We start from the raw sequence: 61,419 nt of genomic DNA, 5'->3' as shown, positions 1-61,419 counted from the left end.
TCCGTTCCTTATTTTATCTTAAACACTGATATCTTCACAGGTATTCATCTAAACTACTTTTATTTTGAGACAACCATTCGGCCGGCCACATAAAATGACTTGGAGGGCTAGATTTTGGCAGCAGTACACAACCATCGAACACTGACTGACAAAAAGAAAAAAAACATTTAAACATTTCCTTTCTATTCCAATAGCTTGAGAAAAACGACAGTCATTTAAATGTTTCAGTTTGTAAAGTTAAAATGTTTAATACAATGACTACAACTTTTTAATGTTTTATCAAAATGCTACATTTTTCATTTAATTTATTTTACCGAGATATTTTGAGATTTTAGAAAATCCCATTTTGCAAAGTTCCGAACATTTCTTTTTGTCCACATGGTCTCCCGGAAACTAAAACTTTTTTTTCCAGCCCTTTAAATAATTTTTTGTTAAAAACGTTAATATTTGCACATTTCTTCCCTTATTTTAATCGATTTATTTTTCTTTCTTTTCTTTAGGTAGTCTATGTCTAGACTTTTTCCACACATTTCTTTGTGTTCACCAGCAGGTCACCCAGAACTATGTCTAGACAGACGTTAATGGAGAAGATGAGCCTCCAAAAAAAACAAAACAACCGACCAAAGAAAACTATCACTTGATCATAGAAACTTTGTGAAGAGAGGCAGGGACACCCTGGAAAGAACTTCAGGTCATACTTTTAGAGACAGCTACACACATCCAAACGTGCGGGAAACTTAAGACAAGACAAAAACCATGTGTTCAAACAGTCGACCGTTTATTATTGCGGCCATTGAAGGAAGAATTGATCAGACGAAGAAATAAGAAGCAACTGAAACAACTCATGATTTTCTCCACACCAACTTAAAACACTGAAAAGTTCAACTTAAAGTGAATGCAACAGCAGAAACTCTTGGTATAAATTAAGGTGATCGCTGACTTATATTTGCACCCCTGAAATGAAGAGGAAGTAAAGAAACACACGAGGCTGTGCATGGTTTCAGGGGAAGGTACCGTAGTGTTGTAATACTCTGATATACGTGTGGAGTCGCTCCTCAGGCGCCACCTTCCACATCCACAGTTCAAGACTGGGAGAGATTCACAGCATCGACGTGAGGAGGAGGAGACTCTTGTCACCTACGTCTCTATGGTCTGCTGCTCCTGGACCTCCTCCCTCCATCATGTGACTCCTCTTCTCCTCAGCGCGCCGCTCTGCTCTACACTGGGGTCGGATGGGGTTCACAGGCTGGGACCTTCAGGAGCAGAGGAGCCGATCGCTTCTTCTCGCTGCTGATGCTGGTGTCACAACATGTGCCACTCGAAGGCGTACATGGCGTTGACCATCTCCAGGCTGCGGGCGATCTCCTCCAGGATGCAGTGCTGCTGCCACAGCTGGTTCAGCTTCCTGTAGCGCTCCGGGCAGAGGTGTAGGGGGTTCCCTCGACTGTGGGGGGCGACAACTCAGGTTAAGATCATCACAACTGAGATTGACATTTTGAAATGAGTTATCCCCATGATCAACTCTGATTAAATAAAGTGATCATTACTTTTGAAACAATAAGTGAATGAAGTAAATAATTATTAAACTTAATGATTTAGGAAATTATATCTAAGGAATAAAAGGTTGTGGAAGGAAGGAAGAAAGGTGGTGGAAGAAGGATAGAAAGGAGGATAGAAAGATAGTGGAAGGAAGATAGGAAGATAGTGGAAGGAGTAAAGGAAGGTGGTGGAAGGGGTAAAGAAAGGTGGTGGAAGGAGGATAGAAAGCAGGTGGAAGGAGGATAGAAAGCTGGTGGAAGGAGGGAAGAAAGGTGGTGGAAGGAGAGAAGAAAGGTGGTGGAAGGAGGGAAGAAAGGTGGTGGAAGGAGGATAGAAAGGTAGTGGAAGGAGGGAAGAAAGGTAGTGGAAGGAAGATAGAAAGGTAGTGGAAGGAGGGAAGAAAGGTAGTGGAAGGAGGGAAGAAAGGTAGTGGAAGGAGGGAAGAAAGGTGGTGGAAGGAGGATAGAAAGATAGTGGAAGGAAGATAGAAAGGTAGTGGAAGGAGGGAAGAAAGGTGGTGGAAGAAGGATAGAAAGATAGTGGAAGGAGGATAGAAAGATAGTGGAAGGAGGATAGAAAGATAGTGGAAGGAGGATAGAAAGAAAGTGGAAGGAGGATAGAAAGAAAGTGGAAGGAAGATAGAAAGGTAGTGGAACGAGGGAAGAAAGGTGGTGGAAGGAGGATAGAAAGAAAGTGGAAGGAAGATAGAAAGGTAGTGGAACGAGGGACGAAAGGTAGTGGAAGGAAGATAGAAAGGTGGTGGAAGGAGGGAAGAAAGGTGGTGGAAGGAGGATAGAAAGGAGGATAGAAAGATAGTTGTGGAAGGAGGGAAGAAAGGTCAAACTTTTATTTTATTTTCCCCTTTACGTTAGTTGAAACAAAATTAAACTGGATTCAAGTCAATTTGCAAGAATCAAATATTTTAAAAATGATGGAATTAAGAGGAATATTTACACTAAATTTAAAGTAACATTGCAATAGATTAAAAAAGAAGCATTATTCAATGAATTTAATAAATATAATATAATTTAGAAATGATTATGTATTCATATTGATCAAAGATAGACAATTTTTTATTTAACGCTCTTCAATGACAGACGAGGATCAAACATTAATAACAACGAAGCAGTGAAGCTCTTACAGTAACTGTGGGTCCGTCTCGCCGTACTCGTCCAGGTAGGGGGCAGGGTAGGTGCTCCCCCGGGTTTTAGTGGCCTTCAGAACGATCTCACACTCTCGTATCCTGTCGGATCCAAAAACATTATTTCCTTTGTGATCCACAGAAGAACCGCAGGTCCACTCACCTGAGAAACATTCCCACTCCGGCCCCGCAGGTGGCAGCGTGAGCCGTACATGCGCCGACGTAGTCTCCGTCCAGCTGACTCTGGCAGCAGGGGGTCTGAGCGCACAGGATGGCGCCGCAGAACAGACACAGCGTGGGGTGTTTCCTCTCGTCGTCTGAGGTCTTGGGACACCTGAGGAGGAACCGGAGTGAGTGAGAGGTCGTAGCAGGTCATGTGACGGGTTCAAAGGTCTCACTGGAAGTGGCTGGCCTGGTTGAGGAGGATGCTGTAGTCCTCGGGAAGATCCATCAAGTGGTTCCGTCTCCTGGGGAACCTGTCGGAGCCAGAGCTGCTGGGGTTACTGTGCACTAACATTTCACCCGAGGTCACGACCCAGGACTCACCTGACACCCTGGACTTTGCCTCTCAGGGTTTTGGTAACAGCTGGAGCAGCACACCACCTGATGGAGCAAAAGAAAACACGTCACATGACTTTCCCCTGAAGAGTCCCACCCACCAGCAGCCGCTCACCTCTGCAGCAGCGGCGTGATGGTTTCTCTATGATCCTGGAAGAGCTGGAACACGTTGGAAGGAAGTGACAAGTAGCTGCAGAGCGCCCCCGTCTGGTCGCCATCTGCAACACAGGATGAAAACGGTCTCTAATGGTATCTACTTACTTTTGTAAGTAGATACCATTTTCACAAACTAATCCATGAAATATGAGTTGGGGCTGCTGGCTCAGTAATACTTAGTAACTTTAGATGAGCCAACCTCCATTAATGTTGTTTTTTTTAAACAAGGGATGACAAAATAACACTTTTACACAACTAAAATTGACATTTTTTTTGTCTATCACTCTAAAAAGGAACAGATCACTTTGAAACCTTTAGTTGACATAAAGAAGTTTGAAGTTTGATTTTTATTGTGAACTAACTTCGCTCACCTGTAGTACTCAGGAGCTCCTCTGGAGGGGGCACTCCTGTGAGGCAATTGAAGAAGAGCGTGGCACACCGCAGGAAGGGAGTGATGCCTTTCTTCACTCTCTCGGCCACACAGCTGCCAGACACATCTGGAATCGAACTGACGAGAAGAGAAATCGAGATTACGACTCGATAGAGGAACTGACAATGATATCATCTCATAGGAGGAGATGATAATATTTGAATAAATTAAGTAATAAGAAACAAATTGATCGCTTACATTGTACTTTGACTGTTATAAAATATTGTTATTAGAACAATATTTACAACAAAAATTAATAAAACTAATGCTATAAAATATTACATTAAAATTGTGTTTTTTAAATATTCATTGTTTTGCATATAACCTGTAAAAAATGTTTTATTGCATTTAAAACCAATTTAAAAATGTAGTTATAATCATTAACCTCACGTTAATTTAATGATTAACTTTGACTCAGAGAGTTTCTTACCTGCCGGTGCAGTGTGAGATGGCGGAGCACAGCTCTGCTGCTGCACGCGCCTCCTCCGCCTCGTCTCCAGCGGCGGCAGCTGGAAAATCTGCGGACACAAATCCACAGTCAATCCTCACGTCCTGGTGCTGACTCGGCCACGTGGTCCTACCTGTGGTGACCAGCAGCACCTGCAGGACGTGTGCCATGGTGACCAGGTGCAGCAGGTAAAGGTGGTTGTAGGCCGAGCTGACCGCCGACGGCTGCAGGTCCACCGTCTCCTCCTGGTACAACGAGGGGACGGACAGCACCAGGCCCACCTGTTCAGGAGTAAATCTTGAATGAGCTGATGTTACAAAGTGCTTATCGTTATTTTAACCCACAAGTCACTAAAGTCTGTTAGTTAAAGATCTGATTCATGGACCACGAAGGGGGCACATAGCAGGTTGTGAAATAAAATAAACCAGTTTAATCATGAATACATCCCAGTCCATCTCACTGAGAAAACAGGAGTTGCTTCTGACTCGTACAGCTCTGGGGTTGCTCAGGTTTTTGGCCAGGTTTAACCTTATTTTTTTATTTGAATTGTATACTAAACAGCACTTTACCACGCAAACATTCAGACAAGATGAGTTGCTTCTCCTTGTCCAAAATAAAATAAAATCGACTTGAAACCTCAAATAGAATTGAACTTTAGAAATGATGACCTTCAATCCACGATTTCAAAAAGAAAAAGGAAAGACAGTTTGGAAAAAACTTTGGGACATAACTAGGACTACTCATTATATATGACTGTATACACATATCTACACGTTTATTCTGTGAAGTTATATTTGCGTAAACGGTTATGCGAGACCTCTTTTGTTTTGTGCTTTTTTTAATGTTTGCATTTGATTTATTATTATTATTTCATGTTTTTTCATAAACATAAGTGTGTGCCTCTACAAAAAATGTATATAAAAGTAAGTATTATAGTAAAAACAAAAGGATTCAAAGAAAGTTAATTCAACATCTAAACAATCTCAAAGTAAAAAAAAAGTTTAAAGTTTAACCTAGAAACACCACTTAAGTTAGTGGCTGAACTTTGACTCACCAGGAGGTGGAAGAAGTCGACCTCGAGCACGGACGGTGTGTTCTTCCTGCTCAAGTGTGGTAACAGAACTGAAAATAAAAACCTGGTTTAGTCCTCGCTCAGATGTCCCTGAACTCTTAATAGTCTTCACCTGCGAACAGGTCTGAGAAGTGACCCTGGACGACGGCCGGGGAGCTCTTGTGTCTCTGAGCTGCTGAGAACTGGACGATGGCTTTTAGGCCGGACAGCTGCAGACAAGACGACATGTCTCAAACACACACAAAACAATGGAGCTTAATATACAACACAAACCTGTCTGTTCTGTAGGGATCCAAAGAGTGGTTTGTCGTCCTCCTGTAGGATGTTCTCTGTCCGGACATACAACATCTCAGTATGAAGGTTTTATTTTTTTCTTACTGAAAAGGGAAACAACTTAATTTAAACTTACCGATACTCTGGATGGTGAATGCGCAGGTGTTCCAGGACATGACTGGTACTTTTGGGCAAAGCTCGTTCGGGGCCGTCTGCAGTCCCACTCTGTGCACGGTGGTGGCGCACACGACAAGCATCTCTGATATGCTGGCTGAGAACTTCCTCCTTATGAAATTAGAAGGAAATAATAATCAGTAATCTGGACTTTTTTTCATATCTGACATTAGTACACAGGAATATGTGAACTACTTCTATACTGCAAATATAGTGAAATGATCTCTCAATGGACAGTCCAACGATGCTAGTTTGATTTAAAATCCCATTAATATCTTCCAGAGTGGTAACGTTTTTGTCCATTTTATGAATATATCCATTCATTTTAACAGCTTTAAAAATGTTATTGGTCTTCTTCTAATGGACATTTGATTCTTTCTGGTTTTGTTTTCTATTGCAGGAGACTTTTGAGCAATTTTGAGCTGCTGGATGAAAATATGCTATTATGATGCTATTATGACGCTATCATCAATGCTAACAGAAGAAGCTACATCTTTTAGCTCCAGGACGTTCATCTCAGGTTTTCAAATCTGTTTTATAACAATGAAAAATAGACTCACGGCTCTTGAACTCCGTAGCTGAGAATGGACCTGAAGTCGGGCGTGACATCTCCACACATCTCCACCTCGTTGCTGCCCACCGTGATGTCGTCTGAGCAAACAACAGATCAAATGGAAGCCAAATCACATCATCATCTTCTGCACACGGGAGACAAGGGTTGGCTCTCACCAGCATCTGGAGTTGGCAGGAGGCCTTTGATCCGGGCAGAGAGGATCTGGATCCAGCGAGGCAGAGTCAATTGTTGACCAATTAATTCTGCGTTTTCGCTGCAAAGGAGAAAAATAAATCTGGTGAACCATGTCCGCTAAAGTCTTGTTGAGGTGTTGGAGGAGTGACTCACTAGTTGAACACGAGAGGCTCCAGTGGGATGAGGGGGACCACCGTGTTGCACAGGGACTTGCAGAGAGGACACAGATACTCGCCATTCTCCAGGTCGATGATCATCTCGGCGTGAAGTCTGTTCCTGGTGGTGTTCTGCACCGCCTCGAAGTACCTACAGACACACAGGAGGGGGTTCCTACAGCTTAAGCAAGATTTATATAAATGCAATTTCAGATTAAATTGAAGACCGACATGACAATAAAACAATAAACTAATGTTATACCCAAATATTTATAACATTACACATGATTTATGGGTCCAGTGGAAAACGGGCATACTGCAGAACATCCGGAGTGATTTGCACTTAGACTTGACTCCCATCGTGCGTAATTTAAGAAGAATTTATAATAATAAATGTTACCCATAATTTCGACATTTGTAAAGCAACATAAAATTTTTTACAGATTGTTTTAGACTTTTACTGTACTGCAGGAACAACAATATGTGTGTAATATTTTACAAGTACTCTGGGTATACAGATCACATTACATAAGCTTTAGAAGCTAATGGAGTCGACCTAATTCTCTCGTCCTCAGTCATCGCCTGTACCCCGTGAGATTTCAATGTTAATTTAGTGTTGCTGAGGAAATAATGACTGCTGCCATCTAGCGGCAAGAAGTTTAATTTTAACAGATTTATAAACAAATAGTAATAATATTTTGGAACGTTAATTGAATTGAATTTTGAAAATTGAATTATTTTCCAACATTCTTAAACTATAAACATTAAAAACGAAACCAAAAATGAATATATATGAATATATATGAATAAATATATATATACACTTATACATATTTATTTATTTTTTTAATAATCGATGAGGTGCTGTAGAATATCGATAGACTACAATATTTTCTAACACCCCTACTTTCTAATGCCTATTAAGGAGATTCACAGATATAATAAACTGTATATTTGAAGACTTTAAAGGTCGTAAAGGTCTTCATCGGAACAATGACTCACTTCTGCCAGCAGGTGGCGTGCATGACGTGCCCGCAGCTCCCCGTGTGTGTGCCCACAGCCAGCTCAGGAGCCATGAAGATAGGATATGATGACCCTGGAGGAGACGGAAAAACAATCAGCACCTGAAGGATAAGTAACTAGCCTGGTGACGCGAGACCTTCTTCCTTGTTGTTGGGGATCTTCCCTCGACACTGAGTCAGCACGGTGGAGCGCTGGACGCACGCTGTGAGGACCATAGCTGGAGCCCTCGTGGTCACTTCCTGCTCCTCCTGGCACAGGATGCAGGTCAGAGCCTCCCTCACGGCCGGCGTGGACCCTCGGTTGGGGCCGACGGCGACACACAGCTCCTTCTGCTCCATGGAGCAGCTGCAGAGACGGAACCTTCATCAAGAACCGTTGGCACAGAACCGGGAGCTCCACAGACCTCTCCGTGGACATGACGGCCTCTCCCTGCATGCCGCTCTCTGGCATGTTGTCGTACAGCATCTTGTTGGACTCGATGAAGTTCTTCTGCATGGCCGACATCTGGGCCATGATCTTCTGACGGTGCAGCTTGGCCGCCTCCGCTTTGTGTTTGCGCTCGGCTTTTTCCTTGTCCCGGGAATTCTAATAGAAAACAAGTGATGACCGGGAATCGAACACATGGCTGACGTTCGTCCAGGTCGTTGTGTACCTCGTCAGGTTTGCTGGACTCCACACTCATGGACGCCGACGGGCTGGACTTCTCCCTCACACACTGCACCACCTCAAACATCTGCAGGAAGACATGTTGGTTTATTGTGGATTAATTATTCACCTGCTCTGCAGGAAAGAGATTGTTTCACTCCTTTCTAAACACTGTGTTCATGTAATAATGTTTATTATTGGTGAATTATTTTACTTTTTTCATTATTGGACTTCTTTTATTATTATGATTGAGTGTATGATGTTGTATTTGTCTTATCCTATCTTAATGACTCAAGATAAAAATTGGAAACAATTGCGAGTCATATCTAAACAAGGACCTGAATAGTACTGGGTTCAACCGACCTGAAGGATCCACTTGACCGTGTCCTCCTGGCCCTCCAGAGACGACAGAACTTTGATCTTGGACAACAATTGGAAGATGGACTTGTTGTGTTCAGAGCCGACTCCTGCAAACACGCAACATGATGAGCCGACGTGACACGCCGGTTTACGTGACAGAGGGAGGAACTCACCGCGAGCTTTCAGGCTGAAGTCAAAGGTCACGTCCTCCACTCTGCCTCCCTCCAGCTGAGACTTCTCCTCTATCAGAGCCTGAGCTATGAGGTGAAGAGCCTGATGGTGAGAGATGCTTCGGTCAGAGGTGATTTCAAGTAAAAATGTGCAGGTGTGTCTGGTTTGTGTGTGCGTCCTCAAATAAATTGTTTGTGTTCCTTTTGGTGTTTTGTTTTTCCTTGTCACAATTCTGTGGTTTTTGTGTCTCCCTTGAGTCATAGTTGTGAGATTGTTGCGTATCTTAGGTGTTGCACGTGTCTTCAGTCATTATGTGTCACATTTCATTGTGTAATGATTCTGAGACATTTGTTTTTAATTTAAAGGGTCAGATTTGTGTTTCTTCAACTAGTGTCCTTTGTTATCTGTTTGGATTGTATGTTTTCATGTGTGACTGTGTGTAGTAATCTTTCTAATAAAGCGTTTCTGCTTCATTCTTGGTTTTGTGTGTGTGTGTCCGCACACATGTGTCACATGTCAATGTGTGTGTTTGATGTTTAATGACAATGTGTGTGTTTTTGATGTGTAATATGACAATGTGTGTGTGTGTGTTTAACGTGATGACTTGAGTGTTTCTGTGAATCTGTGTGTTTGATGTGTTATATGAGAATGAGTACACACGTGTGTGTTTTGTGTGTTTAATGTTTAATATAAATGTGTTTTTCTGTTTAACATGACAATGTGTGCATGTGTGCGTTTATGGGTAACATGAGTAAGTGTGTTTGTGTGCATTTGATGTAAAGTATGACAATGTCTGTGTCTGTTTGAAATGTAATATGATAAAGTGTGTGTGTGTGTTTGATGTGTTCCCTAATGTGTAATGTGATGAAATCTCTGTGTTTGAGCTGCACTTGTGTGTTTGATGTGTAATTGTGTGTGTTTGATGTGCAAGTGTGTGTGTGTGCGTACCCTCTGGATCATGATCTCGGTCCAGTGGCTGCTCTTCTCCTCGGCTGCTCGCTGCAGAACCCTCCTGATGATGTGGACGAAGACGTCGCAGCGGAGCAAGCGTGTGATTTTGGCGAAGTAAGGGGAGAAGGGAGGAGGGCGTGGGGGGCGCAGCACTGGACACATCACATGACCCGAGGTCAGCCTTTCATCACAAGCCGCATTATATCATTGGTAACAACCAACCTTTGTCCTTGCCCTCCTGGACTCTCCTCTTCTTCTGGGACTCCTCGGCCTGACGACAAATTCGATTTTAGTCTTATAGTGTAAGGAAATGTTGTCTGGAGTTCTGTTGGACTTGACGCACCTTGCTGTGCTGAGATCTTGAGTAATGGTAGAAGAATGGGTCGAACTCCGCCAGATGTTCTTTCTTCAGTTCATACAAGCCGTGTCCGAAGGCTCCGGGTTTCCTTTAAGAAGAACACGATTGACGTCATCTGATGTTTGGCTTGACCCACTTTCCCATCTCACCTGAAGGTGGCGACCTTGGAGATGACGGCCTCCAGACCAGTTTCGTGACTCTCCTGCGGAGCAAAGTTTAGTGTCGAGCATGCCGACGCTCACAGACAGATGGTGGCTCACGTTCTTGGGCAGCCCTTTAGTAAGACTGCTGTGGGTCATTGGAGCGATGCACAGCAGGTGGATGACCTCCCGCGTCGTCACGTCGTCCTTGGTCACATGACTGACCCCGGGAAAATAGCGCTCTCCTGCACACAGTTACAGAAACACAGCAATGTTGAAATGCAAAAAGTAATCTTGCTGCATAAATCCAAACACAACATCCTGTCTTTTAAAATAAAAACAATTCATGAAATCTTCTTCTTCCCTTCTATTCCTTTGTTGAAGTTAAACCCGGTCAAAAGTCTGAGCAACACACTATCAAACTTTCATTCTTATGAATTCAGTCACACCGTACCAATTATGACAATGAGCAGGTACAACATTTCCTCCGTCAATCGATTCCTCTGAATGACTTCATCCTGAAAAACAAATTAAAACAACGCTGACGAACATTTAGGGGGAGAACGGGGAGGAAGGACTGTTGAGGAGGCACTGACCTGATCTTTCCTCGAGAAGTTGCCATTAAAATAATCAAAGAGCTCGAACCTCAGCAGCGTGAGCATGAGGAAGTGGTTGGCCTCCATTTTGGAAGCAGCGATCTGTAATTGGATGGTTGTTAGACGAGGAGAAGTGACGGATCAGCGAGGGATCCGGACAAACCTGCAGCATGAGGATGTCCTTGTCGTACATCTCGTCTCTGCATTTGACATCCTGGTAGTAGTAGACCTGTGAAGGGAACATTTGAGGACATTTTTTAATTATTTGAGGGGAAAAATAAACAGATGTAAGGAATGTAAAATCATTTTTTAGATACAAATATTATTCAAACCTAACAGTTATATATTAACCTTTGTGTTATCTCAGTGTCAAAGTGACCCGAAGACAAACAACCTTCAACACTCAATATGTGTTTATGGAAGCCAAGGAGGTCGTTGACCCAGAGAAAATACAAGGGATACCTCAAAAACATTTGTTTTCGGGCTTTAGGGTCATCTTAGAGATAACACAAGGGTTAAGAAAGAATGTTTCTGTAAAAAATGTATTGAGAAAAAATAATTAACATAAATAATAACTAGAAAATATTGAATTGTTATTTTCAAAAAAGAAATCACGTAAAAATGGTAAAAAAAACTATACAAATAATTAAGTGTTTTTAGATCAATTTAACACTAAATAATAAATAAGAATATTCATTTTTATTACTTTCAGTTCCACTTTATGTGTGCAGAGCTTCAGAGAAAACACGTTTATGTTTAAAGAGATATTGTGTAACATTATCAGATATACAATTTATACATACAAATCATAATTGTAACACATTTTTAAAAAATTGTCATGAACAGAGTGGAAAACATCAAAGTGAGGTTGATCGGACCAAAGCGGAAAGGTTTGCGTATTTGGGGAATTGCCCTTATTTATGTTTGTATGTCTTGAATTTCATTTTAAAAAGTGATAATATTAAGCTTAAGTGTTTAATGGATGATGTAACAATACATTAAAAATAAGAAAAATAAAATATGATATATATTAAAGAAAATAATATCCTGAGTATTCAAACGCAGAAATACTTTAAATTTGTTACAGAATATAAGGTAAGGTAAGGTAAAACTTTATTAATCCCTCAGGACGTCTCCTTCGGGAAATTGTTTTTTACCAATAGCCAGCAATTTTTCATAAACAATAAAATAAAAAAATAAAAAATAATACATAAAAAATAAAATAAGAAGAAGAACAAAAAGAGGAAGAACAAGATGACCCAATCTAAGTCTAAAGATAAAGACAAAGAACATAGATCAAAGAAAAACAACAAAGACAAAGGATACAAAGACTAACATAGAACAGAACATCCTGATACTTTCACTCCACTCCTGCCCCCGAACTCAGAATTGTACAATTGAATAGCCCGAGGAATGAATGAGTCCCTGAGTCTATTTGTTTTGCACCTGGGTAGGAGCATTCGTGCACTCATTCTGCTTCTCTGCTCACTGATGACAGTGCTCAGAGGATGACTGTCATCATCCATGATGGACAGTAGTTTGTTCAGTGATCTCCTCTCAGCAACTGTCACCAGTGAGTCCAGCTTCATTCCAACCACAGAACCAGCTCTCTGATCAACCTGTCCAACCTGTTGACACTCCTCTTGGACACATTTCCACCCCAACACACATACTATAAAAAGTAGTGTACATTTTCATAATAACAACAATCAGGTAGGATTTTTAATAAAACAAGTACAAGTGAGAATAAATCCTTTGGTTACCTGGCTGACCAGCGAGAGACCGTTCCTGCGCCACATCCCTGCCGATACTTGAGCAGCGAGAACCACGCACCGCAGAGAGTGCTCCGCCATGTTGTAAAAGTCGTAGTTCTCCTGAAAAGTGAATGAAAAGAATCAACCCGAGTGAGGCCACAGTAAATGTTCATCTTTGTCAACCAACTCACTGTATCCTGCAGGTGGTGGATGGCTCCGGTTTTGCAGAGAAGTACGTACAAGCCTGTAGAAAAAAGAGAAGAAGAGAGGTGGTCTTCGTCCAATCAAAAGTTTAGACTCCGAGTCTCACCTGCCAGCAGCCTGGACAGAGGCAGGTGGATGCTGACCGGCTCCTGGGACACCTTGTACGGCTGTACGTTAAGGATGTGCTTGCACATGTAGAAGTCAGAGGGTTCGCGGTGGAAGGGCTGGTTGTTGCACTGCGTCAACGCCAGGTGGCACTCTCTGAAGGCCAGCAGCAGCAGCTGGTCCTGAGGAGAGGTGGAACATGTGACTCCCGTCCTCCTTCAGAGGACAGGCAGCAGCTCAGGAAGACTCACGTCAGAGGAGCACCAGTCCTGGAACATGGCCAGGATGTTGCGTAGCTGGATCTGGAGAGAGAAACCAGCTTCCCAACCGGGCTCTATCGCGATGTGCTGAACAAACTGACGCTTCATTTCCTCCATGCCCTGAGGAGAGACGACGTCCATGGATCAGCTAATACAACACACAAGTGTCTAACAAGTGTTTTCTGCCTGTGTTATGTGGAACTCTCTTGTTCGTGTTCTGTCTTTTACGTTTTTTATTGATGCTTGTGTTTTGTGTAACTGTGCAATCTTTGTAAAGATTGGACTTGTGTTTGTGGTGTGCAACATGCATTTTGTGACTACCCATTTGTTAAAACCGTGCGACAACTGTGACGCAAACTGTGTGCGACTAAACCTTTGCCTAAATTGCAGTCCCATGTGTGACTTGTGCAATTTGTCTTGTGTTCAAATGTCTTGCAAAAAGTGTTAAACATGCGTCTGAAATCAGGCCTCGGGACCTTTAACTGAACCTAAAGATCCTTTTCAAAATTTTCTCTCGTTTAAAAAAAAAAAAAACATTCATGTTACAAATCCCATCATGCACTGTTCTCACTGTGAAAATGGGAGGAATGAACGCAGTTAGCGCGTTTTAAGCTAGCTACAAACCATCAGTTTGCACTACAACCAACTGATGCAGTGAAAGGTTGAAAAGTGTTTATACCTGCATGCACTTAAGCAGCCTCAGGAAGGATTTGAACCCCAAGAGGAACTCTCTGCGCAGCTTCTCAGTCCAGACCGGAGGTTTGCTGATCAGAATGTACCTGCCATGAAGCCGAACGTTAGCATCATGTTAGCAGACGAGGACGGAAGGTTTGTTGACTCACTTCAGGTCCTGGAAGATGGTCTGGATCCTGGACAGCTTTTCGGAGTTGGAGCCGAGGAAGAGGAAGCGATGGCTGTCGTCGAGGTGTTCGTCCAGCTGGGCCATGACGGTGTCCATGATGACGGTGATGACGTTCTCCTCCTCCATCAGGTGTCGCGCCTGCAGGGGAACCGGCTGGTGTCAAATAGTGCAGTTGAACACTTCACTTCATCATGTTATGTTTCATCTCTGTCGTTCAACATGTCTCTTGTTGGAGAAATAATAAAAATACTTTTAGAAATTGCTGCAATATTTAAATAAAGATGAATAAAGTAATTTTGCACAAAATTAATACTTAACATTAACAAAAGTAAATTTAATAAACAAGAAAAGATGTGATAACATTCTGCCTTGTCATCTGTTGTGCGTCTTATGTTGTTTGCACAGGCTTCGTGCCTTCTAATGAGTTTACAAACTTACAGTCAGTCACGTGACCTAACATTACCTCTTCTGACCTACTGAGTGACGCGACTAAACCTTTGGACTCACTGACCAGCGTGGGGACGGTGAAGATCTGGACGGACAGCGCCGTGATGGAGATGTTCCTCTCGTGGTCGTCCAGTACGAACTCCTTCTGCAGCAGCGTGTAATACTGAAACAGACGGATCGGCGTCAGAGAGAGTCGCTGGTTTTATTTGCTAGTGTCAAGTTTCTTACTCGGGTGAACTCGATGGCGAACTGTTTCTTGAACTCGTTGTCCATCAGCATGCTGCAGAAAATCAGATCGTGCACGATCTTGCGAGCAGCTGCGGTCAAAACGAGGCGTTAAGATAAAGTAAAAGTTGTGATGTTGTTGCGAGAGTTTAACCTTTATACATCTTGGCGTCGTGCAGCATCAATCTGCTGATCAGACACGGACCCGACCGCACTTCCTTGTTTGGCTCAAGAGCCACCTGGCAGAATGCCTGTTTGAATCCCGCTGCACAACAACACACAGGTCACATGACTGGCATTTGACTCCGGGCCAAATGGGATGATGACGACAGACCAGAGTAGCCGATCATCTTCTGGAACCAGGCCCCGAGCCGGAGGGCAAACGTCTGGTGAGCCATGACCGCGACCTGCAGGATCTCCACTCGCAACGGCTGGCGCGAGATGTTCTCAGAGTTGGCCTGCACAGCACGCAGGGATTATTGACACCCAAGTCACGTTCAGGTTACAGCGAGGATTTAAGTTTCTGATCTTTACCGTGATGAGTTCTTTAGCCTGCTGACACGCGCCAAGACTTGCTCTCTTCACTGCCCGCCGACCCTGGAACACGAGTGAGGGAGACTGATTTATGACATGAAATATCATTACAATTATGACATATTTCTTCATAAAATATCTAAATAGGCCAAATGGCCAAAATGAAATATTAAAATATAACAAAACTAGTCATTTGAGGTTACATTTTACATGCATTTATTTTATTTCAGTTAAAAACTGGACCTACATTTTAGTTTTGTTTGCAAATTTGAATGTTACTAATCCCATCATGCACTGTTCTCATGTATGAAAAATATGCAGATTTGTTAAAATAAAAGTATCATCAACATAGAGTGGGGAGTTGTGAGTAGGAAACTTGGTAGGATGGAGCTACAGTGTCCAGTGCATGGACGTTAAAAACAGACCTCTTTGTCGATAAGGGTCGTGAACGCCTGTGCTGCAGCCTGGTCACAGTTGACCGACCGCTGCAGAGTGTAGATCACATGGTCGTACGAGTGATGCTCGTCGTTGTAGAGGACGCAGTAGTGGATGTCCTCCTCTGTCCTGGAGGGAGACAAAATATTTTAGTTTTTTTAATCTTTATTGGGGTTGACCATACAAAAGATAATCCAGTTGACCACGGAAGAATCAGTTCTGACACTGAGGCCTGCGAGTTACTCGAGAGGGTCAGGATTTCCTGTGGGATCTTAGCATGAAATCAGAGATCAAATCTAGGATCAGATCAGACTTCTTCAGAGAATCAACAAACCTTCATCAGGACTTACTCTGGCTGTAGCTCGGGCTGCAGGTGAAACGCCTCCTCCCACACCAGGAAGTCTGTGAGGTACCGCATCAACACTCGGAACAAGTTCTCCCCTCGTTGGTAGATTTCAGGCTCCAACACACACTCGTCCTGGGAAACCACACACATGCACACAGATAAACAGAGCATCAGTCACAGCACGTCAGATAAGATCACCAAAAACAACTACAACTAAAATTTTTTGGGATCCATATATATTTAATGTTGTGTTTACAACAGTGTTTACAACACTGTCAAAAGTCTACACTAAAATGTACAGTTTCCTGATTATTCAACTGCAACAAAAGCCTGACATGAGTAGAAATATACACTAAGTTTTTGTTGCTCCACATACGAAAACACAACTTCTAGCAGAACAACGATATTTGAAGAGTGAAGAGTTTGACAGAATGTGCTCATTAGAAACAATTATTATTGGATACGTATCATACATGAAATAGGTTAGATCAGGTTAGGTAGAACATTATTGAACTTTTTTTATTTTTTTTTATTTTTTTTAGGTTAGGTTAGATAATAGATAGAAAATATTGGAAATGGAACAGCTAAAAAAAAATTAAATTAGGACTTTAAGAAAAAAGATTTATTGATGGCATTTATTCAATTCATAAACTTTTTCATTAAGATATAATAACAAGCAAAAGTGTTTTTTTTCTGTTATTTTTTTGTATTTTATATGCTTTGTCCAAAACTTAAATAAAAAAATAATAATAATCTAACGGTGGTATAAATATTTGGCTCAAGAAGATTAACAACGCTGCAGTGACAAACACACGTCTCCTTGGAGACGGAAACATTCCACACCAACGCTCGGTATTTCAGGCAAACTTCCAAGAGGAACAACCGTTAGTAGATTTTGAATGTGAAAACAAAACAAGATAAGACGTCAGAGCAGCGTGGGAAATGTGTGAGAGGCTGGTGGCAGGAGACATGGGGCAAGTTTGAGTCATTGGTTAACCCAAGTAATCATATTATTTGGAGATGTAGCTTCGCTGGCTGCTCTCTTATGTTCCCCTCAATGCCTCTGTGATACGATCGAACTCACCGCTGCGGTCATGGCTTGTTAAAAGAAGCTGATTCTGTTCTAGAGCGAGAAACAAAAGCAGCCTGGAACAAACTCGTTGGGCAGCTGCTGTTGATCTGTATGGTATAAACAACTCAACGAAAATATATTTTTAAATCTTTTTAGACTCAGTCTACAAGTCTTACAAGTTAGACGCTGAAACCGGGGTTGTCCGCGACAAGAATTCTACTTATGTTGTTACATCACAAGAGGAACTTAAGACCAGTAAAGGAAATAAGGATCCAAAAATACACTCATTAATTACAACTGTGAGGGAAGCTTCAGGACCTCTGGACTCTCACATCTTCATTCCCACACTTTGTTTGTTAGTTCTGTGATTTAATAAGACGGACGGCGCTTCTTAGTCTCTGCTGTGCTGGATGTTTAAATAATCATGGTGAGGTCGCTGACACTTAAAAGTTCATCCTCCCACATCCCCGCGCATCCGCTCCACTCACCGTGACCATGGCGGATGATCCCTGGTCGTGCTTGGAACAGCACGGTCCGATCTTCCAGGCCTCCAGGTCGCCGCAGTCACAGAAACCACCGCCTGATGACGCGTGCATCTGAGAAAGCAGGAAAAGGATGGGGGGTTATTAATGTGGAGCCTAGAAGTCAACATTTTGGCAGCAAAATAAAAGGAAGTTCCAACACTATGTTACACCAAGGGTTCTCATTAACCAGAGAATGTTAAATATTTCTTAAAGTGCGACGTCAAACAAAGACTTTTGAAAGTGGCTGAAGCTACGGACCTTGTAGCGGTGAGTTTTGTGAACACTTTCCTGGAAACAGTCAACGCACAGGACACACGTGGGGTCAATCGCACAGTCCCTGAAACACAAAGATCCGTTCACAACATGTGCAGCAATACAAAATAACAGGCGTTAAAAAGAGTTTAAAAGAAAACCTCAGATTAATCATAATTATTCCTTCAATTTTATTTAAAGGGCAACTAATGTGTTTTTTTAAGTGTTTATTTAATAGATCTAGGATGTGTATTTTATCATCAGTATGTGTCCGTTTGTACAAAACTATCTTTTCATTGAAATATTTACATTAGATAATGTGCTTAAGCCCCGCCCACTGTTTTTCTGGGGTGCAAATCTCGTTTATTATAACCACACACACTTGTTGTGATTGGTCAAACATCAAGGTTCAACACCGCACATCCTCAATCCCGGAGGTCTCCACCTCCAAGGGACTTGTTGTATAAACAATGAGGGACTTAATGCATTTTACAGAGGAAGACTGCAACATTTGAAACATGCGAGTGAAGCAAGAGTTGGAGTTACAAATGAGTTGCCTTTTAAAGTGTACAATCAATCATAAGTCAATAAACTTTAACTAAAACGATATAATAGTAAAGAAAAACAGGTCCCAGCGAATCCACAATAATTGTGTCAATTATTTTGTTTTTCTGCCGTTCACAGTGAAGACAGAGCGCAGGGCGTCGTCCCACCTGCAGGAGTAGACCGTCTCCCCCTCCTTGAACACGCGCCCACAGAGCTGTGAGGACGTGCTGCCCTGCTTCAGCTTCTCCAGGCCGGTCTCCGGGTCTTCCCCAAACACATAACACTCCAGCGGGTGGAGGATGTGTTTGTGCATCAGCTCATCCTCCGCCTGCTGGCTGAGCTCGGTCTGCAGACAGAAGATCCGCGGCACGTGCTGCCTCAGGTGACGGAGCACCTCCGCCCTCATTCGGCCGAACTCCTGCCATTCCTGCAAAGCAACTAGATCAGCATTTTCTCCATTGTTGCCACCGCCCCAAAAACACAGTGTCACATTTACAACACCAGTGTTGCGGTGTCTACTTCCAGGCGTGTGTAAACAGAACGAGGTCAGGTGCTTAAATGATAATAACAATAACAAAGATTTAACGGCACTACTCCTCCATTTTCTTCTACACTTCTTTAAGGTTGGGTATTTTTAGATGGAACCAATTTAGTTAATTGCTTTATATTGCATTTACACATTAATTTGAGGACAATCAAACATTATCAAACATAGATGTCATAACGTTTTGAAGAACATTATAAACAGAGGATCTAACTCACCTTAAATTGTTTGATGCTCTACTATCAATAATTAATTTTCACCAAATAAACCACCTACCCCAGAATTTAGAATATAAACTTTTGTGAAACATGTCAGATTTAGTGTCCAATTTTGGTTTTCACAGTGGCCACATTTTATACAGTGCCAGTCATAAAGGGGCTGTCATCAAAGTAACCCTAACTAAAGTTACAACGAAATCTAGTAAAATGAAGCAAAATATGATTAATTTAAGTACTTTATAGAAGTGTTACATCTGATATAATAGCACTCTTTTCACCGAAAAATAAACATTTGTATATTGACTTACATATTTTTGAAGAGAAATATATATTGAAAAGAAATGACAAAGCGGACGACAAAATTCCTGAAGCAGAAATCAAGATTTCTGATTATTATTGTTATTAACTATATAGTTAAAAAAAAGAAAGAGGGTCATCTGTGCTTGGTTACGTTTTTCTATGGCTTATTTTGTGTGTTATTGTATTTAATTATTTTATTCTGTATTGACGCCACCAAAAACCCTAGTTTGTGTTTACAACTGAAATAAATACTAAATAAAATTGTTAGTTTCTACTTTATCTTTGACCTCATAAGGGCCACATAAATAGAGTCAAAGGCCGACACTTTGCCCAGGTCCGATTTAGTTGTTATTTCACAACAAAATACCAGAATAATAGCATTAAAAAGGTAGTGTTTTGGTTGGATTATTCCCTCATGCTAACAATCCACTGAATTGAGCTACACATCCATGTCAACAAAAACAAACAAGTATGATCACGCTGATCTGTGTTTACTTGAGAAGACACAAAAAATATTTCTGCCAAATGTGTCAACATAGATCAGGAAAACATGAATTGGGCTGTGGTTTTAGGTCTTAACTCCATTTCCGCACAGAAATACGGAACAACATAATTCAAGTTATTGGCAAAAATAAAAATGCGGACAATATTTAAACAGTGTTTGGTTAATTATTGTTTATGTGTTACTATAACGAGTTTTAACTCGAAAGTGTATCACGTATTAACAATGATAATAAATAAAACTTTGCGACCCCCGAAGCAGTTTTACTTTCGTATGCAAAACATTTGGTTAAAATCCGGTAGAGTGACGATTTCGTTTCGATGACGTTAGAAAACACAAAACAACACATCGAGATAATAAATGTGTGGGTTTATGGTGCGGTTACGTCTCTGTTTAAGTTGTCTAACAACACAACTTAAGTCTTATTTACAGTATTCGAGGCAGCTAACGTCGGAGCTAAGCGCTAGTGCTAGCTTGACCACCATGACGTCGTTCGCATCGCAAACAGACAACAGCAACCAAAGTGATCGATTGGATATGAATCGATGATCTCTTCGAAGGGCAGAGGAACAACTGTCGCGGGGCGAGATCGGATCAAAACCAAACCTTGCTGAGCTTCAGTCCGTCCAAGGATGTTCCACTCTCCGCCATGTTCCATTGGCCGTAAAGGATGTGTCGTGAAGTCACTAAAAGAGAGGAATCGAAATTCTTTAAAAGCTGATTATTGAAAACATTTTTAGTTTTTAACTAAAAGAAAGTACAATTTTAAAATAAAGTATTCCAATTGTTGTTTTATTTCTGACTTTGTTCATCCATAGAGATTAAAAGAACAACAACACAAAGTTAAAAAATAAATATATTGACAAAATACTTCTGGTCTGAATATTTATTCTTTTTGTCTAACTAACGCTCCAATACTACCAATATAGCGTCCCGAAGTGTTTTCACATTTTACTGTTGTTATTACCTTGTGTGCTTCTTGATCAAATGTTATGACTGAACGAGTCCAAAAGATGGCGATGACGCTCCATGCCAACCACAGAGGGGGATTATTTCATTTCCAGAGTTCATCGGGTCTCCAAACATTTTTCAAACAGTGTAAACCAAGTAATGTTACAAAAGTAATTCAATGAAATAAAATGGATAGTTTACGGTCAATAATGCAGACATTATTTCCATTCTTATTCTACAACACCACAAGTTTAGTTTGTGCCAGAAAACCGTTGACTGGTATCAAGATGACGAAAGAATCTTAAAGCAGAAATATGTAAGATAAAAATAACGTGTTTCTGAAGCAGTGTAAATGCAAAGTTGTTTAACTTAATCGTCACATACTGCACGTGTGTTTGTTTTGTATCAGTTTCTATTCATTTGCAAACATCTCTCAGTACTTTATATGAAGTACTGAGAGTTTAAATAAGTATAAGTCTAAAGCACACTGTCCTTTTAAATATATAAACTGAAACTAGTGACCGCTCCAAAGTTAACCAATCAATACAGAATGATTGAGAGAAAAGTGTATTTAAATAAAAAAAAAAGCCTCATCAAAGTCCATCTCAGATATGATGCTCTATGACATCACATACTAGTGGATATGTAATGAGTTACATCAAACACAAGATTGTTCCTTTAAAACAACAAAGTATTATCCGTTTCACTTAAAATAAGAATTATTTCTAACTTACGACAATGAATGGCAGTAAAACTCATGTTCCCTGGTTTGATTTTGTTGGTTTCTTTTTGATCGTGATGCGATTTACCCCATGACAGAGGCATACAGCGCAAGACATGTGGTGGCATGTTTATAACTGCCAACCATTTTATTTGATCATAATCATTGTATTAACTTTAAAAAAAAAAGAAGCTCCTCCCCAGTTGCAACACGAATAGACTCAGGGACTCATTCATTCCTTATGCTACTAGACTGTTTTATTTTGAATTTGGGGTGAAAGTATGATGTATTTTCTATGTTAATCTTTGTATCCTTTTTCTTTGATCTATGTTCTTTATCTTTGCACTTTGTCATCCCCTGAACTTTGTTCTTTTTTTTGCACACTGGTCTTGTTCTTGTTTTTATGAAACTATTGTTTGGGGGTGGTGGGGGGTAGTGGGCGGAAACAGATTAAAAGATGAATTCTGGGAAATGATAATCTGGTTCATCCATCACACCTGCAGCAGATCTTCAGCTCCGGTAATAAACAAACAGAAATGACTAATGTGCGAGCTGATAACATCCAGGCTGCTGCGGGGAGGTCTGGGGGGTGTAAAGGGGGTGTCTGGTCGCTTCCCAGTGACACATAAATCAAACAATGTGAAATAGTCGTCTCTTGGACAAGAACAAATCACCTGGAGGAGGAAGTATTCCAGGAGGAATAAATGTGGCTTCAGCTTCTCTTCACGAGAGTTTCTCATAATCTCACTCTGACTCAAGAACGTTTCATCATGATCAACCCTCACATCTGAGGGAGGCGTATAAAAAAGAGGGTAAACACCACCATCTAGTGTCCAATGTGTATATCGAGTTTATTTTAGAATACAGTTCAAATTCCCATCTCTACATCTTCCCTTTTCCTTTCTTCTCCTCTTTTATTTCTCATCTCCAACCCTACCTTTTTTTTTCCTACTCGTTATTCACTTCTTTCTTATCCACTCTTATCCTGTTGAGCACATTCATCTTCTTCTTCTTACAATTACTCCTCCGTCTCCACCTCTTCTTCATTGTCCTCTTCATCATACATCCTCTGATGTATTCCCCCCTCCTTCTCTCCTTCACGACCCGTCTCCCTCCCTCTCCCTCTCCTGCCCCTCATCGTCCTCTTCTTCCTCTCTCCTCAGCATCCGCTGCGCCTCCGCTCATCACCGCCTCCACTGCGCACGCGCACCTCTCCCCGGGCAGCAGCGGCGACCGAGAAGATGGCTCTGGACAACCTGGTGTTCGCGCAGTGCGTCCTCTACTTCCTGTCCTTCGTGTTCGGCTTCATCGCCGTGGTGCCTCTGTCGGAGAACACGGAGGACTTCCACGGCAAGTGCCTGCTCTTCACCCGAGGAATGTGGCAGAACGAGAACATCACGGTGTCCAAGCAGCGCTTCATGGTGGAGGAGTGGGGCCCCGAGTCCTGCTGCAGCTTCGTCACCTTCGTGGGAATCTCGTCCCTCATCCTGTCCGCGGTGCAGGCCTGGAGGCTGCTCTTCTTCCTGTGCAAGGGCCACGACGAGTGAGTGTCTCACACACACACACACACACTGGAGGCTGCACACGTCACAGGCGTCCATCCAAGATAAACATTTTCATCTGAACGCAGCATCTCATCCATATTTGTGAGATCATATCCTGATGAGATTAGATTAGATTAAATTAATTTTATTATGCAAGATTTGAGGAGGCCTGCTGTTATTACTGAGGCGACAAACATGGCGGATGTTTCTTTCTCATTATATTTTTATTTAACTCACTTCCACTCACCGAGTCAGACTTAAAAATAACTAAATATTTTATACCATTTTTAAAAATAAATTTTCGTTATTTTTTTTACTTAAAATGAATGAATTTATGCTTGAATAGTGTTTTATTGTTCATTTGGTGTCTATTTCATATATTTATATTTGGTCAAATATATATATATATTTTTTTACCTAATGATATTAGTTTGCTTTGTTAACTAAAAATCTACCATTTCCTTACATTTTCGAAGATTATCAGATATTTGTTTATGTCAATATATGTCTTTGTAAAATTAAAGTCGAACATTTCCTTACATTTTTAAAGATATTTGTAAATATATTTCTGCTGTTGAATTCTCTCTCTCTATATACACATTCCTCTGTGAGGAACAACAAATCAAAAATACATAAAAGAAATCAACAGCAGAAATATATTTACAAATATCTTATATATACAAACTAATTCTTTAGAGTTTATATATTTTACTAACTGCTCATGCACTTTATTGCCTTATGTTAATTATTTGCAGCATACTGGTTTATTCTATTAGTAACTTTTTTATAGTTCTCTATTTAAGCATATACATTTAATTTGTTGTATTTTATTTTCTTAATGTAGAGTCTTATCTGTCATTTCATTTTTACTGTAAACCATTTTTACATCTAGGGACCGTCAACTATTTAGAGATTCTAGGTCATGTGTGCTTACGCCCTCTACAGATTGTAGGTTGTCTATAATAAGATATAAATGAGTTTTTCTAAAATCATTTTCTCATATATATATATATATACAGTATATATATAAAAAAAAGATGTATAGTTTTATATTTTTCTCATCTGACCTTCCCTCACTCACTGTTGTCGTTAAAGTGAAAATAATGGGCTCATGTCTTCCCTCTGACAGCTCGGTCTTCAACGCCTTCCTGAATCTGGTGATCAGTTCTCTGGTGGTCTTCACCGTCTTCCTGTCCAGCACCATGGTCAGTGTGGGCTTCAACCTCTGGTGCGACTCCATCACGGAGGGCGGCAGCATGCCCAGCAGGTCAGAGGACTATTAAGGAAATATTCAGACGACCACTAGGGGGCTCTTGCTTGTTAACAACTTATGTGTCTCACCAGCTGTGAGGACCTGCAGGACACTGATCTGGAACTCGGGGTGAACAACTCGGCCTTCTACGACCAGTTCGCCATCGCTCAGGTGAGCTTTCTTACTTTCTTACTCACACTCTGACTCTAACTGTGGTTGATAAACTCTCATCCTTAGTTCGGTCTGTGGGCTGCTTGGCTCACCTGGCTCGGTATCGCCGTCCTGGCCTTCCTGAAGGTCTACCACAACTACAGACAGGAGGACCTGCTGGACACCCTGATCCACGAGAAGGAGCTCCTGCTGGGGCGCTCCTCGCACCGTGACTCGGACCTGAAGACCGGCCTGATCTAGAGACCGTCACAAACTGTCCACGTTTTCCCTCCGCCATGAGAAACGCCGATACTTGCCTCCGTAGACAATCAGTCGCTCCCATCCATGGAAGAAGGAATGAGACGGATCTTCTGAGGTGTTTTAGGAAAAAAAACGCTGCTAATCTTTAATCCATGATATTCCACTGCGTGTATTTCTTCTATATTATGACCAAAGTGGGCTTGTGATACAGACGTACACAAGACCCGTACTTTATGCTAGTATTTACCATGATTGCAAACAGAAACACTTGTTTTCCCAATATTTAATATAAACTGTACCTTATATATAAAATAAAAATAATTTGAACTCTCCAGTAACCTTGCCTTTGTGCCTCTTAGGGAACACAAAGGACGAGACTACTTTAACCTGATAAGAAAGGTTGTTCTTAGAGTCTCTCCCAAAGGCAGAGCTTTTATTTTGAAAGGATTTTGAGAAAACACAGTACATTCTAGTTTGGTCATTACAAGAAAGAGGGTTGTTAACACTGAATCGTGGTACTCGAACAGAAGAGTGATTGTCTTGGTAGTTCCCTCAGTCACTTGGATCCGTGTTGCTAACACAAACCTGTGAGTCTCAGACTGGACAGAATGAGGAAATTACCAAAAACAAAATATTGGGAAAACGAGTGTCCTTCTATTTTTCAACTTTTATAATCCGGTCATTTTGTGACTTTTATCCACTTATTCAATGCTAGCTATAGCTTTAGGTGAATCCTGACTTCCTGATAGCTTTGAATTCCACGCTTCCTCAACCCTTTAGAGAAATTGTGAACTGGAATTTTGTTTAAAACAAAAGAAGTGACACATGTTTTTATGTTTATGTTTATATTATGTTTAATAACCAATTGACGTTAAACGTGATCCTGTTCACATTGTAAGCTGCAAAACAATAATCTTTCTCTAGCTTTCACAATTATAAAGCCAATAGTGTGCCAAAGTCTGATTTCCTATTTAAGAATGAATACAATTTTTTGTTATTCGTAAACAGGAAGTCAAAAATCAAAGGGCAGCGATGTTGAGCATCAATATTGACTCAACTTTTGTTCTGAAGCTTCTGGATCTAATCCAATTGTATTCCTGTTATTTGCGCGGTTCTTTTGGTACGTCAGCTCTTTCAAATCCTGAACAACCACGATGACACTTTTCTCGTCTGTAAAATCTTCTGCATGGAACTCGCATGAATAATAAATGGTTTTATTTTAGAAGTCCACATATGTTGTCTTCTGCTCATAAATAAATGTGTTCATTAAGGTGGTCTCAACAACAATTTCCCAAAGGAGACCTCCAGAGGGATCAATAAAGTTTTATCCATCCATTTTATCTTTCTTATCCTTTCTATCTATCTTTCTTATCCTTTCTATCTATCTTTCTTATCCTTTCTATCTTTCTTATCCTTTCTATCTTTCTTATCCTTTCTTATCCTTTCTATCTATCTATCTATCTATCTATCTATCTATCTATCTATCTCACTTAACAAAAAGTGAGCTGCAAGAATCAACCAGTAAGAAAAAAAGAATTCAACGTTAAAAGAAAAAAAGATTAAGAAAAATGGATTTAAGGAAAGACATGGAGGCGAGAAAAGACCTGAAATGGTAATAAATGAGTAATGAGGAAAGTGAGTAGGAAGATTGAAACAGAAAAGGGGAATAAAACAAGATGCCTACTTTAAATCAGGGGTCACTAGACCAGCAGGGGGCGCACTTGTATCATCTGCCTCACTTCTTCCTTAAATAAATCTTATTGTAATACGACTTCAGGCTCTTGACCAGTCAGGCGAAATAGCAACTTTGTTAGATGCCACAAATAACAATCTGGAAGTTAAAACAGAGAAAATTTGCAAACAACAAAAACACGGATACAGAAAACTCCAAGTGTGTTTTTTTCTTTTATTGCTGAAGACTATTTTACATTTTCCCTTTTAAGTTACTTTTGACATTCAAGTAAAAAAAAAGAAGAAGTCCCTGAATCCTGCAGGAGATAAAAACCTCATCAACCACCTGGTGTGTGTTATTGCTTCTTCAGAGTGTGTGTATGTGTTGCCCTTTAAGTTCTGAAGACATCCCACCAACAACTGAACGACTCTTTCCTTTATCTCCATCTCTGCTTAGAGGACAACAGTTTTGATTCCTCCAAAAGGCGGTTATCGTCCTTCGTTAGGATACTATTTCTTTACACAGCAGATGTGAAGCAAACTTTCCGATAATGGCAACATTTCTTGGTAAAGGCAATCGTCTTTGGAGAAGTTCGGCTTAATCTTAAGATAGTGTCTGGATGTTCCAGGGGCAGAGGCCTTTGGAAAGACTGGTAGATGATATACCTGTTGGTTGGACTGTAAGAGAGAGGTGGTTTAGACAGACCATCTTGGAGTCAACTTACCAAGGTAACAAAAATTGATCCGCATTGAAAACCAACGACAGACTAAAGAGATAAAGCCGTCTATAAGTCTTCAAAGGGTAGAGATATCGGAGCCTAGAATGTGGTTCTTTAATGTCATCTGCCTTGTGGAGCAATTACAATCCAAGGGCATGTGTAGATGTGATCTCCAATTAGATGCGGGAGGATTTCGGTAGTCTTGAAAGAGTTCTTTGAAAAAGAGTCCTTTAGGATTAACACCACGTGAGGGAAGTGGATTCTGGGTTTGAAAGACTACGCCCAGATGTATTTGTCTTCATCATTTCATTGGATGGTCTCACAGTGATTATACACTGGTTACCATTTTGCTAACCAATGAGTTAGAAGTGGCTCAGAAGACACAGAAACAACGCCAAAGAGAAGCATTAAACCTTCTGAAGAAAGCTCTATTGAGTTTGTCACCTAACCACATGTCTTCTGAGTAGAACCTCTATATCTCTGGATAATATTTGCTTCACACCTGTCAGATTTCTTCATCACTACCAAAACCTTCCAGGCATTAACAACAGACCATCCGAGGTTCAGTAGAAAGAGGGTGTATTCAGTTATTGCATTGTAAATCATGGCTTCTAAGATCCGACTATGGGTTTCCCCTTGAAAAGTCTGTTTGAAAGATGATGAGGTTCGCGAGCAAGAATTCCACAATCAACCCCAGGTCAAAGTCCGTCTATGGCCACACTAAAACATGGTTATAAAAAGACATATCAACTGAAGTGGGTATTTGCAGGGATGCAGTATACACAGTATAAATAACAGTTAGGATAATTGGAGTCGGACTCGAGCAACACCAAACACTTCAGATGCATCAGCATTCACGTCATTCCAGTGAGTTTATGAGGATCAGCAGAAAGAAACACGAGTCACTTGTTCTTATGGAAACACCAGGCGACGCTACATTCACTGATGTATAAATGCTGAATAACAAACTTTCTCTGACTGGTGAGGCCACAACTAGAGCTTTCCTTCTTCAGTCTCAAGGTTTTTAGAATGCTGGGGTCGCTTCTTTGGAGATGGGTTTTGGTTAGGAGGGTAATGGGTGGCACATTGAAGGGCAAATGCAATTTGGTACGTACGATTCGGCGTGTCCTGAAGGAGTTCCAGAAACGAATAGGATAGTGGTTGATAGTCCCCTTCATGGCTATCACCTCAGATTGTAAGTGGTGCAACTGGCCTTCGGATTGTACCCGCTTTGTAATTTATTTTATGACGTATACCGAAGCTAGCTAGCCATATCGTGTTAAGCACCTTTGAAGAGTTCCTGAAAGCGAACCCCCTTCAAGATACTAGACTGGAAAGACTCACTGACAGGGTAAACCACCAGGTCCCAAAAAGGAATTGGTTTCATTGGCTAAAGACAAGGAAAGGGTCCCACACAGGATTTGTTGGACAACTCAATAATGAACGGAGAGGCTCAGTCCTCTGGGAAACCTCAACGTAGAACCAAAGTTTTGTGGGAAACTTCAGATAATATCTAGGACCAGATGGGAGATTGTAATGTCTATGTTAGTTTAGGCAACATTCTAATTGCACTCATTTACTACTCACCCTCATGAGGATTAAGAATTGGAATTATTTTCATAGTAATCCGTTTTTTTGTTGTTGGAGTTAAAGGCAAAAGTATTTGTCCATGCTAATGTAGCAACTGCCGCTAACTCGTCTTCGTCCAAAAAGACAAAATAAAACCATGCAAATACCCATAACTATTTAGCTATTTTAAAGTAACCACAAATAAGAATGTCACCAATAAATAAATAAATAAAAATCTGATATTTTGGATCGGATCACAGGTACAAGTCAAACCAACGGGCTTGATTGCAACTTTTAAATTTCGTGGACCCCTCTAGACTGAGGCACATTTCTTTGAACCAGGTGGTCATAATTCTATGAAATGTATATTAGTGACATTCACTCGTGATCAGACATCATGACACGTGAGCATAAATGTGCAAAAAGAAGAAGCAGCGTTCACGCTACAGTCCAAGTATTTACACACAGAACTACTACAGCTACAGAATCCTCCACTGGATCCCCCGCATAGTCCCGGAACCACATCCCACTGGGAGGTTACAGTCTGGATTAGAAAAGAGAGGTCACTGCATGGTCAGCCATATCCAGCAGCCCCACAGCAGCTGTTTAAAGTGCAGCAGGTAGACCGCCAACACCGCCTCCAGCTCCTCGCACGCCCTCTGGTGGTGGCGTCGGTCGGTGCAGTACATGGCCACGCCCAGCAGTGACATCAGCAGGAAGAGGCAGGTGAAGAGGGCGAGGTGGGGGCGGGACGGCGTCGTCTCGTATGCTGCACACACAGAGGGAAACCTTTGAAAATGCGATTAAGATTATGATCACCCATCTTTAAAAAAAATTCTAAAAGTAAAATGAACCCAAAACAAGACGTGGTAAGTGGTCATTATATTTTCAGCCCATTTAACGTGATGATTGTTTGGACTCGAGTGATGATGTCAGTGAAGCGTGTTCTGGACGCGGGCCGAGCTGGACTTTCGCTAACGTGATTGTGAAGCAGAGCCGTGTCACATTGTCCAGTGGGTGTGGCAGTACAGCCGTTACTCGGGTGCATAATTGATGGACAGTGTCGTGCAGACGTGACTCGACACTTCCAGATAGACTTACCGGCAGAACGCCGAACTGCGGGGATGTCTGTCAGAGAGAAGGAAGCGTCAGGGATTAATAAAGTCTCCCTCACTTTCAAACAAGAGTTGGGGAAGAATCCACTCTCCACCCCTTTTCCAACTGAGGACCACGGTCATAGATTTAGAGGAGCTGATTCTCATCCTGGCTGCTTCCCAATCCCCTGTGAGTCAGGACTGAAGGCCCGAGGGAGTCACCTTTAAATCTGCATATTCAAGTCAGTTTTGGGGCTATTGGGAGACTCATTTGTGAGTCTTTTGCATGTATAAACATCGTCTAACAACACACTTGTTCAGGTAAATCTTATAAACTAAGATCACATTAGGGACAAAGAGTCAAGTTGTGTGTTGTATTCCTCGTTTTAAGATCCAAACGCAGAATATTAAGTTGTTTTCTCTTCCTCACCGTGAACTGTCGTCTCTGGTTCCCTGAATCTGACCCGTCGTTCGCCTTTCCGTCTGTAAATAACGTCTGTGTCGTGGTTCGGCCTCTTCAATATAGACGTGGGGGCTTTGGACACCTGGACACAGGATGCATCAGGAGGACTGAGAATGATATTCAAACGGCTGAAAGCTGCCACAGATGAGTCACTCACTTGCAGCTTCAGCGAGTCGTCGGCCTGCTGGTGCGAGTCCTTCCTGTGCCGCAGCTCCGAGTGCGTCTCCCGGTGAGGACTGGGAAGACAGTGGACCGTGTCCCGGATGGACTCGCCGGCGGCGAACCTCTTGGACAGCGCGGACACACACTGACCGAGGGAGTCTAGAAACATGGTGGAAGGGCAGAGTGAGCTCAGCGTCGCTCGGCAGGCTTCTAATCTCGAGGACGGGTAAACAAAAGTATTCATGCAAATATGGAGACGCCTGCCTGGGAGATCCAGTCACTGAGGGAATGACGGCTGAGGTGAAAACCAACAGTCAGTTCAAACACTTCAGCAGCTTAGACAAATAATTTAAAGTGCAGCTTTGATAATTTTATGTACAATAGCAATTAAGCCAAAAAAGAGTTGGCTTTTGTGAAGAAAGAGCTGAGCCAAAAGACATATATTATCACTGTGATCTCGCGCTTACTTTCCAGAGTCAAACAAATTATAATCTGCAACATTGAAGCCATATTTTTCACAACTTTCATATATATTTTAAAGCATTTAAAAACACTTCCCATATGATCATACAGAACATGAATTCACGCCCGCTTTGTTTACACAACGAGTCCCTTGCAGGTGGAGACTTCCGAGATTGATGACATACAATGACAAACCCTGATGCTTGACTAATCACAGCGGAGTGGGTGTTGATATGGTAAACAAGATTTAATCTCCAGATCATGAATCATTTTCTAATGTAAATATTTGAATGAAAAGAGAGTTTTGTACAGACAGACACATACTGATGGTTATAATAGAGGTCCAAGATTAATTTAAGAGACACTTAAATCAACACATTAGTTGCTCTTCAACTTTTGTAGGACGCTTTAATTGAATGCTGTACTTGTTAGCATAGCTAGTGGCTAACAGTGCTACCGTGAAGAGAAATTAACCAAAATAAAAAAATAAAAGATAATATATTTATGCCTGGAGTGAGTTTACAAGTTCTGTTGGTGCCCCATGCTGACTTAGAGGATAAAATGGGATGTCTCAGGTTCAGCATGAGGTTCGGTGTTTTGGAGTCAAAAAACGTATCTTCTTGCCGACTCTCTTGCACCTTTGATCCGCCGGCACACAGCGATTCTCTCTAAACTGCGCAGCAGAGAGTCTCGCGGTTTAAGCCCTCGCTCGGCGTGTCGGTGGCCTCAAAACGTCATTAAGCTCTTTTATTTCCTCTGCATGGTAAAACCAGCGCCGTGTCCAACACGAAGTGATTCATAATTTATCACGGCTGACATCACTAAAACATTAACCTAATCTGGAGCACAGCGGTTTTCTTCAGCACAGACATGGACCTGAGCCTGGTAAAGCGAGTATCTAGTTCAACAAAGTGTCTTCAGATACAAACCGTGGGCGTAGACAAGGACAGTTAATGCTTCTGAATGTTCAGGTTCACTTTCATCTGCTTTTAGATTAGCTGTTGATGTATATTTCAGATCGGTTGACGCTGAATATCTTGCACTTTTCAAACACTTACCTGAATATTCCGTCTTTCCGATCTCCGCGTAGACGCTAGCCATGAGCTCCAGGCTCCTGGCGGTAACCGGGTGGTCATTTCCAAACGCCCTCTGGTGGATCTTTGTAGCCTGGAAGATTTGCGGAACACTAATGAATCAACAAAGAACCTTTATAGACGGTGAACCAAAAATGTACAAACCTTGCCACTGTACTCCAGGGCCAGGTGAGGTCTGGAACAGAAGAGGAGAACAGTGTTCAGTAGTGGCGTGACAAAGTATTTTGATACAAAGAAATATCAAGATATTTTCTTTCGAGATGATGCATTGATATTCAGCTATGGCTGTGTATATTGGATTTAATCTGGCGATCAGTACGTATCATGATACAGGGGGAACAATAAAATATTTGCGATACTGTAGAATCAGGGGCCTCATGTACAAAGTAGTTTGTGGAATTTCTACTAAAAACGTACAGAAATATTCATAGGTATGACTCTGTGTGTGCACACAAATATACGCACTTTTCCTTTGATCATCCCAAACAACGTGGAATTAATCACAGACTTGTTCGTCCCTTTCCTTAAAATAAAACTATTTGTTTACAAATTATTATTTTTTTTACACAAACTTTATTGAACTACAAACAATAAAAATAACTGTGTGAATACAGTATAACTTGTAAGCCAAAAATGGGGCGAATAAAGAATCCATACATTGTCACCAAATATCGATAAAATAGTATCGTTGAAAATTACTATTTATTGCTATATATACATTTTCCAACACTGTATCAATTTCTCTTTTATATGATGGGATGTAAAATAATATTTAATTTGTATAGCTGTTCTTTTATTGTTTATATTTCAATAAGCTGTGTTTAAAATACAATACAATTTTTTTTCACATTAGATATTTAACATCAACATGGAAATACACACAGTCTTTGTTCCTTTTTGTGTTGTAATTAAATTTGGGGCCCCTAGATGGCAGAAATCAGTACATCCTCTGTAGCTAAAGGGACAATGAAATCCTGAGAGATCCCTGCGATTACTCAGGACAAGAGGATACAGTCGACTGCACCGGCTTTTAAAGTTGATTTTCGGACATGTTTTGGTTTGAAAGCAGTAACGGCTTCGTCAAGTGTCATGTGGTCTGTAAATTCATCAACGTCTAAGTCAAGTACAATACTACAAACATATCCTTGTTCCTACAGTATCACAATATATCGCATCCTGAATCGTGATAGGTATTCTAATGCCAGATTCTTGTCAATACACAACCCTAGTGTTCACAGGAAGGAACCTTCTCCTGAGACCAAAGATGTATTTAAGTGTTTTCAGGACAGTCATAGAATACACAATAAATAAAGCAAGGTTAAGAAAGATGTGGAAGTGTCTGTTTCCATGGGTACGAGCGCTAACATCTTCTCCAGCTCCTGACCTCAACCAAGTGACCGTCAGGTCGGGAGCATCAGGAGGAGGTAACAAAGTAACTGGACCCAATCTCAACATGCATGAGCCGCCATTAGACAAGGCTGCGGGTGTTCAGGCGCCTTTTCCAGGACACGGAAACCTTCTGTTCCTGCCAACAGCGACTGTTCCACTTTATTCTGCGGCGAGAATCACACCAGGTCGGTTTACCGAGCCTGAAACCTTCCACCACTTTCATGCTGAGTGACAGGCCAGGGCGGGGGCATGGGGAGGCGCAGGATCACCCAGCTGTGAGGCTTTTGTCAGCCCGGGATTACAGGTCGGGCGTATTTGTCACCCTCACGTGTGTCTGTATATGTAGAGCAAGCTATGTTTAGTGTCAGAGACCTGGACAATTCCGCTCAATAAGTAATGGCCAGGTGTCGGCTTGCTCTGGAAAGGCCCTCTGAGGGGGACACCTGATCTGAGGAGGCAGAAGAGACCCTCAAAAGATCTCCCCCTTACAGCTGAGGAGTTCATGGTATCACAAAGTCAGTGTGTCAAAACTAAAGATGAGGCGGAGGTGACCTTAAGGTTTACTGGGAACATGACCAGGTAAACCAACTTATTGTGTTTTCTCACTACATGGACAACTGAAGAGAGAACGGAGACGTTATAAGTTATGACTTCCTACAAGATAAGATTATACGCTGCCAACACAAAATAATTGAAAAAACATTTTTAATCAACTGAACATTTAAAGGGGAACTTTCACACAAAATATTTATATTAACAAACAAAAAAAAACGATCGTTGTCAATCAGATTCCTTTGCGTTTGGTCATTTCCTGGTCTGGCGCAACCGTGGCTTTTAGTCCAATGGAAAGTCCGAGCTACAATTAACGAGGCTGCTGATTGGCTGAAACGTGCTTGACTATATTAAAATTCACTTGTAACTGTACAAGCCGGTATAAACCTTCAAGATGGGGAAACATCTCATGGATTCTCGGACCATCAGCACTGGTACAACTCAAGCATTTGAATTCACTGTATTTTATTTAATTAATCTCTTTATCTACCACTCATATTATTTCATTTTTATATTCTGTAATTCCACCATAAAAACAATCCAGTGGCAACAAAGTTTCTGATTCTGAAGTCTCTGTTCAAAAATTTAAGTGTTGAAATATTACTTAGTTAGTTTAAAAAAAGGTGGGATGGGACACCCTTTAGCCATTCAGCCCTGGTCACGTTCCATTGTGGTAAAAGTCATGTGCGTCTTTTTGTTAATATGAATGTTTTATGTGTGGTACAAAGTTCACCAGTTCTCTCATAAACAATCTATTAAAAAGTAGTTCTTGTTTGCAGCGTGCGTCATCATCACATGGGACGTGACTAGACCAAAAGAGCAGGGAGGACGCGAATGGTATTCACACCAGGAAAAAACAATGGGGGTCTGATTTTCACACCATTTCAAACCTAAACAAAATATATCGTAAATTTAAGCAGCACAAGCATCACTGGGACACATTTTTTGGGAGTACCCGTGTATAATAGTTTATTGGAGTTATATTTTTGAGAACATCTCTACAGTAATGTCAGTTAGACTGAACTCAAACGCTTTTACTGCACAGTGCAAAACAGAAGGGGGGACATCTTGTGTCTTCTCGATTTTACTATTGTAAAAGTGTATATTCATGTCTAAACAAGAAGGAGCTGTCTTGCCTGCAGGTAATGTTAGCCGGAATTGTGACCCGCTCTTGTAGAAGAACTCACATTTCCCCGATCCTTAAAACTCTGCATTGGCTGGCAGTTTCTTTCAGGATAAATTTTAAAATTCTGGTTCTTACTTTTAGATCTATTCATGGTCAGGCTCCTCCTTACATCACTGATCTGGGTTATTATGTTTGTCACGATGTTGTCTTGGCCTTTTAAAGCATTTATTTTCAACTGTGCATTGCTTTGTTTTTTAAGCGCTTTGTAATCCTGGTCTGAGAAGGCACTTGACAAATAATTCAAACTTATTACATACTTTTAAAGTTGAAGGATGATGCCCCACCCTCGCAGTTAAGCTAATTCCCCTTGTCCAAAAGAACACACTTGAAAACATCTAAATACATCGATACTACTCGTCTGTAATGTCCCTCAAATGCTAACATGCTACACAGACAGGAAACGCTCCGTGTAAATATCTCACGAGGTCCCAGTGAAACAGTAGACAATAGTATTGGAATGTTTTTAACACAGTTAATGAGTGAAATTAGTTTTGTCTCAGCTATTACTTTAAAGCATGCAAAGATTAGATGAACCATGCAACACCAGGTTCGCAAAATCAAGAACAATTCACAGCACAACAATTGTTCTCAGTTCAGCATTTCAATAACCAATAACCTTCTTGCACATGGCTAGTTGGAGACAAACCTTTTTTAAAGTCGAGACATAGAGCCTTCTTGGAATTAGCTTCGTTTGAGGTGCATTTACAGTAAACGCGACTTTTGTGGCACCTGTTGCACAAAAGGCTGATCCGGGAGGCAGAACTTTAGTGCGCAAAAAGTAAAACAAAATTGTTTACAGCGCCACCACATTAGTCCCTGAAAAATGTGACTTCTTCAACGGCATGTTTATTGAGATTTAAGACAGCCATCAGCCCAATATTATTGATCCTTAGTGTGGATCATCATGTTTATCGTGGCTTAGATCAGGTCTTAAATCAGTTTAAAAGCTCTACTTGATCTCATCACAAACTTTCAATGATCTTCAGTTTATCGTGAAAGTTGAGGTCCACTTAAAAAAATCAAAACGCTTTGAAATTTTGGAAACTCCAGGCGGGTTGACCGGCCTTGACCTCTGTCACCTTCTCTGGCAATCAGGCTAAATGGTCACAATCACAACAGAGCCTCAGAAAACGGGTCCGGTCTTGGGCCCGGAACTAAGTACCACTGACACAGGAGACAGCGGATCCAGTTCAAGTCGTTCCTCTCGTGACACTCGGGTGGAGTTTGGTGTCTCTTCTCTCCACTTATGCTGAGAAACACAAGCGGCTCTTTGCCTCGACTGTAAAATTCCACTCAAGACTCTTGACATAACTGATCCATGACTGGGTCAAAGTGTTACTTCTTTTCTACCAGACCGAGACCCTCGACTTTAGAGCCGGACCAGAAGCTGTTGGAGGTCAAAATGTATCATCACCTAATTGGATTACTTTTAAAAAATGGTGTGAAGTTTGGAAAACTTGAGTTAATTATTTTGTCAAACTGTAAAAGCTTGAATATCAATGTTATCAAATATTTTGGAAAAGTTGTGTTTTTGTAGTATAAACACAATGTACAGCGCATTATATCTTAATATATAAATTCAAATACCTTTTGTGTAACACTCTCTCATGAACCGTGTAGCAAACCTACATTAGTGTGTATGTTAAAACACTGACGGGGATGAATATTTATGTGCGTCAAACATGGATAAACATGTGTTAACGTTCTACTCTGCACCTTGACTAAACAAACCGTACAAATACATGAACCCAACTAATAACAGTTACAGTTTTTAGAAAGCAGAAAACTATTTTTTTTCATAAGAGAGAGTTAAAAAACAAGCAGGTGCCTTGCTGAGTTCAATGAGAGGGAGTGAGACAATTAGAATGTGGCGTGAGTGTTGATTGAGTTAGAAAAGAAGTGTCAAAGACATTTTGAGTTAATGTTTCTTCACATATTAAGACATTTGGTTCGATTTGTTCCAGGAAGTCTCACAAGACTTGTCAACAAGTGGATAATAAAAGTCCAGGAGTGAAAGTTCGTTGTTGTAAATATATCAAAAATATAAAATTAATGATGTCAGTTTGATTATGGATGTCTGTTTAGACTTTTAAATGTTATAAAGTTGTAACATCCAGTTCATTTTTTATGTTTCTTTATTGAACTGTGTAACATGGAAGAGACTAACTCACTCACTGTTAATTATTAAACAGAGAAAACATGATGTTTGTAGTAGTACAGAAGTGCACTAATGTTCAAGTGTCTTCACACATGACTACAGTACTCGGGAAACCTACTGTTTGCTCATGATGCAGAGCTGGGCCAGTCTCTCCAGGTGCTGAGCCTGACAGGTCTGCTCCGACAGATCCTCGGCGCTGATCCATCCTGCTGAGCCCAGCGTGGCCTCCTCCTGAGGGCCTGCGACACAAACACAGGGCATGGAGCTGCCGGTTAGTCCTGCAGCTGCGTGGGAAAAAAAAGAAGAAAATAAAAGCTCCTCGGAAAGATGTTCGGTATGTGAGAGAGCCGACGAATGAGGGCTGGAGATGGAGCAGCCGAGATAAGATCGAAGGAGGGGTGATAGCGGGGTTGACCCCGCCCACAGAGACACACACTCCTGCGGTGACCCAACACAAACAGAGAGGCGGTATGACACACACACAACACTGGAAGAGTGACTAATGATGCGAAAAGTAAAGATCCATTAAAGCCAAAGTTATTCATGTGTCAATCAAGCTCAGATAAAGACGCTCTACTCCAAGCGTAAAATGGACTAAAATTTATAATAAACTGCAGCTCAATTCAGGGTAAAACTATTTAATTTTTATATAAAGACATTTGCTGCATTCCCATAGACTTTAATATTGATTTTACTTAGATTCTGAAAGAAGATACATTTTATAACGATATGAAATGGCAGAAAGAGAAATGCCCTAACATAGAGTGGTGGAAATGTGACATTCAAAAAGTGTCTAATATGGGAAAAAAAACAATGATTTAAATAATCTCACTTATTCATTTATCACTGGATAACAAAATAAAATTATATTACTCTTAAAATACAAGATTTTTTACACATATTTTGCATTTTTTTGTGTGGAAGTATCAAATGCTATCAGTATATTGAATGGTTGAATTTAAACATTTCAAATGTTTGAACCTGTTTTTTAAGCATTACATGTTTTTCTATATTGAAAGGTTGAATTTGTTTTTTGAATTTGAAGGTTACAAATATTTTCCAATTTAATGTTGTTTTCTTTGTAAGTTTCTTACTCAAATTCCAATAATCGCAATAAAAAGGCTAAATTTAATATTATCTTTTAATTTGTAGCCTTTTAAATTCAATATTGTCTGGTTTATTATTATAGATTTTTAAGGCTACTGAATTCTCAACATTTATTTTTGAATTTTTACTCTATTTGTACAAAAAAGATAACATGCTTAGCCTTTTAAATTCAACATAAAATGGTGGCACTATTGTATCAACATTTAACATTGAATTTAAAAGGCTAATTAGAAATAGAAAATTTGAAGAATATAAAATCTCAATTTTCAAACTCTATACAAAACATTAATTTATAAAATATGACATTTTAATTTGATTATTTTACAAATTCAACCTTTCAATTTACAAATTATTGAAATCATTTATTAAGTTAAAAACAAAATTTCAATTGAAACAATCCCGAAATTCAACATTTGAAATGTTAAAGACATAAAATAAATAGAGGCAACGGCAACTCGTCACCCGAAACAAAGCTTCTTGTTTTTTCATCTCACAAGCCCTCGACATAACTGACACACAAACTTGAGGTGAAAATAAGTCGTTGAAGTCGTACGTCAGCGTGTGTGTAAGCAGGTTGAAGAACGTGCAGCTCTGGCTGCTGTAAGTGCTGAATCATGCTCTCTAGTATTCTACGCAGCACTCTGCAGCCGAGCGTGGCCATTTGTCTTGTGCCATGTCTGTCCCTGATCTCCTTCCTCCTCCTTCTCCTCCTCCTCCTCCTCCTTCCTCCTCCTTCCTCCTCCTCCCTCGCGACGCTGCTGCCTCAGCAGAGCGGCCGCGGCGGACGTCTGGAGCGTGATGGATGACCGGCCTCGTGGCGAGAGCCGGATGCTAAATCTCCTCCATGTTTATTGTAAATAAAGATGGAGGCCTTTCTCACCAAAACCCCTCTCTGCGGGGATCAATCAATATTCCCATGAATCCTGCCATATCAGAATTGATTGGAATTCCACCAAGCAAAAAACTGACGCTGGAAGAGTTTGGTCGGGAAATATGGTCTCATGGGACGGAGGAAATCTTTCCTGATGCTCCCAGTGATACGCAAGAGTGTATAATTTACAGTGTTGAGCAAGTAACTTTTATTAACATTTTAATGCATTTTTTATTACATATCAATCTCATTTTGATCAATATCTTTAAATGTGTAATACTTTCCACTACTTTTTTCATTACTAACACAAAATATAGTTTGGGTGTTTTAGATACAAAATATAATGGCTGCCTTAATGGACACTGTTTTGAAAATATACCACGAGAAATTAATCGAGCAACAGTCTATAAGTTTATTGCAACCTCAAATCATAGTGTAAATGTGGATATGGAGGATGAGGAAGACCAAGCACAGACCTAATAAGATACAAACGTCATAAAGATTATGATCTAGTTTCCGAAGAAAAGTGAAACTACAGACCAAACAGTGATCATAATGGGACTAAAATGGACATTAAGTGCTTTATTGAATTGAATCAAAGTTAAATGTTCTACTGTGAGTAAATACATAAACAGCTGTAGCATGTTGCTAACGCGGTTGCTAATTCTTACCCTTGCCTCCTTGTCAGACTCAATACAATGAAACTTCTTAAAGCATTTAACCATGTTAATCATCAGTAACACATGCAGTTAGTTTGTCGCGGGTCAGAACATATTCAGAGAAAATCTCACGAGCAATTATTAGCGAATGCATGAAGACCTTGAATTGTTTACAGGCTAAACAGGAAGTCAACGTTTGCGCTACTTTTTTCCTTGTTAGCTCCTCTTGCAAAATTCGAATACAAATAAAAAATGAAAATAAAAAGGGATATACAACGTTCTTTTTGCAAGTAATATATTATAATATAACTATATTATATTTGTAATGCTTTACAACACAGCTGTCAAGTGTCACGCCTTTATTGTGACGGTCACACAATTCACTCACTACACTTGACATTTCTGACTTTTATAATTACTCAATAATCTATATTTATATTTTTTATGATGATAAACTTTGGTCATTTTCAGATAAATCTGGCCAACCAGGGAAGTCACCACTCAATATTAACCAATCAGATTTGAATCGTCTTTCAAATTAAAAGCACAAAATCTGCTGCACTATCAGGGTAATACTTAGTTATTCATACCTACATTTTTTTATTATTAATTATTTGGGCCATAGCTACCAAATTTGGATTGTCTCCAAGTTAATGGGTTTTCTATCACTTAAAATTGCAAGTTTAAGATGCAAAATAGAGTTTTAGAAAAATTGATAATTAAAATATATTCAAAGTGTGACTCAAATATGGCATCGTCAAAGATGGATATGGTAAATGGTCAATGCAAACTACTATCCCATAAAATACCATTACATTTGAAGGTAGACTCTAAGAGAAATTAATTATTAACCATCATATTTGAACCCTTACAATTATGTGACATTGTCAAAGTTTCTATAGGAGGCATGAAGGTGAGGACATCAGTCTTGTAAATCGTAATAAATCTACATTTAAAAACGCTGATGGTTTATTCTGGCCGAGAGCGTCATGCCCTGTTACGGTACTACATGACTCTCAGCTCCATGTCAAACACTGATCATTTCTAAGAAAACGTCTCAAATCCAATTGGCTCATTAACTTCGGCTGGAACATCCGTCCAAGGTTCAGTGTGTTCCATGTTGTGGTGACACGCGTGTTCAATTCAGATTAGCGATCACACAGTTCCAGTCAAAACAAAACTTGCCTGTGCTGCTGTGCAGAGCGGTGAGCTCGATCAGGGCGACCTCGTAGAACATTTTCTCCGCCTGGATGAACTGCAGAGCCTTCCCATCTGTTTATAAGAGTCAAGGATCAGTGGGACACTTGTCGGCGGGATTAGCGGCACGTCAGAGAGTTGGACTCGGATGCGAATAACACAAGACACATGGCGAGAGCACGGATGTCAAACGTGATTCATCAACCTTCATCTCATGCTTACAAACCTTCTTTGTAAACAACTAATTTGACGGATCATTTCTAATAACTACAGTTACACAAGGGCTGTGTTTCCACATAAAAACTATATTTAAACAACGGGCCAAAGACGACGCTCTGGTGGTTGTCGGGAGAATTTTAAAGGCCAATGAAAGTGTTCTTAAAATAAACAGCGCTCCTGTTCACGTCCTACTTAACAGCAGATCTCTGTCTCTCGTGTCTACGTCACGCCCGACAAAACCAGGTCGCACAACTGTTGTACCAGTTTGTCACCGTCGCCATGGATACCGCTCAACGTGCAGAGACGGCTATGACATTTAAAAAACAAATTGTCCTTGTTAGCTTAGTTATAGGGTCTTCGTCTTAAACCTGACCTACTTTCTAGAAAGACAAGTAGGTCTTGTAAACAGTCACTGGATCAGGGGTGTCACACAGGGGATGAAATGCAACCATCAATTTAACTAAAAATGTATTTTCAATGCACGTCTGAAGCTTAACAAAATGTCTGATTTAAGTCTTGAATGCTAACGTTAGCATTAGTTAGCATTGAAAATCTTTCTGAGATGAAAGTGTGTAGATTAGTTGTGATATTTAAGAACGTGTTGATGGGAAACAACCTCTGAAATGACAAATCTAGATTAAAATTTAAATATATTATCAACATGAATTGAAGGTGATGCAGTTGTGGATCGATGGAACTTGTAACATGTGACATTTATAATCAGTTGCCATGGAAGTTGGTGCATGTATTCAGTGCCATCAGAATATTAATTATTTTAGATTTTTTTTTTTTAAATAACTTATTTTTCTTCGAATAAATCAACATTTTCCAAATTTAAAAGGTGGGTTTTCTTTTCATTGAGTAACAGAATTCATTGTCATTCATCAATTGAATGTTGAATTCAGTTGTTTTTAAATGCAAATATTAATTTAATTAATCCAATAATTCAAACACATTGTTATTAATTCAATATATTAAAATTGTAAATGCTTTAAATTCAATATAAAAATGTTGGTACAATAGTGCTACCAAAAGAGTATTAAGAAACTTATTGACACATTATTAGCCAATAATAAAAACACTAGCATACCAAGATTGAAATATCGAATTTAAAATGTTATGAATTGAATTTGGAAAGGTATTTTATGTATGTACTTTTTAATATATAAGAATATAGTAAAACAAATAATATTATTTTTGAAAAGATTTATATATATATTTTTGGGTTTTGAAAACAAAAAGATGGGAGGTTTGATGACAGAAATATAACAAATATTTCAGTTTCACTATTATTGGCTTTTTTCATAGAAGCTCCATAGACAGATAATAGCATGATTGATCAACAAAAGAGAAAGAAATTAACCTTGAATTTATTTTATTTTGACCATATTTGAAGTCAAAAATCTTACAGACTGAATTAACACTTTAATAAACTTGTTTAATTTCTACATTTTAAAACTGAACAGGGTCCACTTTCACTTTCCTCTATCACTCAACCTGCACCAGAATCCTTTGCAGTAATATCGGGTCTGTGACAGACAGGTTGGTATCAGCGAGGTTTCAGCACGTGTTCGGCACCAGGAGCAGGACTACAAATATTGAAACTAGACTGTGCGTCAATATTTGGAATAGAAGATCTCATCAGAGACTGACCTGCGCTCGGCTCCGCACCTGGCAGCAGCAGCAGCGAGCTCACAGTGGAAGGATTTGCCATAGAAGACTCGCTCGGATATATTTAACTCCAGTTGGACACAAAACAATGAGCCGGGCTGGAATCTAACACAATTCCTTCCTAGTGAACCAATTCCCAGAGCTGTGAACACTGACCCACTGTCCAAATCCAACGTCTCTCGTGCTCCGTAATTGGACCACCAGGAGAAACACGACGGGAATGTCTATTTAAAGAAGCTGCTCTACAAAAACAGCCACACGTGCCGAGATGAACTGAAATAGCCCCTCATGTCTATGGACACCAAAACAGGAGTCGTAAGCCAGTGAGTGATCACTTCCATTGGCTGTAAACATCCTGATGCATGCTGGGAAAATAATCAGAGAGAAAGAATAACTTAAGAGAAATATTTACTCAAGAGTAAATTTGTTTAAGTAGCATTTTCATGACCTAACAATTAAGGAATAAATGCCTTAAGTCAAGAATAAATATTGAAAACTTTAATAAAAAATAATAAAAAATCAGTAAATGGTAACACATATAAAATAAATTATAATATATTATTTTATTCCTGCTTATTTACTACATAATAAATGTGCAACAAAATTAAATTGTGAAAAATAACAAAAAATAAATATGTTCTAGGGTCATTTAAATAATACATTTGATTTATTTATTGAAATGGATAATATAACAATTAAAAGTAATAATGAAGGAGAAAGGGGAAACAAAAATAAATACCAGATAAAGAATATTCACTAATAAATTAAATTAATTACAAATGAAAAAAATTAAAGAAGCATTTTTTTTAAACTTAATCACAGAAGTTGACCAAACAGTTTAAGTCATGGGCCAAACAAAATATATATTTACTAAAGTGATCGATCTAAATCATCTTCACCACCTCCATTAATCTTCCTTATCTTCCACTTCAGTCTCACACTTTTTATAAAGTTTGTGTATCATTTTTGGCAATCATAATCTCTGTTCCTTTTCTTATCTTAAACTTATCCTCTTAAGATTTTCAGCTAACCATCCGACGGGCAGAAGAAAAATATTCCACCATAAAATGTTCTATGTTAGTCTTTGTTGTTTTTCTTTACTTTTTTCTTTGATCTATGTTCTTTATCTTTAGACTTAGATTGTGTAATCATGTTCTTTCTCTTTAATTCTCTTGTTCTTATTTCATTTTGATTTATTTTTGATTTTTTATAAAAAATTGCTTTATGTATTGGCTATTGGAAAAAAAAAAATTCCCGAAGGAGACATCCTGAGGGATCAATAAAGTTTTACCTTACCTTACCTTACCTTAAATACAACTAAATAAATCAATAAAAACAACCAGAAACAAACAGTAAATTAAAGTTTCAACAATGTAACACAATAGACCAACAAGTGCTCCTCTGACTCTGCACAACGGCATCAATGTTAATGGGGTTGTGTAATATTCGACTGTACGCAAAACGGTTCACCCTTCGCTACACGCGAGCGGCCTCTTCATTAATGAAGTGACTTCAGATCCACCTGTTCGGGCGCCGCGGACAATGACGGGCGACAACCTGAGCCCCGAGCAGTGAAGTGTCTTCAGTGACGGGCGGAGGTAACACATCCTGAAACAAAACACCTTGTTATCGGCTCCTCTCTACAGAGACGTGGAAGTGGCTCGTCACTGCAGATATGGGTTAATTAGTCGGCTCTGGTGCGCACAGATAAGAGCAGACAAATCCTCTTAGGTGGCCGACACACACTGGGAGAGTGTGGCGTTCAGGGACAATGGGACAATGAACTCACCCCCGGCCTGTTCACAAACACACAAAGATTCCCCGCGGCGAGATCCTGATGGAGGAGACGTTTTTTTAAAGGATACAGTTCTTTTCAGTGATGAAGAGCTCCGCGATCTGGAGGAAATAGAGGAACACGGTTTAGAGTTGAATGCCTTGAGTTCCTCGCTGAATGTTCGGAAGGCAGACGTCACACTCCATCACATAAGGAGCATCATTACAGTTTATTGATTTGATTTAAGTTCATACATACAACTCCTTCAACAAAGTGAGACATCAGTCTAAAGGCTAAGTTTAGCAAGAACTCAATGGATGGGTGGGGGGTGGAACCGATGGATGAATGAATGGATGGGTGGATGGATGCATGAATGAATGGATAGTAGAATGGTAAAATGGTTGTATGGAAGGATGGAAGGATGGATGAATGGTTTAATAGATGGATGATTAAATGGATGGAGAATTGAATGGATGAATGGATGGTTGGACGGAAGGATGAATGAATGGATGGTTGATGGTTGAATGGATGGTAGAATAATTAAATGGATGGATGGAGAGATAAATGGAAGTTGAATAGTTGAATAGTTGAAAAGTTGAATGGATGGATGGATGGATGAATGAATGGATGAATAGATGGATAGTTGGATAGATGAAAGAATGAATGGGTGGTTGACTGGTTCAATGGATAGTTGGGTGAATGGTTGGACAGAAAGATGAATGAATGGATAGATGGTTGAATGGATGGATGAATAGCTGAATGGATAGATGAATGAATGGATGAATGGTTGGACGGATGCTCTTATGTTATGTTATGTCTTTAGACTAAGATTGTGTCATCTTGTTCTTTCTCTTTATGTTCTCGTTCTTATTTTATTTTGATTTATTTTTTATGAAAAATTGCTGTATTTGCTGTGGCTATTGGAAAAAAAGAATTTCAATCAATAAAGTTTTACCTTAACATTGACATTAACTTTATTTATTAATGTTTTTTCTCTGGCGATTGGTTCCATTAGAACTCTAGTTAGCCAGGGATGGCATTTGCATTCATTTACGGCTGAAGTAACGATAGTAGTTTTCTAGCGAAGCATCAGAGCAAGAGTCTTTACAATTGCACCTGGACTGTGGCCTGGAGACGCTTCAGTTTTCACGCTAGTTTTAGCTGCACTAACTAGGGCTGGGCGATTAATTGGTCAAGATTATTGACGTGGAAAAGTCTCTGGTTGATCTCGATCATCGGACTTGATATAAAAATATTAGAATAAATATATTGAGATGTTACCTTTTGATACATTAAGACAAACTAATCACTAAAAATTCAAAAACTTTATTAGAAGTTAGTAAAATCATTTCTCACAGGATTGTATTGAAAAAAATTTTTTTTCCAGGGTTTCCCTTCATTAATCCCTCAAAGGCAGTTCAGATTGTATCTGGATTAAAGTTTGACAGCAAGTTGGTCCAGGACTGATCTCTGGTGATTTGAGGAGGGCGAGGTGGGTGTGTCACCGACACGTGTGTGTGCTCACCTGGTGGAGGCAGTTGGGCAGCGAGCTGAAGCTCTGCACGTGGGTCAGTCCCAGCAGGCAGCTGAGGAAGCAGTGGAGGGCGGCCTGGTACTCCCCCTGCTGCTGGAGCTGCTGTCCCAGCTCGAACAGGCCCTCCCTCCCCCCGCTCAGCATCCCCGGTCCCAGACGGCGCCGGCACCGCCTCCCATCAGAGCTCCGCCGGACCTCAATCTCCTCCGCCGAGGAAGAGGGAGACGCACAGCTGCTCTCGGCGGAGAGAGGAGGAACTTGGATGGAGATCTTCTCTGGAAGTCAAGGACAGGTGCTGAGAAACAGGCTGAGGAAGCTGAGCAAACATCCTCCCTCTACCCAGCCTGCACCAGGAAAGGAGGACGGAGGAAGTGGAGAGAGTTTGCCGAGTGTGAGCAGCAGAAACTTGGACCAATCGCTGCTCGGCTGAGCTCCGTCTGAGGGGGTTTAGCTGCCGGTGTCTTCCTCCAATCACGGGTCCGGGTGGTGAGATCTGATGATGAAAGCAAATCTGCAGGACATGTAGAGTTGTGAGAGAGGTTTAAATTATAAAACAAACAGAACACATCAGACGAGGAGATCCAGAGCTGGTATTCTGTCAGGAAAATGTGTGGAAAAATGTTCTTAACAAAATATCACAAGCATTACAACTCAGACAAAATTCACATTATTTAAACAAAACCAAAAAACATTAACATGTATATGTTTAGTAGCATTTCCATTACCTAATAATTATGGAATGAATGCCTCAAGTCAGGAATACAAATTAATAAATGAAATGGAGATCAAATAAATTAGTTACATGTTTAAACGCTTTTATTCCTGTTTATTTACTACTTAATATATGTGCAACAAAATAACAAAAGAAAAATATTTTCAATAAAAAGGTTTTCATATTATTTCATGGTAAGTAGATGAGAATTATTTTTTTAATTTAAGTTTAAAGCAAACTTCTGAATAGAATGAAATCTATGATGTAGAATACTAACTAATTAAATAAATTCATAATTAAATTAAAGAGGAGGAGAAGATCCCAGGTTGGTTTCCTGTAAGGATAATATAGTGAAACTGTGTTGTGTTGAAATGTTATTTAACAAAATATAAAGATATCACAAGCAATACAACTAAACACAAACAACAACAACATTATTCTATAACTTGTTACTCAGGATAAATGTCTTGTTATTCATTTAACAAAATAAAACATTTAAAATTAATCAAGATTAGTACGTTACAATTTTAACAAAACTTCCAAAAGAAAATGATATATGGTAAAAAGGAAATGTAATGAGTAGCACAAATATAATGTAAAAATGAATTCACTAACCGCCCAAAAAAATAATAAAAAAGAACAAATAAATAAATAAAATATGTATTTTTGAGAGTATTTAACAGAAATAGGTTCTATAGTTTCTGACTTAATTATTTTATTAATTTACTTTTTATAAATAAAAGTAAATTCTAACTTCTTTAAGGGAGAATCATCCTGAGTGTGTGGACAGTAAGTCGAATTTAAAGGAAATGGGATTGGTACTAGAACCCTGAGGAACACCAAACTGGCTATAATGGGCGAATTCTAATACTTGCAATGTTTGTTTTCTAACTCAGATTCTGTTTCATGTATTTTTATTTGTCATTATCATGAACTCATAAGACAAAGGTTCATAGATTTCCTCATCCTTAACCTGTGTGTTTTTTATGGGTGAAGGTGACCCAAAGGCCCGAAAACGAATGTGTTTGTGGTATCCCTTGTGTTATCTCAGGGTCAAGGTGACCCAGAGAACCGAAAAAAATGTGTTTGTGGTATCCCTTGTGTTATCTTAGGGTCAAGGTGACCCAAAGGCCAGAAAACAAATGTGTTTGTGGTATCCTTTTTGTTATCTCAGGGTTAAGGTGACCCAAAGGCCCGCAAACAAATGTGTTTATGGTATCCCTTGTGTTATCTCAGGGTCAAGGTGACCCAAAGGCCCGAAAACAAATGTGTTTGTGGTATCCCTTGTGTTATCTCAGGGTCAAGGTGACCCAGAGCCGAAAACAAATCTGTTTGTGGTATCCCTTGGGTTGTCTCTGGGTCAAGGTAAAGGTAACTTTCTCGTACACAGACACACACACAACCACACAGACAATCATCAAACTGCAACCCTCTTGCTGTTCTTGCACCGGCTGGAGTGCAGAGGAAGTGCGAGTCATTACGACTTGTCTTTCATCTCGGAGGTAATGTTTGCTCGGGAGGATGTTTGCTTCCTCTCACACTCTAATGCGAGAGCACTCTCCCTCCAGATGATTCACAGGCCAGATCGTGGAGCGTGACAGCAGCATTTCTCCTCGCTCATGTTTCAGGTCATCGCTGGTCTCTCAGCCTCCATCAGCACCAGAATGATCCTTGTACATCCGTCATGTTCTCACTGACGCAGCTGGAAAAATTCATCATGAACAAAAAGGTTTCTGACCCACAAAGCAAACACAAATCTAAATCCCAGAGTCACTTGTAATCAGGTTCTGGACAATATTTTAGTAAAATAAAACCATTAATAACACATTAAAATAGCTATTATAATTAATGATAATTACAGAGAGAAAATTACTATAATTATTATAATTGGTGTTGGTGAAAATATTTAACTAAATGTAATTAAAGAACGGATTTTAATAAATAGATAGAAAGAAACTAAGAAAGAAAATAATATAAATATTAGGAAACATTATCATCATTTAGATATTATTTGTGTTTAGTTAATATTAGTTATATTACAAAAACATTCCAGAAAACACACTGTTAAAGGAAAATATATATTTTTAAATGCATCACAAACCTTTAGTGGATACAAACTTTATTAACACATTAAAATAAATAATATACAATATTTAAAGAGAGAATTTTAACGTATTATTAAAAACTTTTCAAGAAAAAAATATGGTTTATTTTAGAAAATACCCATATTTAAATTTTAGAAACTAAATTTAATCAAGGTCAGTTAAACATCACGTGTTTAGATATTTGATCATAAATAGAACCTGATGGAAATTAGGAATTTAGGAAAGTGATGAAAATATTTAGAAATATAACAATCTTTTAAACAATATATATATATATATTTAATTAATATTAGGAATATGAGTTAAGTAAAAACATTGTTAAATTTGTCTCAATTAAATAATAAAAATTATATGACACAAACAAAAAACTACTGAAATGTATAAGTGCATAGAAAAGAAAACAATGAAAAAAAGGTCATTAGAAGAAAAGAAGAATGTATGTATTGAAACCAAAACATGATTTTGAAGACACTTTACTATCGAAGCTGCTTGTAAATGTTTTGTAACTTGATCATTATTATTCTTATTTTTAAATACGTTTAAATAGGTTTTTATTAACAGGAATTTGATGTAAACTACAAAGTCCTAACAGCACATGTATGAACTACATTTCAATTAAAACTTGTAAGTATTTATTCTGCTTTAGACATTATCTTCTGTTTGACCATGAACTAACTCATCCCAAACATCTTTCCTCTCTTCATCTGGCCTCATAAATCATAAATAATTCCACCAGCATGTTCTCACATTAATACATTCAGCAGTTTTTCTACTGTTTTTTTTTCTCTGGACTCTGCTTTCCTTCCCAGCAACGCTCAGCATGAGCTATTTATACTTCCTGTTTCTTTCACATGGACCACGGCTCTGCTGCCACGGCCCAGAGAAACATTCAAACTCCCATGAGCGACAGCGAGAGCAAGGAACACATGTGACAAGATGAAGGGAAAGAGGAAGTTTTCCTCATTTATCCATGAAGCTATAGGCGAGAAGTAAACAGCTACTAATAAAAGAGCTCTCGGTTCCTTTTAGTTTTCACTCCTACTGTCAATTACAAAGAAGAAAACACCTATCTATGCACATACAGCTGTTCAGTATGGGATGTTCAGTGTATTTATGTGGAGAAAATGAAAGTATTTTGACAAAATACCCTGTAGGTGTGTGGCCGCGGACCAACATAAATGGTGTAGCAGAATCCTATGACATTGCTGGCACTGACATCTGTTTGATGTATGATGATGAGACGTTCACTGATACAAATAATGATGATTATTCCTTTTCCACCAAAAGAGAAAGTGGCAGGAAGATGGAACCTTCCAAGCAGCTTCAATCTCCAGAAGAAACAGAGCTAGCTGGTTATTTATTCTTGCGCTGGATAATGCGAAGATACAAACAGCGTACAGTGCTGAAATTAGACTTAAAGTCTTAAGTCTACAAACTTAAACGTCATTAGTTTTCTACTCAATCTCCCGACTACTAAAGGTTGGTATTATTTTCAGTAGATCAATAACTATATAAACTGGAAGTAATATCGCGTGCGATTCTGGCGTGTCGACATTAGATCGCGATATTTACCAGGACCACTTTTGTAGTACTTCTGGTGTTATTCTTTAAACGTCTGCCACATTTGAGCGAAAAAATAGACTTTTTGAATATTTTCCTGAATAAATTCTTCTCATCGAGGCTTCAATACATGATGGACATTACAGACGAGCAGTATGCAGGTTCTCCACTGGGAGGCAGTCGTTTATTAAGACAGATATACATTTTTGTATAAAACTCGAAAAAAGGAACAGATTACAATGAAAATAATCCCAACCCTAAATGAGGGTGAGTAGAAAATGAGTGACGTTTGATTTTTGAATAAAATATCCCTTTAAGACACATTGAAGTTGTTAAGAATTCCTCTCGCTTCAGGGCTGCATAACTTTCATGACATTAACATGCAGAGACGATGTAAGTCCTCCTATATAATGTGATGCAGATCTCATCAGCTGTTTCATGTTGTTGATGTTATTTGATTATCACCCCGAAATTCAGTACCAAGTTTAAGTTCTGCTCTTATACATATCAGGTGAGGAGATATTTATTTTGTCTGTTTATCTGCTGTTATATTGCGTATTTGCTGATGATGCGACAGGTGACGGCTGTATTCTAACTGACTCTGATGTGACGAATATCTGACTCAGAGTTCCTAATATTTGTTATATTTTAATATTTACAACGTCTTTATATTGACTACGTTGAATGTCTAAAACTGAACAGTTTTTTTCGAAGGAGAGCTTCATACTTCTCTTCCCCTTATATTTAAGGATCTTTTGTTTTTCATTTGCTATCAATATAATATATATATCTAATATAATCTGTCAATCATATTAATGAAGTATGAAAATAAAGAGAGCCAGACTAATTTAAAAATTGTAGCAGCACACAGAAAGAAACTTTACTCTTTTGGATTAAAACAGATCTAAATGTGTCTTCACATACTCAGTGTGTGGTTAGAATCCCATAAAAATAACTTATGAAGATACATACAAAACTAGATTTTAAGATGTAGTTGTACATTGATGCTTCAGAGTTTTGTTATTCTGTCAAGATTGTAGTATTTGTAGGGTTCATAGAAATTTTTACGAGAAATCTCTCTGATCATAATCACATTTTGTTTCATCATTCTTAACTCATAAAAAGTAAAAATTGCTCAGATTACAGATTATTTCGCTGTATTGTCGCTTGTTTGTTTTTGTTTTTTAACCCTTGTGTTGTCTCTGGGTCAAGCTGAACGACCTCCACCGCTACATATGTATCTATGGAAGCCATGGAGGTTGTTCACCTTGACCCAGAGACAACACAAGGGATACCTCAAACACATTTGTTTTACGGCCTTCAAAGTCAATAAAATGGTGTTCGAAAATTCACCCCAAACAATATATCTAACATTTTTTAAACCAATATATGGTCAAAAAATAAGGTAGAATAAAACATCTTACCTTCATTATCAGCCCAAAGGTTCCAATTAATTTCCATCTTTTGTCAACCAAATCCCCTCAGAGTAAAAAACAACTGAACAAACTATTATTATCTGTTTTTTAACAGCAAAACACAAGTTCACTTATTTTATAAAAATATATTTTATAAAAATAACTAATTTTGAGCAACTGCCACTCAAGAGTGACTCACAGAAAATTAATCCAACATGTAAACCTGACGTCAAACAAGGTGAATTTTACATTAAATACTTCTTTAAACCTACTTATATAATACTTGAAAGACTGAATTAGTTCTTCTCTATATTAGATGCTAAAAAACCTGGGAATGTTTATTCAAATTAAGAAAGATTTAAGGTGAGGTCCGTCTACGTTAGAAGTCCCTGCAGAACTAAAATAATAAGAAAGGTTCCGTCCAGTACAAAAACTAAGAAACAAAAACAAAAAAAAGAAAAATATTCTCAATAAATACTATTTTAAATATATTTATATTACTATACAATCTGTGTATCAATGTACAAGGTCATTTTACGAATGATGCATTTATTTTTATAGTCAATAAAGTTAACCTGTGACTATATTATATGAGTAAACTCGGAGCTTTAGTTTATATTTCCAAGCTACAGTTTTGAGGGTACAGGTCCTGATATGGAGTCCGGGGGTCATTTATCGCATCCATGTGGTCAGCAGTAAACCATCTGTCTCTCCGCCCTCAAGGTTCTGACCCACTGACTTTTACTGACCTGCTCTGACCAGGTGAACACAAACGCCTCCCAGAGTCCAGGACCCTTCCCTGAGCGCTGTTCCTTCACCATGTGTTCATGACTGACGAGAGAGAAGATGGAGGTTCATTTAACATCCGATGAATATTAATGTCTGTCGTTCGCTTCATTAAGAGAAAGTGATGAACGTCTGCAGCAGCAGCAGGAGTCTTTCACTTTACTCTGGCTCCCCCTGCTGGAGATTTGTTGCTAGTAGATCGACACTGACAAGTCTATTTATGTTCAAAAACCAAACACGCAAAATTAAAGGACAAACAAAAATCAAAGACTGAAGGCCTACCAATAATACTAGTACTCCAAAACAAAAGCTAAAACTTACTTCCACAGCTACAACAAAAACAGTAATTATTAATATTAATACTGATTTATTTATACCAGAATCAGAAATTGTATTGCTGGTGTTGTAAACACAACATATACATTTCTATATGGTGTAAGTATAGAATAAAATAATGAAATACATCACAAACACAAAATGATCAATATAAAAACATAAACAGATCCAAGCATCTTTTATGAAACTGTGAAAAACACGGTTTTTCTAACTCTATATATTCTCCTCCTCCTCCTACTATTTCTACTAGTACCGCTATTACTGCTACTACTGTCTTACTACTACTACTACTACTACTACTACTAATGCTTCTACTACTACTACTACTACTGCAACTATAACTTCAATTATTACTGTGTCCGATACAATTATCACAATGACTTCTACTACTACTTAAACTACTACTATTTATTCTGATAATACTACTACTACTTCTTAGGATACAGCAATAACAACAACAACGACCATTACTACAACTACTACTGCTTCTGATACTACTTCTACAGCGACTACCACGACAACTTCTACTACTACTACTACTACAATTTTTATTAGTACTACTATAACAACTACAACACTAATAATAATAATAACCATAATAATAATACAAAACTCCTGTTTTGTTACGTATAACACAAACATGCATTTTGTCCTCCTTCACTTTAGTTCTTTAATCAAGGACTACAACTACTCCTGCTTCTGACACTAGTACTACTTTTAATAACAGTACTATAACCCATTCATTTTTTTTGTATCTACTACTACTACTACTTCTTCTGATACCACCACCACTACTACTTATTTACTTTCTTACTCACTACTATTGCTAATAGTACTTCTATTACTACACACATATTTCTACTATGACTTCTAATACTAAAACTACTACTGAATGTACTACTGACACAACTACCTATACTACTAAAAAAACTACACTAACTACTTCTAATACTGCTACTACTACTACTACTACTACTACTACTACTAATACCACTATTTCTGATACTAGTACTACTTCTGAAACTGATACTAAAACTACTACTACCTATACTACTACCACAACTACATTTACTACTACAACTTCTACAATAACTAATACTAATATTGCTACTACTACTACCACTATTTCTGATACTACTACTACTACTTCTGCAACTGATACGAAAACTTCCACTACCTATACTACTACTGATGCTTCTGACACTTCTAATACTTCTACTACCACCCCTAGGGCTTACACTACGAATACTTATAAATACACAGCTACAACAAATGTTAAAAAAATAAGTACAAATAAAAACGAAAATAATAATAATAATGCAGAGAATAATAAGAGTACAAGTACAGTTTTCTAATGGCAAATACTGCAACTCCTCATTACTACTAAGTCACGTATAACACAAACATGCTCGTCTCCTCCTTCACTGTAGTTCATTAATCATTGCTTGATTCAGACGAACGATTCTTTTATTCATCCGTCTGAGATGCTTATGCAGCATTACGTCAGCTTACTAATGCTGGCGGCTGATTAGATATTCATCCTCCTGCAGTCTCTGTGACCATCACACACACACACACACACACACACACACACACACACACACACACACACACACACACACCCCCACACACACACGCACACGCACACGCACACGCACACGCACACGCACACGCACACACACACACACACACACACACACACACACACACACACACACACACACACACACACACACACACACACACACACTTCTGTACAGGTACACACTGATGTTCCCTCAGCATCAGGTGGTGTGAGGTTGCCATGGAAACATGAATCAGCCTTGTCAAGGCAGCGTATGATGGTGGATCAGGTCAGTGGGTTAAACTGAGAGAGACACTCAGAGACGAGCGAGTGTCGTGTTAGCGAAACATCTGCTCCACACCAGCTCCGCTCACACCTCACGTCGCTCTCTGCTCTTTCATTTCAGGCCTGGACGTGTGATCAGACGTGGGCGAGACCGAGACAAGGTGAGTCCACGACGGCTCGCAGAAGGAATAAATATAGTTCTTTTGTTCATCTTTTATTCATTCAATGTATAAATAAACAGGAACAGGGTGTTGAACAAGCTGATTTTCAGGTATTTCTGCGGAACTGGACGCGACGTCAACAACTCCAACAACCTCCAGACTCCACTGGAGGTAAACGTGGGTTTGACGCCAACAACAGACTTGAGACCAGCGCCTTTCAAAAATGTACGAAAATTAATTCAAAATAAAGTCTAATGGAGTGTTTCAAATGTAAATATAGTTATTTTATTTGTTAAAAACATGACAGTCCCACATAGAATCATCAGTGGATATATATATATATACATATATATATATGTATATATATTTATATATATAAAATAAAAGCCTCAGTTACAACATTGATACTGATGAAATTACTCAAACTAGTGCAGAAGACAAGGTCTCAAGAAGAGAAGTTGTTAAGTTACGAAAACACAAAATAGTGGGAACACCTTAAACTAAATGCTATACTTGCTAGCTTAGGTCATGGCTAACAGACCTAGCCCCAGTGAGGTGGAATTTCCCACCCTGAAACATTTTGTATACTTGGAAATGTTGAAGATTACAATGTCAGTTGTGTCAATCTACCGTGAAATAACAAAATAATATGTCTAATATGAAATTTAAACGTTTTAATGAGAGGAAAAACTTGTTGTTGTTAAATAACTTTCTCAGATCAAGTCTTAGGCTGTGTCCCAAATGCACTTCCACAGGTGCGTCCCGATAGGCAGTGTGCGAAAATGTTGTGCGCAATGAGCACTCAATTGGCCAGAAAATTGAGTGTGGATGGATGGACATTTTCCAACCTCGGCCGCCATTTTAGTGACGCAGATGACGCTAAACAGAAGCTACGTCACTGACGACATGTCTTCATAGCAGATACTGGCGTAAATGTCACGAAAGAAAGAAAACGCCAATTTTACCACAAAACAACACAACAACAGTAATAACAAAATGAAACACAACTTAGTAACTAGTTTGCTGTGTCGACAATAGGGTTCCAACGGCTGCAATTAGCATTAAAAAGTAGTAGAAGAAGAAGCTTTCGAGTTATTTCTAGGTAAGTGTGTAGTGGCAGTGTTTGATTTGAGACAGTTCTACCCTGTTGAAATTTTAGCACTGCGCAAGAAAGTGCACTTTCTTACAGTGTACTGTAAAGCATTGCACTCAGAGAAGTGCGCGATTTAAGTCACAGATCAAGATTAAGTCGATCTTGTTTATATGAGGGCAAGGAAAATGTTGTTTTTTTGACACTTTTAGCGACAACAAGAACTCATTTCAATTACTTGGTTCATAGTAGGTTCATTACACTTAAAGACGGGGTAGATATTCTGAAACGTTGTGAGCAAGCTGCACTTTTAGACTTTTTCTAGTCATTTTTTTCTCCTTTCACAGAGCACATATAGAATTTGAGATGAACTGAAATATCACTGTCCAATCATTTTAAATAGAACACTTAAAATGATTGGACGATGTTTCCACAGTCCCGTACGTTTCATTGAACACATCATTTTTGTGCTTAATGAATCGGCAGATATGGGGGATGAAATGATTTTTTTAAGTAATATAGTAAAAATGTTTCGCTTCCTTCGAATTTTACTGTCGGACATTAAATTTCCCATCATGCATTTAACCCGACGCTCGGCGGTCACTCCTCCTCGGGGCGCTGGACGTGGTCACACTCAATATAAACTGACTTTTCCCTCTTAATGAACGCCGCCGTCGAAGGTTGTCGGTGACTTCGCCAACAATAAATGTTTACTGTTCGACTTCCAAATTCGCTTTTGGTCACGCTCCGCCCGCGCCCGAGATAGAGGGTGTTTAAATTTAATTGGTTGGAAAATTTGGTTGTTTTGTTTTGGCAACAGAGACGACGCAGCGTTTTATGTTCGGAGAGTCAACAGGGAAATGAACTCATCGCTCAATAGAGTTTTTCGGCTGATGGCGTTTCCATTAACAAAGTACGTTTATAGATCTCTATACTCTGAACTGTCGCCGTGTAGCTGCCAGTCACCCGCCGAGGAACTTTATTGATTGATGTACAGTCGATCTGGGAAATAGTGCTGACCAAGCAGAACACAGAAGTTTAATTAAGATAATCTCATTCTGAATTTGCTGATCTGGCATATGTTTTCTGGGGGATTATGGCGGCGTGACATCATCATTAAAATGATTTTTCCGACGTCAAACAAAAGACTTCCTGCTCCTGCCTCGCCGGGCGAAGCGCTCGTGTCACATGACGCTCAGTAATCGACAGTAAATTGTGTTAGATTCTGTGACCGGGTCTGTTTACAGGGAATGTAATTGAGTTTGTGACGCTCTAATGACCAGATTCTTTCATAGAGAATGTTGTTGCTGTCCAGATGCCGGTAAAGATTCCTGCTGCCGGGAAGAGTAGATTTAGTCGGTCTCCGGAAAATGTTGGGTTGATTAACATGTGTTAGAATCGACTGTTTCTGTCTTTCGAGACGTTATCGTGACGAGGATCGGCTCCTGTTGAGTGAGGGAAAGATCGGCCTGATGGAAGAGCTGAGCTAGAAGACAAAGTGAATAATAGATTTGCTATTCTTGATGATCAATATGACATTTTACATTCATTAAAAAAATATTTCCTAAAATTTCGTCAACATATTATTGAAAATGTACGTTATTCAGCTCATTCCAAATTATTATTTTTCTTAGCGTTATTCTTTTGTTTACACGTTTAAAAAAATGAAGAAATTAAATTAAATATTTTATATTTTATTTGCAAAAATGCTAAAAATAGATTACAATAAGGTCAATTTAATAATGATTAATCGCACTGTGGATGAATCGCGATTAAAAATCTTATTATATTAAGTCCAGCTTCTAAAAGTTTGTTTAAACAGGTTTTCCGCCAACAAAAACATGTTGTTTAAATGTATTTTAGCGTGTCCTGCGCTAAATCTATTTTTACACATTTAAAATAAAATATATAAAAAAAAAATGTAAGGATATAGCTTGCAAAATGATTAAAATACATAAAATAACACTAGGATTAATCTGAATAAATGTATTTTAATTGAATAACAGAAGTTTTCAATGACTATTTCCTGAGAATACTTGATCTTCCAGCATATTTATGTTACGATTAATATCATTTTTTCTTGTTTACTTTATTAAAACATTACTTACCTTTGTGTCAATGTAGATATTATTCCTGCCAGAAGACAAAATAACACATTTTAGATCCCACATTCGTGGATTTACATGGTTGAACTAATAAACAAACATATATTCATGAGATTCAACAGATCAATAGCCACTAAAGCTACACACACGTGTGGACGTGGTCACGCATGCAAGGATCCATGTTCAGCTCCATGTTGAGTCATTGTTGGTAAATAAACAACAAATGCATGTGTTTCAGGTTTAAATGCCGCGATAATCTGAGGAATCCACAAACGCATTTTCACGGGAGTCGCACCACAAGATTGAAACAAAGGCTTTGTTCGCCGGTGTCGAGCCGCTGGAGTGTGTTGTGCGACTCGACTGAAGACAGATTAAAATGAGATCTGAGCGTAATTGCTCGTCTGTGAAATGAATCACGCGGTTTATTCAAAGGAACGACGCGAACGATCGGCACATCGATTCATCTGCGCTCCACTCGGGCTCATATTTCTACTCAACGCTAACCTCCTCGCGGCACCTGTTTAAGGAGCCTGTTGTGGCGGATCTACAATAAAACACAGTGGAGTCGAGGGGGGTTTTAGGTAGGGGGGTGTTTGGGGGGGCGGTCTCCGGGGAAATCTACCAGTTAGTTTGGTGGGAAACGTTAAACAAGCAGAAGGTGCTGGAGGATTTACAACCTCCCGATGCAAACGTCCGTGGAACCGCCACTCGACTGTTGCTCATCTTGACACCGCCGGCTCGGGCGGCGCTGAGAGCTGAGCCAGAATTCACCGCGCCGGCGGCTCTGTGGCCGAGCGGGAAATTAAAGGGGCTTCGAACTTCACCCATGTTCGGGCGGCTTTACTGAAGTTCACACAAACAATCCTTGAGCCAGGGTGACCATATCCTGAATGCAAGCGTTCCCCAAGCTCAGTGTGAGGGCCGAACCTTCCTCGCTTGGTCGTAAGTGGTATCCCAGAATGCCTTGCGCATCAAGACTGAAATCACTGCAGGCAAGTTCTTTTGTTAGTTGAGATAAAGAAATTGTGAAAACCAAGCGGTTGTCTCGGTTTAATGTCATTGTTAAGTAGTAACCATGTAATTGTTAAGTTGGTTAAGTTGTTTTATCCAGACATGAACACAACTGGTGATTGCTCCTGATGATAAGGTTCCAGGGTTGAGTCAGTACTTGGGTGAATTAGGTCAGTCTGTCAAACTGAGCCTGAGAAACCTGGGTGTTGATTTTCTGGAACTCCTGTTGTGTTATCAGTTTGATCTTGATCTTTAAAGTATATACTTTATTGAATATTGTTTTGATTGTTTAAACGCTTTGTGACCCTGGTCTGGAAAAGCGCTATACAGATATAAATTACTTACTTACTTGCTTACTTACACATTGATTTAACATGTTATAATATAACGGCGTAATATGTAACGTTAGTTATAGTTACTGCTGGTATTTCTCTTTATTGTTAGTGATCTTAAAGGCCGTGTTCAATTATTTCGAGAACAACGTTGGTTTTATAAACGATAAATTAAATTTCATTTTAGAAAAAATGGATATGCAAAAACATTATGGTGTGTAATAGTTCTGTGTAACAATCAAGATTTTAATAACATACAATGTATCATCTCTCTTCTTGTTTAACAAATCTAAGACAAACAAAGGGCTCTCAGAGTGTATTTCCAAATATACCATTGAACGTCTATGGTAAATACTGTAGCGATCACCAGTTGTGTTAGGGTGACTGGGCGGCAAAGCATCATGAGAGCTGGTCAGGTTGATTTCGGGTCGCCGTTAATGAGTGTTGTTGAAAAGGATGGCATCTCAAATACAAAATTTAAGGTTCCGATAAATGACTGACGTTAAGCAGTGAGACTTCAATCTACTTGTAGTCATAGTTTCTCCTGCTCGCCAGAATACTATGATCTATGATGCGAATATAAAGTACATGCTACACAAAGTCCAAACCTCGGTCATTTGAAGAATTTTCATAAACCAAAAATTGGTCATTACTGGTAAAAAGATGGAGTATGATAAACCCCAATTTATAACTTCTTATAACTGTGATTCTACGTATGCATGCGATGCACTCCACAGCCTCAAGTGGTAACCCATAGCGACAGCCTGTAGAGGGCGTAACCATGCATGACGTAGAACCCGGTTTAAGCAGATACTTCCAACAGCTTGTGGAAAGTTTACCTCCGAATAGTTTCAAACAAGTCAAGTTCAGCTTTTCAAAGTTTGTTAACATGTGGTTTCTCTGTGTAATTCACGTTCCTGCAACAAAAAAAACCCATGTTGTTGCTGACGGAAGGATTTCATCATTTTTTACACATTTAAAAAGTATATTTTAGAAGGTAATTTACAGTGTTAAATGTATGGACATATCTTACAAAATAGTTGAAATAGATATAAAATATATTTCATTGCGATTAAACGAGATTAATCCACAGTTACACTGTGACTATTGTCATTAATGTATTTAAATTGTTAATTCATTGACAGAAATATTGTGTTTGAACATACTTGTCGTGCAGCACATGCATGTTGTGATTAACATTCAAGTCATCAGTGAGTGTCGTCGTTATTAAAACTTTATTTACCCTTGTTTTTATGTAAATAATATTCCGCACGCGCGACTGATGTATTTTCTTCTGTGGTGGTTGTTGACGCGTAATAAAGCACTTGTCGTCTTATTTATCTCCCGAATATACGACTGCACATCAAACAGCTCGATTTGCATGTTGTCGCGCGTTACATTAGCATGCACGCGCTCTTTTACGGCGGCTCCACCGCCTGCCCCCCCCCACACACCATAA

At 39.4% G+C, this 61,419-nt stretch overlaps 3 protein-coding genes across 3 annotated transcripts; 1 reads left to right on the top strand and 2 right to left on the bottom strand.

Moving 5' to 3' along the window:
• Positions 1 to 757: 757 nt before the first annotated feature.
• Positions 758 to 20,754, bottom strand: ubr1 (ubiquitin protein ligase E3 component n-recognin 1). Its single transcript, XM_087779240.1, has 47 exons — positions 20,675 to 20,754; positions 18,672 to 18,931; positions 17,965 to 18,043; positions 17,671 to 17,778; positions 16,115 to 16,242; positions 15,755 to 15,893; positions 15,330 to 15,392; positions 15,130 to 15,253; positions 14,950 to 15,060; positions 14,799 to 14,887; positions 14,635 to 14,733; positions 14,104 to 14,261; positions 13,941 to 14,040; positions 13,253 to 13,381; positions 13,003 to 13,183; positions 12,884 to 12,936; positions 12,702 to 12,812; positions 11,102 to 11,167; positions 10,939 to 11,040; positions 10,797 to 10,860; positions 10,463 to 10,587; positions 10,352 to 10,404; positions 10,188 to 10,290; positions 10,067 to 10,115; positions 9,842 to 9,996; positions 8,896 to 8,995; positions 8,726 to 8,829; positions 8,370 to 8,450; positions 8,121 to 8,302; positions 7,854 to 8,062; positions 7,697 to 7,790; positions 6,693 to 6,845; positions 6,521 to 6,618; positions 6,352 to 6,442; positions 5,754 to 5,902; positions 5,618 to 5,673; positions 5,457 to 5,553; positions 5,327 to 5,394; positions 4,406 to 4,553; positions 4,255 to 4,342; positions 3,766 to 3,902; positions 3,354 to 3,456; positions 3,227 to 3,283; positions 3,079 to 3,156; positions 2,844 to 3,014; positions 2,681 to 2,782; positions 758 to 1,444 (listed from the first exon to the last, which is right to left on the bottom strand). Exons 1-47 carry the CDS (start codon positions 20,717 to 20,719, stop codon positions 1,303 to 1,305), a joined length of 5,202 nt encoding a protein of 1,733 aa, XP_087635366.1. The 5' UTR covers positions 20,720 to 20,754; the 3' UTR covers positions 758 to 1,302.
• Positions 20,755 to 22,909: 2,155 nt separating this feature from the next.
• On the top strand, positions 22,910 to 25,478 carry LOC148060726 (transmembrane protein 179-like). Its single transcript, XM_087779816.1, has 4 exons — positions 22,910 to 23,283; positions 24,414 to 24,551; positions 24,629 to 24,707; positions 24,774 to 25,478. The coding sequence occupies exons 1-4, from the start codon at positions 22,982 to 22,984 to the stop codon at positions 24,945 to 24,947; spliced, it is 693 nt and encodes a 230-aa protein (XP_087635942.1). The 5' UTR covers positions 22,910 to 22,981; the 3' UTR covers positions 24,948 to 25,478.
• Positions 25,479 to 26,848: 1,370 nt separating this feature from the next.
• Positions 26,849 to 52,612, bottom strand: c18h14orf180 (chromosome 18 C14orf180 homolog). The gene is made up of 10 exons (XM_087780210.1): positions 52,300 to 52,612; positions 46,490 to 47,009; positions 45,056 to 45,086; positions 41,289 to 41,375; positions 37,585 to 37,705; positions 32,326 to 32,356; positions 32,146 to 32,254; positions 30,621 to 30,784; positions 30,431 to 30,545; positions 26,849 to 29,675 (listed from the first exon to the last, which is right to left on the bottom strand). Exons 2-10 carry the CDS (start codon positions 46,640 to 46,642, stop codon positions 29,470 to 29,472), a joined length of 1,017 nt encoding a protein of 338 aa, XP_087636336.1. The 5' UTR covers positions 46,643 to 47,009; positions 52,300 to 52,612; the 3' UTR covers positions 26,849 to 29,469.
• Between the last annotated feature and the right edge of the window lie 8,807 nt (positions 52,613 to 61,419).

This window comes from Callionymus lyra, chromosome 18 (assembly GCF_982586985.1).
Source record: "Callionymus lyra chromosome 18, fCalLyr1.hap1.1, whole genome shotgun sequence".
NCBI classification, from domain to species: Eukaryota; Metazoa; Chordata; class Actinopteri; order Syngnathiformes; family Callionymidae; genus Callionymus; species Callionymus lyra.
The sequence above is the reverse complement of the archived record's forward strand: the minus strand, read 5'-3'. Positions and strand labels throughout refer to the sequence as shown.

What these genes read in the sequence shown, in the direction of transcription:
- LOC148060726 (XM_087779816.1), top strand. Translation starts at nt 22,982, where the DNA reads ATGGCTCTGGACAACCTGGTGTTCGCGCAGTGCGTCCTCTACTTCCTG. An exon ending in CTGTGCAAGGGCCACGACGA is followed by an intron (nt 23,284 to 24,413) that starts GTGAGTGTCTCA and finishes TCCCTCTGACAG; the next exon opens with CTCGGTCTTCAACGCCTTCC. An exon ending in ACCAGTTCGCCATCGCTCAG is followed by an intron (nt 24,708 to 24,773) that starts GTGAGCTTTCTT and finishes TCTCATCCTTAG; the next exon opens with TTCGGTCTGTGGGCTGCTTG.
- c18h14orf180 (XM_087780210.1), bottom strand. Translation starts at nt 46,642, where the DNA reads ATGCTGAGCGGGGGGAGGGAGGGCCTGTTCGAGCTGGGACAGCAGCTC. An exon ending in TGCCCAACTGCCTCCACCAG is followed by an intron (nt 45,087 to 46,489) that starts GTGAGCACACAC and finishes TATTTCCTCCAG; the next exon opens with ATCGCGGAGCTCTTCATCAC. An exon ending in CCCTGGAGTACAGTGGCAAG is followed by an intron (nt 32,255 to 32,325) that starts GTTTGTACATTT and finishes CAAATCTTCCAG; the next exon opens with GCTACAAAGATCCACCAGAG.
- ubr1 (XM_087779240.1), bottom strand. Translation starts at nt 20,719, where the DNA reads ATGGCGGAGAGTGGAACATCCTTGGACGGACTGAAGCTCAGCAAG. An exon ending in ATTCACCATCCAGAGTATCG is followed by an intron (nt 5,674 to 5,753) that starts GTAAGTTTAAAT and finishes ATGTCCGGACAG; the next exon opens with AGAACATCCTACAGGAGGAC. An exon ending in GGTGCTGCTGGTCACCACAG is followed by an intron (nt 4,343 to 4,405) that starts GTAGGACCACGT and finishes TTGTGTCCGCAG; the next exon opens with ATTTTCCAGCTGCCGCCGCT.